This window comes from Mesocricetus auratus, unplaced genomic scaffold (genome assembly GCF_017639785.1).
Source record: "Mesocricetus auratus isolate SY011 unplaced genomic scaffold, BCM_Maur_2.0 Super-Scaffold_100023, whole genome shotgun sequence".
In the NCBI taxonomy this organism is placed as follows: Eukaryota; Metazoa; Chordata; class Mammalia; order Rodentia; family Cricetidae; genus Mesocricetus; species Mesocricetus auratus.
In genome coordinates, this window is record NW_024429204.1 from 3,190,675 (window position 1) to 3,262,159 (window position 71,485).

Genomic DNA, 71,485 nt, shown 5'->3' on the forward strand with positions numbered 1-71,485 from the left:
GTGTGGTCAGTACTGCAGGTTCCTGAGATCTCCCCTACAATTCCCCTTTTAGTGTAAATAAAAGATTTAGACTTGATACAAAATTCAAACATATACAGCATATATACATAGAAGGTGACAAATTATAATCTACCTATATCCTATCCTAAGAATATCTATCTCATCTAAACCCTAAATTTATCTGAAAGGGATGTCCGAGTCTGAACACCTCCTTCCAGTCTCAACCCTAAATAATAGAAAACTAACCCTAGCAGGTGTAAACTTTCCTGCGATATCAACAGTAGGGAGAGGGGGCGTAGTTTTCTCACAATTCCTGCTGAAATGGGATGATGGCAGCAACCTCATGGGATCCTGTAAGAAGAAAAAGTTAGTGTAGCGAAAGTCTCATTTGCATTCAGTCTCTGTGGGTGGGAGATGATGGGGGAAGTCCTTCTGCGTACATGCTGTCCTACTGGTTGATTAATAAAGCACTGTTGGCCAACAGGGAAGCAAGATAGGTGGGACTAGGAGTCGAGGAGGATTCTGGGAAGGAGAGGCACAGTCAGCCACGATGTAGGACACCAGAGGAGTAAGAGGTCAAGACCCTTTCTCAGGTAAGAGAAGACCACGTGGGAATACTCAGATTAGCAGCTGTGGGTTAATACTTAAGTCAGAGCTAGCTGATAAGAAACCAAGCAAACAACCATAATTAACATAGCGTCCTGTGTGTTTATTTGGGACTGACGGCGGCTCTGGGACCAGGCTGGCGGGAAGAGTACACGTTACGGGGCGGGGGCTGAGAAGAGCTGTTAAGAACAATTCTGGATCAGTAGTCTTCCAGGAGGCATACATAGAAACAGGGTTTGATGTTCGAGAGACACAAGGAGGGAAACTGTGGGGAATCAAGGCGTAGGACGAGGTTTCGGATTTCAATGGAAGTCTGTCTAGGAGAAGCTCCTGCAAGTGGGGACCGAGGCAGATGGAAAGAACCACTCTTGGGTTGAGTCCTGCCAGCTGTCTGTTTCTCGTAAGTTGCTGCAACTGTGAAGAGGGGCCTCTCTTCCAGAGAGACCTCCAGGTACAGAGATGGTCACCTCTCTCTTCCCAGAAACCCTGCTTATCATCTCATGCCTAGCTATTGGTCAATCAGCTCTTTAGTAAACCAACCAGATGGCACCTTAGGCAGAGACACATCTTTAGAGTGAAAAAAAAAAAAGATCTATTGATGGCATAAGAAAGGCATATAATTCTGAATTTTGAACTGAATCATAAGGACTTTGAGCCACTTTACTTATTTTTCCTGACTTGTAACCTGCCTTTCCTGGTTTATTTGCATCAGCATAGCATGTTAGGGGCTCTAGAAATTTGGTGTTCCTTGTATTATGTGAAGGAGAATCCAATTAGTTCTTTTTATAAACTGAAGTCTCTTGTTGGATATTTGTTGATATCCCCCCCTGCCAAAAAAAATTACTGCAAGCTCTGCCAAGAGTCAGACTCTGCCCATAATGAGGCAATTTCAACATTAGTAGAAAGTACCTCAATTTTGGCTGGGTCGATTCCTGTTAATTGACAAAGTCTCGATTTTTCTTTCAGAATCAATTCAGAACTTGTCTACATAGGCCCTGAATTTTTTTTACTGTTTTTGTGGTAGAAATATTAATTTTAAAATATTGTCTTCTCTCTGCATCAGAATTCCTGTAGGAGAATGAGTGGAAGGTAGTATGACTCGGATACAGTCAGGATCTGGACCTAGAACCAATTCTCTCTCAGCCTAGCTGATAATTTTCTTGGACTATTTAAATCCTTATCACCATGTAAGATTTGAAATACATTACTTATCTCTTGAGTATTTAACTCAATCGTGGGCTGTAGCCAGTTAATATCTCCCAGCAGTTTTTGAAAAATCATTGACTGTATAATTGATCTCCCCTGGTTTGTACTTTCTATGGTTGAATTTTCTGTTAACCTATCTTGTATCCTAAATAATTAATAGAATCCCACTCTTTGTATTTTTTCAGGAGTAATTTGTAATCCCCAACCAGGCAACATTCTCTTAACTTCATTAAACATTTTTTTCTAAGATATTTGCCTCTGACTCAGCCAGTAATATATCATCCATATATTAATTCTTCAATATGTTGAGCATTTAGCTGCTCCCATAACAGCTGTTCTAGTGCCTGTAATCTTTCTGATGTCAAAGGCTCCATTCACACAGGTTTGTCAGTTAACCATTTGAAGGTAAGACTGTTGGTACCTCTGGAAAACCAGCAGCTGTTGTGCCTACTTATGTACGAGCTGAATGGTCTGTGACTGGTCTTGATGATACCTTTTACTGTCTATCTCAGGTATTCTTTGTTTTATGATTTGTTTCTGAGATTGGAGGAATGTTGATCTGAACATTCCATTGCTACAACAAACCATGTCCCCATAAATTCACTATGTCAGCAGCTTATGTCTTTAGTTTTCCTATCTGTCCTTCTGTCCCATCTTGTATTTTGTTTTACCTGAGATGACGTTCCAATCCCTAGAGATTGAATTTTACCTCTTAACCAGTAGTAAGTCTTTCTAAAGCTTGGATATTATTAACCACATTTTCGTATTTGGCACAGTTATCAAACCACTTTTTAAGGATAAAATATGAATTACCAAACTGATAGCAATTATAATCAGCATTATGACAACCACAGATAAGTTGGTTATATCCCTTCATTTATTTTTTTTCCATTATCAAGCCATTCATTGTAGCAAGAGTCCTAACTCCCTGCATTGTGGTATTTCCCATTCTTAACGTGGGAAAGATTTTCCTTTGTTTTTTGGGGTTTTTTTTGTTTTGTTTTTGTTTTTTGTTTTTTTTTTATTGATTGTGTTTGTTTGTTTTCGAGACAGGGTTTCTCTGTGTAGCCCTGGCTGTCCCATAACTCACTCTGTAGACCAGGCTGGCCTTGAACTCAGAGATGCGCCTGCCTCTGCCTCCCAGCACCTCTGCCTCCCGAGCGCTGGGATTAAAGGTGTGTGCTTTTTCTTTTCTTTATTTTTTAAAATATTGCTCATCTCTTCCCTTAAGGACTTCCAGGTGTCTCATGAACTCTGCTGTGATGTCTGCAACCAAGGGGTATCGAGGCATTTGGGGCTGGAGTCCGGGTAGACGGCAGCAGAGGAAGATGCTCAAACCGGAGGTCAAAGGGCAGGAGACTTGCCTGTTGCAGAAGCCGCAGAGTCAGCCAACGTGATCTTGTGCTGAATGCTGGACGCCAAAGGTTGTTTTTAACTAAGTTGTTCTATTTACCAGTAAAGAATAGGGAGTCAGATGTTGGGGTGAAAACCTGCCAGGTCAGAGAAGCCGGGACACAGCCCTCCCGCTGACCTTCCCTTTTGTCCGAGAGAGCAGCCAGAGCACCTCTCTCCACTCGTGCCAAACCAGAAAGACCTCGAATCTCTAAGTCCCTCCCTACTCCTCCCTGAGCATCTCCTCTCTGAATTCCTGGCTCCTCCGTGCTCTCTATGGCTGACTCCTGTCAGCTGGTCACCGGCTCCACCCCCTGACCCAAGGTTGGTTTTTAGTAACAGTCTTAGAGTTTCACGGTTCTATAGAATGTCTCCCAGCAAGCGTAGGCATGCTAGAATCCGCATTCCGGGTGGGTGCAATGATGAGAAACAATGCAGTTTCTGCAGACATGCAACGCCCCGTTCTCGGGAGGCTCCTGGGGTCCAGCAGCTGTGGGTGCAGCTAATCGGTGAAGGCCACCCTGACTCTGGAATTATTCGGATTGAACCAGGGGTGCTCAGGAACCCTCACACACCGAGGCCAGAGAAGAACAGGTTTCTATTCTGCTTACCACGGGGCCTGGGCCTTGTCGCCTCGAGTTTTAGCCTCAGCGATGGCTGCCATTAAATGAATGTACGAAAACTGACATTTTTCCACCTGTAAGACCAGGCGCTGAGGCTCTCCGGGCTCGCGCTCCTGCCTTGTGGGTAGGAACCCTGGGTAATAACTCGAGGGGCCGTATCCACCATGCTAGAGAGACCACCTGCCGGCACACCAGGGATAAAACGTGATAAGGCACCCCAACAATGCAATGTGGGGGAGAATGGAATCCAGTCGAGGGGCGGAGAACCAGGCAGTGGGCGTGGGCTTGCTCAGCCGGCTTTCCCCTGTTCATTCAGCCCAGGATCCCCAAGCCCGGGAAACGGCCCACATCAATTAGCATAATTGGGATAATCCCTCATAAACACCCTCGGATGCTGGACTCCGAGACACGTGATTGGTGTATTCTCAGCCAACATGTCCTGGGGCGATTTGCTGTATTGCGCCAGGCAGATTCTATACTGCTCTTAGCACAGAAGCGGCGACCCTCTGCATTTTACAGGGGAGGACACGGGGCAAAGGATGGTCGCCGCAAACCCCCTTAGCCGCACCCCTGCTCAAGTAGGGGAGCCAGGCTCCAGCTCCAACGGGTAGCTCCAGGGTGAGAGACTCTGAACCCTGGAGCTTCAGTTTCCTCGACGGTCCTGCCACGCCAAGGCATTCATTGGTTTCCCAACGGGAATAGGGAATTGGAAGGACAAGGGGCGACCCTATGTGGCCAGGCAGGGCAGGTGCAAGGCAGGTCGCTACCCCTGTGTCAGCCTCCCTGGGGCAGCAGGGGCGCTCTCCGCCATGCCCATTAGCCTCCATGCTTTCAGGTCGCATCGAACCCAACACCATGCTTGTGCTGAAGCGCTTTCCCCCACCAAAGCCAGGGGGCCCTTGTTCCGTGTGTGGGTTAACTTTGGCAGCGGTCATCAAATGCCCTGGAGATGAACTGGTTAACCTGCAAGTCAACATCAACATAGACCAGGCTGCCTGTCCACGGGCTTCACTTCGTTCTATTTAATTGCTTAGTCTTCACCGCAGCTCAATTTTGAGGTAAGCAACATCATTCCTAATTTTATAAGCTAGAAGTCTGGACTTCAGGAAAGAAAAACAAGCTGTCAGGGATGCGTTTTGTTTTGGATTCTCACCGAGGCCATCTGACTCCGTACTGGGAGGGCAGCAGGCGCCAAGCAGGGACTCCCCGCCCCCCACAGCCCCCTCCCAGAACGTTTCTGGCTTATGGAGTTCCCTGGAGCAGTCCCAGAGCTACCAAGGCGTTCAGCTGGGACCCAGGGCGCTCAGCTGGGTTCGAATTTCCCCATTTTAACAGCTAAGCAGATTCGTTCCTAATAATAAAACGAGGTTTAAAGAAGTCTTAAAAATCATCTGGCTTGTCATTCTGGTGTCTCCAGGTGGGAAGAGCCGGGCTGTGAGCTGGTTGTGGGCAGTGACGTACATGGGCTGCTGAGTATGAGTCACTAAAACGGAGCAGGGTGGAGACTGAGCAAGGCTGGGATTAGTCTTCCCAGTTCTGCCTTGGCGAGTGGCGGCGACTCCCGACCTGCGACCTCTGCTTCCTTTGGTCTAGACTTGGAGACTGCTTTTGGCTCTCAGTTCCCAGTTCCTCTCTTTGCGGATGAGAAACCATTTTCTGTGCCCTTTGTGATCCTTCCCAGCTGTGGCTAAAAGGAGACCATAAGCCCCAGGTGGTAGGGCTAGGATCGAGTTCCAGCTTGGCCAGCCTTCGGTGGCATGTGTTGGGCGAGCATGCCCACTCTCCAGCCCTTGTCTCTAGCTATGTAGCAGAAGCCTCACCTGGCAACGTTCTCGAGGACTTGCCCCGTCCTCATCCATACTGTGAAGCCCCGACATCCGATGCCATGACCCTTGGACACTGAACTTTTGTCTTTAGGACTAAATGAAGTCATGAGGGTGGGGCCCCGCCCCGGGGTAGGATTAGTGACCGTATAAGGGAAAAAAAATATCGAACTCTCCCTACCCCGTGTGAGATCACAGGGAGGTTAGCCATCTATGAGCCAGGAAAACTCACCATGGTGTAGACCCGGCAGCCCGGCTCCCTGAGAACTGTTTGTTCCTTAAACCACACCATCTATGATATTTTGTTATAGCCACTGAGATGACTAAACACCATCGTAACGAGGACTAAATGGTGAGTTTCTCTGCATCTGGGCTAGTGTGCAGGCAGCATACACTCCGTCTACTCTGGTCCTGGTGCCATCCTGACTTACGGAGAAATGGCCGGCTGGCCCGGGACACCCTGCTAATTGCATTTCATGGAGGTATTTCTTGACGACTCAGGGCTATCCTTGAAAATGTGCTCCCGAAGCACTTTGGCATCCCTAACCTCTGACCCTTAGATACCAGCACTGCCTTCCCACGCTTACACCAGTCACTGGAACAGCCCAGCACAAAGTAGGGATGTCCTAAGGTTTTTGTTTTGTTTTGTTTTGTTTTGTTTTGTTTTTTGTTTTTCAAGACAGGGTCTCTCTGTATTGTTTTGGAGGCTGTCCTCAAACTCACTCTGTTGACCAGGCTGTCCTCGAACTCACAGATTCTCCTATCTCTGCCTCCTGAGTGCTGGGATTAAAAATGTGCATCACCACTGCCTGGCCGTCCTAAGATGTTTTATTGAGGGAGAAATCACTTAGGTGTAAAGCCAAGAAAGCCAAGAACCAAAGCTCCGCACACTGCTCTCCAGGCTGCAACCGGAATCCAAAGAGATAGAGTCTCCTCCCCTAGCTCTTTTATCCCCGTAAGTTCTACATACCTGTAAACACACCCAAATGGGCGTGGTCAGTGCTACAGGTATGTAGGTCTCTCCCTTCAGTCCATGATCTGTTAACTTTATAATGACATAAAGGAGCCACCACCAGAGACCTTACCAGGCTAAGCATAGCCTGTCAAGGTGGCCCGTGGTCCCAGTCTGTGATCCCAGCAGTTATTGGGCTGAGGCAACAGAGTCTTGAGTTAAAAGACAACCTGAACTGCATAGCAAGAGTCTTTCTCAAAAAATCAAAACAACAAATTAAAATTATCGGCCTTATCAAGAAGTCTAACACAGGGCTAACATGTGTCATGGTTAATTCTACTTTTAGATTGAGAAATGAAAACATATATCTATGTAAAAAAAAACTTAGATGTAAATCTGCAACACTATAATTAGTAGTCAAAGAGTAGGAGGAATCCAAATGCAAACCTGTGGTTGAATAGAGGCCCTGTGGTATATCTATACAGTAGGTTGTTATTTGTCAATAAAAGGGAATGAAGTATTGATACATGCTTTGTGGATGGGTCTGAAAAGGACACACAGTGTATGACTGTACTTATAGACCAGGAACAGACAGACTATCTGGTCTACCAACAGGAGGCATCTATAATAGTCAAATTTATAGACATGGAAAATCAAATGACAGTCATCAGGACTATGGAGCTGTTTAGTGGTATAAATCGAGGACATTCTCGAACCCTCTTCACCACTGTGTGAAGACACCACTGACCTATATACACTTCCAACGGCCACGATGGTGATTCTTATGATGTTTGATAACATGTGTTTTTAAATGTTTATTTCTTAATATTTTATGTGTCTAAGGGTCTTGCCTGCGTGTATATGTGAGCACTGCATTCATGCCCGGTGCCCTCAGAGGTTAGAGAAGGGCATGGGATCCCTGAAACTGGAGTTTACAGGTGGTCGTGGGCCCCCACGGGTGTTCTGGGGAACTGGACCCAGGTCTTCTGGGGGAGCAGTGTGTGGTCTTAACAGCTGAGGCATCTCTCCAGCCCCCTTAACACGATACTTTTAAAAAGCAAAAATAAACCTATGCCATTTACCGATAGATGTGTCTATTGAGAATGAAGTTTGGTGGCCGCCCAGGCTGGTGGAGGGCTAATGGGAGCTGTTTAGATTTTCTTTCAGCACGATGGAATGTGCTTTGGAGCTGTAGGAGGCGGCATTTGCATAAATTTCAAACACATTAAGTGCCTTCCCCTTAAAGTGGCTAATTTTATGTTATGCAAATTTATGGGAATTTCATGTCAGTTAAAGGAAAAAAGTCAGTGGATTTTCTGAAGCATAAAAACAAATGTATTGGGCCAGCAAGATGTCTTTGCTGGCAAAGGCATCTGCTGCCAAGCCTCAGAACTGGTCCTGTGATGGGAGATGTCATTCTGAAATCTGTCTCTTATTGGTTGTTGAATAAAGCACTGTTGGCCAATAGGGAAGCAAGATAGGTGGGACTAGGAGTCGAGGAGGATTCTGGGAAGGAGAAACACAGGGAGTCACAATGTAGCCCGCCAGAGAAGAAAGATGTCCCGACCCCTTTCTCCGGTAAGAGAAATACTTAGATTAACAATTATGGAGTAAATACTTAAGTCAGAGCTAGCCAGTAAGAAATAAGCAAGGCCAACAGCTTCATAATTAATACAGCGTCTTGTGTGTTATTTGGGGACTGCAATCGGCAGAGCCCAGGCGACTGGTGAGGAAAAACCAAAGCGGCTGGCAAGGAAAAGGCTTCACCCTGCAGTCCTGGGATGTGTGTGGGGGGGCCCACTGAGTGGAAAGAGGATGAACCCCTGAAAGTTGCTCTCTGACCTCCACACATGCAGCAATGCCCCCTCCCCTCACAAGGTGGGCAAACACAAGTTCTAAAAACTAAAGGATGTATGGATTGTAACTTGGGAGCTGGGGTATAGTTCAACCTGGGATTAGCACGTACGTTTGGGTTCAACGCTTAGTCCCAAATAATACCAGCAGTAGTAAGATAATACAATGAATACTAATACTAATACAATGGGCACTAATACAATGGATACTAATACTATCATGCATCTAAGGGATGCTTTCCCACATGGGAACTTTAAGAAAGATCCTGCATTTGAAAAAACTTTCCCCAGCACTCGGGAGGCAGAGGCAGGCGGATCTCTGTGAGTTCGAGGCCAGCCTGGTCTACCGAGTGAGTTCCAGGACAGCCTCCAAAACAATACAGAGAAACCCTGTCTCGAAAAACCAAAAGAAAAAAGAAAAAAAGAAAAAACTTTCCCTGGAGAAGACACAACACACAGGTCTACTCACCCCAGACTGGGAGCCCACGACAGACCAAATGTGGATACACCCCAAGTCCAACTCGGTGAATCAATGAGTTTTTATTGGGGCTACTTACAGGAGCAGAAACGACTCAAAGACAGCCACATCGCCAAAACCCACGGCTGCAGGGGTGACAGCTCACAAAGCTGGGAACCTGGAGCACACCGCACCCCTGCAGGCACCTCAACCATTTGCAGAGTGTCCTTCCCCGGGCGCCTCAGTTGGCCTCAGCCCCTTTCCAGGCTGCTAAGCTGGTTTCTGTTTCTCCCGGGGAAGCTGGTTTGGTCTTCCAAACTCTCTCTTAGCTTTTCTTGCTGATGCTGGCGGGGAGGGACCTAGTGAATCTGGTCAGTTTCAGGGACTTCCTGAAGCTGTTTGGCGTTGTCAACTTTCCTGCTGAACAGCTTCCTTGCAGGATGGAATGTCCCAGTCTCTGTGGAGACTGTTGCGTGACAGTTGTCATGGAGGACCGAGAGAAGGTCAGGACAAATGGTTTTCTTTACAAACTTGTAGCTTTCTGGGTTTACCAAGATGCCAAAATGGTTTTTACTAATTCCTGGGATGGGACCCAGAATGCCCGTGTCATGCGGCAGAAGCTTCCGGTATTTTTGGATCTTATACAGGGAGGAATTTTACAAACACGAGCTCTTGGAATTTGGGGTTCCACTTAAATTCCTGCCGAGAAGTGCTCTGTGAGTAGAGTTGCACTGCGACCAGAGGGGGGCATCTAGAGAAGACCCCCCTCCCTTTCCCCTTCCCCCCACACAGAGTTAACAGAAATGATGGGTGGGGCCACTGGGAGGCACTGGGGAGCTGGGGAAGACCCTGGGGACAGGGAGCCTGTGCTGCGGGCTCAGAGTTTGGTCCTGTTGAGTGTTACAGACCTCACTGGGCAGTCAGGGAGACGGGCCCCTGGTGCAGGGCTGCCCCGGTTCCTGGAGAGCATCCTTTAAGACCCTGCTGTGGATCTGCCGGCTGTCCCTGGCCACTTGAGGGCCCCCAGCAGGGGGACTCGATAGATGCCTTCAAGGATTCTCTGACAATGCAAGGATGTGAGAGTCCGACTCCACCGCCTGCAAGTGCATCCACTCTAGTGCCTCATGTGTCAGGCAGGCGTGAGCAGCTGAGAAGCCCGTTCGGGTTTACACCATCCTGAGGACCTCGAAGACAGGCAGCTACGTGGATCGTGAGAGAGACTATGGAGCTCCCCCGGAAAAGGCCACGTCAGAGGAGCTGCTCAAAGTGGAGCGGAGGCTCTTAGGAGGCAAAGCTTGCTCCCCACAGCCTCCGTCTCCTCCAGCTGTTGACTGTGGTACCCGGAATCATAGAGAAATCATCACTCGCTCTGACTCGGACCTTTTAACGTCTATACGTTCTTACCCCTACCGCCCTATTATCCTTTCAAGTTCCGCGGACGTTTTCCTTCGGATGCTGCCTATTGCCCTGCGCGATTTGAGAGCTCTTTGACTATCTGAACCTGGAGCACGAATTCTAATTGCTCCTAATAATAAAAACCCAGAGACAGACATTGGGGTTAAAGCTGAAGATCAGAGAAGCAAAGCTGCCAGCCACGAGAGCGTTCTCACCCCTACCCATGCTCAGACCAAAGGGGCCGCCCTGTCCTCAGACTGCATCTGTCTCCACCAAACCTCAGACTGCACTGAGCTCCTGTCTCCTCCTGCCTTATATTCCTCTCTAGTGCTGGGATTAAAGGTTTGGGATCCCAAGCGCTGAGATCACCTTTATGTGAGCTCTGTTTCTCTTTTAGACTGGATCAGTTTCGTGTAGCTCACGATGGTCTTGAACTAACAGCCTCTGAATGCTAGAATTAAAGGCCACCACTGCCTGGCCTATATGGCTAACTTGTGGCTAGCTTAGCACCCTGATCTTCAGGCAAGCTTTATTTGTTAGATCATAAACAAAACATCACCACATGAACTCCCACGGGTCCCACCCTCCTGAGAACACTGAGGTACCCAAACTTCTGACTCCAAATACTCTCCTAAATAAAGTTCTCTTTGATCAATATCATATAACCTATACATTTAAATCACAGAGAGGGTCAGCAAGAGACACTTTGTCACTCAACCTGATGGCCTGTACCCCATCTTTAGAACCCATACTGTGAAAGGGGAAAACCAACACACCCACACACAAACACACACACAAACACACTCGAGTAATGTTTGAAAATATAATAAAATAAAAGGGACTAGCTGGGCAGTGGTGGTGCACGCCTTTAATCCCATCACTCGGGAGACAGAGGCAGGCGGATCTCTGAGTTTGAGGCCAGCCTGGTTTACACAATAAGTTCCAGGCCAGCCAGGGCTACACAGAGTTTTATGTCTTGAAAAACAAAACAAAACAAAAAAGAGGAGGAGGAGGAGAAGAAAAAGGGAAGGGAGGGAGGGAGGGAAGAAGGAAGAAAAGAGGGACTGGAGAGATGGCTCAGTGCATAAGAACACTTCCTGCTTGCAAAGACTGAAATTCAAGTCCCAGAATCCCTGTCAGGCAGCTCACAGTCACCTGTATCTATTCCAGGGAAACCAATGCCCTCATCTGGCCTTAGGAGCCTCCTGCTCTCTCTCTCTCTCTCTCTCTCTCTCTCTCTCTCTCTCTCTCTCTCACACACACACACACACACACACAATTTAACAACTAAAATAAATCTTTAAAATCCATAGGCTAACAGTAAGAGACACAAAGCCATGCTTTGGCAAGGGCACTGTTCTGTTGGAGACAGGAAACCCTGCTCGTTTCGCCCCCAACCAACAACACTCATCTACAGAACAGCAAAGCCTTGGCTGTTGTGGAATATTCGAACACACAGTGACAATGCGTCACCGTCTTATTCTGTTGGGCTTGTTTTTTGTTTTTGTTTTGTTTTGTTTTGTTTTTTTTGGTTTTTCGAGACAGGGTTTCCCTGTGGCTTTGGAGCCTGTCCTGGAACTCGCTCGGTAGACCAGGCTGGTCTCGAACTCACAGTGATCCGCCTGCCTCTGCCTCCCGAGTGCTGGGATTAAAGGCTTGCGCCACCAACGCCCGGCCTGTTGGGCTTGTTAAAGAGCTGAATGGCCAACAGCCAGGCAGGAGAGGCTAGGCAGGACTTCCGGGCAGAGGAAGGAACTCAGGGTTAGAGGCGACAGCGGGATACAGAGGCAGTCAAACGGACAGAATGGAGGAGAGGTAGAGACAGCCACCTGGCAGGACGTAGATGAATGGAAACAGGTTAATTTAAGTCATAAGAGCAAGCTGGGAACAAGCGTAAGCTAAAGGCCGCGCATTCATAATTAATAATAAGTCTCTGTGTCATTATTTGGGGGCCAGTGGCCCAAAAGGAAGTCTAATGAGAAAGACCCACGGTACTCGGTGATGCTTGGCTGGGAGATGGGATTGCAAGACAGAACACAGAGAGGGGGCATTATATAGAGAGGGGACATCAAAGTAAAGGAACAACTGAGTGTCACAGGAAGACATGACGGAGTCATAGCCACAAAACTGAAGGGACTCAAGATGAAGCTGGCATCCCCTGGAGCACTAGGGGACATCCAGTCTCGGTTTCTTTCCAAGGACAGTGTGCTGGCCAAGGCTTATTGGTTTTTTGTTTGTTTGTTTTTTGTTGTTGTTGCTGTTGTTGTTGTTTTCAAGACAGGGTTTCTCTATGTAACTTTGGAGGCTGTCCTGGCACTCACTCTGTAGACCAGACTGGCCTTGAACTCACAGAGATCCGGCTGCCTCTGCCTCCCGAGTACAGGGATTAAAAGTGTGCACCACCACCGCCTGGCTGCTTATTGGTTTTAAGAAATAAAAATGTGTAACTCAGCAAAAGTGACAAAGAAACTCTCTTTTTCTTAAAACTTTATTCATTTATTTTTTTTTTATTCCAATACCAGCTCCCCCTCCCTCCACTCCTCCAGCTCCCGCCACTCCCCCCCTCCCATCTGCTCCATGGAGGGTGAGGCCTCCCCTAGGAAGTTTGCTAAATCTGTCCCATCATCTTGTTGAGGCAGGACCAAGGTACCTCTCCACCCCACACTCCCTCTAGGCTGGGCAAGATGTCTCTTCATACAGAATGGGCTCCACTAAGTCAGTTTGTGCATTGGTGTTAGATCTTGGACCCACTGCCAGTGGCCTCATATATTGACCCAGTCACACCATTGTTACCTATATTAAGGGAGTCTAGTTCAGTCTCATGCAGGTTCCCCATTTGTCAGACCTGAGTCAGTGATCTAGCTCGGGTCAGCTGATGCTGTGGGTTTCCCCATCATGGTCCTGACTCCTTGGCAAAGAAACTCTCTTCCTGTGAGGAGCAAGGGATTGCAGCAGGTCACTGGGAACCAGACACTGGGAAGTCTGGAGATGAACGGGAGGTCCCCTTCCCTCCACACTGTCCTTTCCTTCCCCTCCTCCACCCTTCCGTTCCAAAACTGTTTCTCCGTTGTTCCCTTTCCTACACACCAGCCTCCTTGGCTAAGTCTCACTAGCTTATGAATGACCCCAAAACTGCTGCCACGGCCTCAAGCCTAAACTGATAAACTCACACTGTTTGTTCTTCTTTTAGATTTTAGTTTGGTCACCATGTAACCATTGTTTATGGAGTCAACACACATCCGAGACACGGTAGATTGACCTACACAGTCCTTTGGTCCAAGTCGCCCAAGTCATCAGCCGTCCGGTGGCCACTGCTGGCTTGAGCTCAGCTGAGCATCTCTGGCTAACCAGCAGCGTGCTTTGGCCAAAGAGACAGGCTGTCTAATCCACCACGCCGTCCCTCCAGCCCCTCCTTTCTTTATTGGCTGTCTGGTAGAATATTACTTTAAGCTGTGGGACTTTTGTTTTTGCTGCATTTGTTTAACTCTGTGAAGCTGTGTTACTTTGCCTACCTAAAACACCTGGTGGGCTAATATAAAGAGGTGAACGGCCAATAGCGAGGAGTCTGGAGCGAGGATGGGCGGGGCTGGCAGACGGAGAGAGAACAAATAGAAGGAGAAACAGAGGCAGAGCAATGAGAGAACAAGGAGAGGAAGATGTCAGGGACCACCCGGCCACCCGGCCACACACTCACCCAAGCAGCCACAGAGGAAGAAGGAAAGTAGGACATACAGAAGCAAGAAAAGGTAAAAGCCCAGAGGGAAAAGGTAGGCGGGTTAATTTAAGAAAAGCTGGCTAGAAACAAGCCAAGCTAAGTCCACACAGAGTAAGACCTCTGAATGTCGGCCAGGCTCACTAGAAAAACTCTGAGGTCTCATTCTGAGTGTGATTTTTCACTGAAGGGTCTCTCGGAGACACGGGAGGAGAGGTTGGGCCAGATTGGGGGGGGTCACCTGTGAGGGGCGGGGTCAGCCTGTTTTTTTCTGTAGCTGCTGCTTGGATCTTAGGGGACTCAGTGTCTGAGGGGGTCTGGAAACCGATGCTGTCCTTCTTGGCCCTTCTGGGATCCGGGGAAGGAGGGAGCAGCCTGAGCTGTTGTTTCAGGCTTGCAGAGACTTCTAGATGAGGAAGCACTGAGCCCTGTGCGGAGTTTCTGACCGGGATTTCTCACTGGCAATGGCTCTATCCTTGGAGAGAGTGAGGGCTGTGCCTTGGCGTACAGATGGTTCACCGAGCACCTCTCTCCCTCCAGGCCTGTCTGCAGCAGTGCGGGGTGTGGGCTGGTGTGCAGAGGGGGGCGGGAAGGATCGTCAAGAAGTAACTTCCTGTGTTTTGACACTGCTCGGCACGGTCTTATCTAATTCTATCGAGGGCTTTGCAAAAGTTGGGCACCTTGGTCCACATTTGGATCCAACACCCAGCAGGAAATTATTAATTTATAAATGTCTTGTCCAGTAAAGATGCAGATGACTTTCTGTTATGTGAACAGAGACCCTCCCTCCTAGAGCCCAGCACGGGATCATAACACTGTGTTAATGTGCCCAAGGGTCCTGACTCTTTTTGTTGCCCATAACACCTTACAGCTTTTCTTATAAACTAGTGAGTTAAGTCATTATCTCTGACACATGCTCAACTATGGTTTTTTTTTTTCTGAGATTTGATTTTATCTTTTAAATCAGCTGTAATAGTAATGAAATCTGAGCTATGTGTATATCAAATTTTCCAATAGTCACACTTAAAAAGTAGTTAATTTAAAAAAAAGTTACTTAGCTCTACATGGCCAACCTGTTAACATTTTCATATGTAGCCTATCTAAGAGCATAACGGATGAGATTTTTGTTTTTGTTTTTCGAGACAGAGTTTCTCTTTATTGCTTTGGAGGCTGTCCTGGAACTCACTCTGTAGACCAGGCTGGCCTCGAACTCACAGAGATCCACCTGCCTCTGCCTCCCGAATGCTGGGATATTAAAGGCGTGCGCCATCAACACCCAGCAACAGATGAGATATTTTACAATTGTTTCTCATACAGTCTTCAAGTCCAGTATGTCTGTCTGGAGTATCCCCAAAGCAAATTAGCAGTCACATGGCAGCAGCTTTTTTTGAGAGTGCCGGGTTCAAACCTACCCTTAGAGGTGGACACCGTCACCAACAAATTCATACAGCTTGGTCCATCTAAGGTGTGGTCCAGAAGAGACTGCCTCTTACAAGGGGATGTATTCATACTGAAGGCAACCAGTGCCCTAAAGTATATCCCAACACCCTGGGCTTCCACAGTCTTGCCAGACTTTTCCTCCTCCCCTTTACTGGCTACATGACCTAGAGTGACTTACCTCTGCTCCTCATTCTCCACTGTCTCATTTGCATTTCGGGGGCCATGGCTTTGAAATCCCTTTCTATCGGTGATCTACGATCCTTCCCTGGACCACCAGGAGAGGGTTCTCTGGGAAAGCAATTGTCAGCTGCCCCGGAGTCGTCTGTAGAGAGGCTGGGGAAGGGAAAGGGTCTGTCTTCTCAGCAGAGGACTACTCCTTCCGGGTGGGCCGGGAGTTTGGACACGCAGAATTCACCTAAGCCATCACTTACCGTCCTCTTAAAGAATGCCCTACCTGTAAGTACTGTAGCTCATCCTAAGCAATAGAAAATAAAGGAAATACAGTAATAGAATTCCATATGGGGACCCCAGTGAAACTGGAGGGAAAATTAGTCGTCAGCGTGTAACCATGAAGGGGACCCGATGGCCGACTTAAGGTGCTGTCACCGAGTCTTCGGGCGACAGTCCCCGGATGCTGGGCTGTAGAGGGCTCAGGCTGTGAGCATTTCTTATGGACACGTCCGTGAGGGAACCCACATTGGGTGGATCTTCTCCCAGCCCACCAGGGGAAGCAACAGCAAGGAGAGGCCTGGTCCGCTCTGTGCTGCAGAAGAAACCACAGGGAGGTCAAGTGCTTGGTGTAAGCCGAGGGACCCTCTAACTAGGCAGGCCCAGAAGGCAGCAGTCACAGGTCCCCGGAGGCCGCAGGACTGTTGGGAAGGAATGGCACATGGACAGGATTAAGTTGCCTTCTCTTTGCTTCCCGGCTTATGCTGTCCTATTATGCTGTTTAACAATAGTTATTACATGCACTAAATTATCACTAACTCTGCTAAAAAATAAAAATAGTCATCTGTTGACGTTCGTGGTGCAGCCTTTAGTTCCAGCACCAGAGGCAAGTGGATCTCTGCGAGTTCAAGGCCAGCCTGGTCTATACAGAAACCTCCAGGCCAACCAGGGCTACAGAGTGGGACCTGTCTCAAAAAAAAAAAAAAAAAAGTTGTCCCTGGTGATACACTCCTATAACCCCAGCTATGTGGAAGACGGAGGCAGGAGGTTTACTTACGCCCACGGATTTGAGAGAGCTTAGGCAAATATTGTGAGGCCATTTCTCAATCAACCAATTAATCAATCTATCAATACAGATGGGTTACAGAAATAGGAGAAAAGAAGCGAATGAATTAAATTATAATACACTCTCCCTGAAGACTAATGCCAAAACAAACTAATTAAGGGGAGCCATCAATGTAACAGCTATACCCGAACTTTCCTCAGTCAGTGAGGTCCTGTGCATTTTAGCTCAGCTGCTTCTCCTTACTGGGCCTCCCTTCCAGGGGTGGGGGTGGGCTTGGTTACTCGTCGGTGTTGAAACAGGGCTGGATAGTGTGATAGGTCAAACACTCCCTTAGATGTTAGGTGAGTTAATGATGCACCGAAGAGATGCATTAATGGGCAGTTCATGAATGGGTAAATAAGCGGATGAAGAAACGCACGAGCCTCGTGTCGGATAAGTAGCTGCACTCGGTCATTTCTTCTGGGAGCCAGAACGGTTTACTGACGAGCCCTTGAGCCCATCCACAAGTGCCGACATCTCCCAAGTGACGGCTGCTTTTCCTGCCATTTCTTCTGAGCACACTGACCAGGGGGACCCCTCTCCTTGCGGGTGGTGACTTCCTGGAGCCTTCTGTTGGCCGAGGATGGGGCAGAAGATACCATCTGCCGCACAGGAGCCTTTCCATCCGGTCAATTCCAGCTCGTCACGCCGAACACCAAGACTGACGTATACTCAAGAGCCATGCAGAGCCGGGCGTTGGTGGCACACGCCTTTAATCCCAGCACTCGGGAGGCAGAGGCAGGCGGATCTCTGTGAGTTCGAGGCCAGCCTGGTCTACAAGAGCTACTTCCAGGACAGACTCCAAAGCCACAGAGAAACCCTGTCTCGAAAAACAAACAAACAAACAAAAAAAAAGAGCCATGCAGAACCCCCGGGGAGCAGAGCTCGGCTCCCTCTGCCCCCTGAGGTCCCCGCCTCTGGACTGCATGGATGGTTTCTCTGCGCCTTCACTGATGGGAGCCTGGGCCTTCTCCATACACACCGATCTGGGAGAGGGGGCGTGGTCACCATCTTGGTAAGCATCAGCAAAGACTTTGCTGGGTGGGAAGGGGCCGCTGCAGTATGCGCTAGAGATGTGCTCTGTCATCTTCCTCTCTGGACACCCAGGGCACTGAGGGGTCAGCCACATTCCTTTTGGAACACCCCGAGCCCCCGGATCTGCCCAGATCTAAGCCTGCCTGTCTTGATTCCGCACACAGCTCTGCTTTGTCCAGACCTGCCTATTCCATTCCGCTCCCCTGGCCCGCTGTGATCCTAATCTGAAGGTATCAGAGGCTGCAGGTGTTCTGTGAGCCCGGATTCTTAAAAAGCCTGTCACGGTCAGGTGTTGGGCGTTTGACGCCTGGGTCGTGGGTGGCAGCTGTGTCAGATGTGGGGGGTGGGGTGGGCATTTTTCTTTTTTTGCTCTTTCCCATCTCATTTTTATTAAAATGATCCAGCTCTCTGGACGCTAGTGGGTATATCCACAGGGAACTGTTTTCTTTTATTTCTTTCTTTTTTTTTTTTTTTTTTTTTTTTTTGGTTTTTACGAGACAGGGTTTCTCTGTATTGTTTCAGAGGCTGTCGGTCCAGCCCGGCCTCGAACTCACAGAGATCCGCCTGCCTCTGCCTCCCGAGTGCTGGGATTAAAGGCGTGCGCCACCACCACCCGGCTTTTTTTGGGGGGGGGCTGTTTTCTTCCAGGCTGTCACTGACGTGAAAGGCATTGGATTCTGAGGTTTCAGATTGGGGTGGAGATTTTATTTATTTATTGGTAAGTCAATCTCTTTATTTAATCCGGACGCCTTGGGACAGAGGTCTTGAGGACAACAGCAAACGGCTCACCTGCTCGGCCTCCCCACCCTTCCAGGTCTGCCGATAGCCTCAGCTCCTATAGATCAGGGCAGGAGGATGTCTGCTTCCCAAGCTGTCGTCAGGACCCCCCCGCAACAGCTGAAGCAGAGCTTAGAAGCGACAGGTGTCACCTGTGCGAGACCTCCGGGTGTCAGGCAGTAGGAGGAGGGACTAAGGCTTTTTCTCTCTAATGGCCACGGTACACAGGTACTGTCACGCTCTTCCGAGAGATCGTTCACAGAGACACAGCTCAGGTGGCAAAGTGTCGGGCAGAGCACATTCGAGGCGCGGGTGGGCTCAATCCCCACAGAGACAGGACATGTGGGAACCCGTGCTGATAACCCCAGAACTCCAGCCCACGGGGATGTCTGAGGACCACCTGCCAGTAACAGTGCTCTCCCACACCATGTGGGTCTTAGGACAGAACCCGGGTCTCGGGCTCTTCAGAAAATGCCTGCTGAAGCCATCTTGCCAGACCTAATATTATATTTTTAGACAGGTTCTCACTGTGTAGCCAAGGTTGGCCTTGATTTTGTGGCAGTTTCCCTGCCTCTTTGGTTTATGCCAACTCACTGGGCTAAGATCAGTTTTGTTTTTTGTTTCTTGGATTGTGTTTTGGTTTTTCGAGACAGGGTTTCTCTATATTGTTTTGGAGGCTGTCCTGGAACTCGCTCTGTAGAACAGGCTGGCCTTGAACTCACAGAGATCCGCCTGCCTCTGCCTCCCGAGTGCTGGAATTAAATGTGTATGCTACCAACGCCCGGCTAGTTTTGTTTGTTTTTTATGTACTCTGAAATTTTCATACAAGTGTGCAATCCAATGCACTTATTTGATCCTATGTTCCCTCCGCTATCTCCCCAAACCCTCTCTAGTGCCCCCTCCCCTCTCAACTTCACATCAATTTTTTTTTACTGTTATCAGCAATTCCAAATCCAACCAGCACGTTAGACACCATGACGTCATTTAGAATGAAGTGTTTCTGTAATTCCCCTCGCCTTTGTGGGATGCCCACCCATCTCGTCCTCCAGGCTCTCACCACCCCAGTTAAGATCCCTCTTTCCTGTTCCACATGTCTTTTTGCCCCCCCCTCCATCATGCTTCCTCACCTAAGATTACCCTCCCCGGCCTGCCTTCTAAGAGCATAGGCAGCTGCGGGGATCACTTCTGGGTAAGATGGCGTGTCACAAGCCCGACAACTTGAGTTCAGTCCCGGAGTGCGTGATAGAACCAACTCCCAAAAGTTGTCCTCTGACTTCTACATGCCTGTTGTAACGCGCGCGTGCGCACGCACACACACACACACACACACACACACAGGCACACACACACAGGCACACACACAGGCACACAGACACAGAGACACAGTTGGAAGACAGAAGGAGAGGAGTGGGGAATTCAAATTTGGGCTTGCTCTTGGTCAAATTGGTGCAAAAGAAAGTTAAACATTTTGTTTTTATTCCTTACTGCACCACTGCTGCGTGTGTGTGTGCGTGTGTGTCTATCTGTGTGCGTCTGTGTCTGTGTGTTCATGTGTGTGTTCGCGTGTGTGTCTGTGTGTGCACGCACACACATGTGAAGCAGAGGCAGTGTCTTCCACCACCACCATCTAATTTCGTGAGGCAAGGTCTCTCCTCTTCATCCACACCATCCTGGATGTACCAATCTCATTTAAGCCCTGGAGCTAAGCTAGGTTGGGCCTGGTTAGCACTCGAATGGGAAACAAGGTGTCTCATTGAACTAGAAAGCCAGTGGGCCCCGGGGACCCTCCTGTCTCTGTCTCCCCAATTCTAGGACTGTGTGTACAGTGCTGGGGACTCATCTATATGAGGTAAGCCCCTCACACACATCCCCACCCCCATTCGCCGATTTCTGCCAATTCATTTCTTTTCTTTTTTTTTTTGGTTTTTCCAGACAGGGTTTCTCTATATTGTTTTGGAGGCTGTCCTGGAACTCTCTCTGTAGACCAGGCTGGCCTCGAACTCACAGAGATCCGCCTGCCTCTGCCTCCCGAGTGCTGGGATTAAAGGCATGCGCCACCAATGCCCGGCTTCTGCCAATTCTTTTGGAAGCCACCTCAACCGGCTCCTGTAGACTCTACTATGTTATCTCAGACCCTGCTAGGACCCCACCCAAGCAGCCGACTCAAACCAAACCCCTTAAGAGGTGTCATTGTCTCGATTCCAGGGTATTCAGCAGGCAGGCAGGCACACATGCTTTAACAACTCATGCGTGGGCGGTCTACCGCTTAATAACTGTTCCACCAGTGGCCTGACCATCCGGCCGTCTTCGGAGTTTCCTGCCTGCCTGACCCTCAGTGCTGCATCAGACTGTGTTCTATGGTGCTTTGTAAGGGGCCCCAATGACACACCCTCTCCTCCTTTGCCACTGGGCTGACAATGGTGGTGGGGAGACACATTTACCACTGTGAAGCTTCCTCCCATCATGTTCATTTCCAATTTTATGGACCCTTCAACCTTCTAGCCAAGCCTTTTAAGGACAAACATTTCCGAAAGTAATTGCCCATACACCTCTTACAAATCTAGGGAAAAGTAAAACCGACGAAATGCTACCACGCTGTGATCTGTTCTGGACTGTTAAAGATGATGAACTCTCTCAAGTCAAACTTAAAAAAAATAAAAACCCCCAATCCGTTAAGTATAGATGTCTTGAAGAATCCACTGTGGGGGCGGGGGAATGTTAAATTCATGACTTCCCCATGTGGTGTGGTAGGAGACACCTGTGATTTGGAATGGGTGCTTGCACCAAAGGTTCAGAGGGAAGAACCTTAGGATGGGCTCACTTCAGTCAGTGGTCTCCTGATATGTTATCATTCCTCAGGGACCAGGAGTACAAAGCTCACTACCCACTGAGAGAGGTCCTCGTGAAGGCCAGGACATCTGTAAAGTCTGAGGAGCAGGTTGGCGGTTTTTAGTTTCCGTGGAGTTTAGTGTGCTCCTTTTCCTGTCTAAACAGACTTGGTAGCAAAGTCTCTCTTCCAGTGTTACTTTTAAACATTCGAGCAAGCCTTTGCTTCCTCCTTTCTGTAAACTGCAATGCTTGACCTTGCATTAACCATGACCTGTGTATCATCTCTGGTTTTGAAATTAGGAGCCCAGCACAGCCCCAACGGAAAAACATGATTACTGATGGCTCATTATCTACCCCGGACTCTTAGCCCGGCTCCTTGCCTCTTGTCTAAAGCATTCTCTATCAATGCTATGCCTGCATTTCATGTCCTTGGTGGGAAAAGCAGATGTATCACACATACATGGATGAAAAATACATCATTTAAAATTGTCTAAGGTTCATTAAGCATAGTCACCTGAAGTTTTCTTATTTTTAATTTAAATTAAAAAACAATCTTATTTTCACATACCAAATCCCAGTTCCCTCTCCTTCCCGCCCTCCCATTCCCCCCAGTAGCCCCTCCCATTCCAGCCCCATCCACTCCCCAGGGAGGGTGAGGTCTCCCGTGGGGCACCATCAAAGTCTGACACCTTATTTGAGGCAGGACTGAGAGAGTAGCCCTCCATAGGGAATGGGCTCTAACAGCCCATTCGTGTACTAGGGATAAATACTATTTCACTAGTAGAGGCCCCATAGGCTGCCCAAGTGTCCCAACTGACATCCACGTGCAGGGGGCCTAGTTTGGTCTAATGCAAGTTCCCCAGCTGTCAGTCTGGGGTCCGTGAGCTCCCACTTGCTTAGATCAGCTGTCTCTGGGGGTTTCTCCACTCTGGTCTTGACCCCTTTGCTCATCACTCCTCCCTCTCTGCAACTGGATTCAGGAGTTTGGCTCAGTGTTTAGCTGCGAATCTCTGCTTCTGCTTCCATCAGCTACTGGATGAAGGCTCTAGGATGGCATATAAGGTAGTCATCAATCTCATTATAGAGGAAGGGCGTGTAAGGTAGCCTCTCCACTATTGGTTAGATTCTTAGTTGGGGTCATCCTGGTGGATCCCTGAACATTTCCCGAGTGCCAGATTTCTCTTTAAATCTGTAATAGCTCCCTCTATTAAGGCATCTCTGTCCTTGCTGTCTTCTCTGTTCTTCCCCCAACTCAATCTTCCTGCTCCCTCATGTCCTCCTCTCCCCTCCTCCCCTCTCTTTCTCCTAACTCCCTCTCCCCTCCCCCATGCTCCCAATTAGCTCAGGAGATCTTGTCCCTTTCCCCTTCTCCAGGGGACCATGTATGTCTCTCTTAGGGTCCTCCTTGTGTCCTAGCTTCTCTGGGGTTGTGGATTGTAGGCTGGTAATCCTTTGTTCTATGTCTAATATCAATTTATGAGAGAGTACATACCATGTTTTTCTTTCTGTGACTGGGCTACCTCATTCAGAATGGTTTCTAGCGCCATCCATTTGCCTGCGAATTTCAAAATTCCATTGCTTTTTTTCTTCTGCTGAGTAGTACTCCATTGTGTAAATGTACCACATTTTCTTTTATTTATTTTTTGGTTTTTCGAGACAGGGTTTCTCTGTGGCTTTGGAGGCTGTCCTGGAAGTAGCTCTTGTAGACCAGGCTGGCCTCGAACTCACAGAGATCCGCCTGCCCCTGCCTCCCGAGTGCTGGGATTAAAGGCGTGCGCCACCAACGCCCGGCCGTACCACATTTTCTTTATCCATTCTTTGGATGAGGGGCATCTAGATTGCTTCCTAGTTCTGGCTATTACAAATAATGCTGCTAGGAACATAGTTGAACAGATGCCCTTGTGGTATGAATGGTGTATCCTTTGGGTATTGCTGGATCTTGAGGTAGACGGATTCCCATTTTCCTGAGAAACTGCCATACTGATTTTCAAAGTGGCTGTACAAGTTTGCATTCCCATCAGCAATGGAGGGGTGTTCTCCTTTCTCCATGTCCTCTCCAGCACAAACTGTGACTGGTGTTTTTTATTTTAGCCATTCTGACAGATGTATGATGGTATCTCAAAGTTGTTTTGCTGGCATTTCCTTGATGGCTAAGGATGTTGATCAATTTTCTAAGTGCCTTTTGGCCATTTGAAATTCTTCTATTGAGAATTCTCTATTTAGATCTGTACCCCATTTTTTATTGGATTATTTGGTGTTTTGGTAACTCGCTTCTTGAGTTCTTTGTATAAGGAGACCTCATCAAAGGAAAGAGAAGTGTTCTGTTTGTGTCTTTACAGGACAATTAGTTCTGAACAGTGAAAAAATCCTAGGTATATGGATACCTAAAGAAGAAAGGATAGCTACCCAGAGGACCACCAAACTTCCTTTTCTATCTACCTGTGTCAGTTTACACGCCCCCGCCCTCATGGGCGGATAGCTTTGCGGGGTTCACTCCTAAAGGGTTGTTTTGGCTATCCTGGGCTTTTTGTTTTTCCATATGAAATTGAGTATTGTTCTTTCAAGTATATGAAGAATTGTGCTGGGATTTTGATGGGAATTGCATTGAATCTGTAGATTGCTTTTGGTAAGATTGCCATTTTTACTATGTTGATCCTACTTATCCAAGAGCATGGGAGATTTTTTCCATTTTCTGATATTTTCTTTAATTTCTTTATTTAAAGACTTGTCATACAGCTCTTTAATTTGTTTGGTTAGAGCTACTCCAAGATATTTTATGTTGTTTGTGGCTATTGTGAAGGGCGATGTTTCTCTGATTTCATTCTTAGCCCATTTATTGTCTATATATGGGAGGGCTATTGATTTTTTTTTTGAGTTAATCTTGTATCCTGCCACTTTGTTGAAGGTGTTTATCAGCTGTAGGAGTTCCCTGGTTGGATTTTTTTGGGTCACTTATGTAAACTATCGTATCCCCTTGATCTTTTGTTGTCTGTCTTATTGCTCTAGCTAGAACTTCAAGTACAATATTGAAGAGGTATGGAGAGAGTAGACAACCTTGTCTTGTTCCTGATTTTAAAGGAATCACATTGAGTTTCTCTCTATTTAGTTTGATGTTGGCCACTGGCTTGGCATATATTGCCTTTATTATGTTTAGGTATGTTCCTGTTATCACTGATTTCTTCAAGACCTTTATTATGAAGGGGTGTTGGATTTTGTCAAAGGATTTTTCAGCATCTAGTGAGAAGATCATGTGGTTTTTTTCTTCAGTTTGTTTATGTGGTGGATTACCTTATCTCTGGGGTGAAGCCTACTTAATCCTGGTGAATGATTTTTCCGATGTGCTCTTGAATTCGATTTTCCAGTATTTTAGTATTTTTGCATCAATATTCATGAGGGAGATTGGTTTGTGGTTCTCTAACTTAGCTGTGTCTTTGTGTGGTTTAGGTACCAAGGTAATTGTAGCCTCATAAAAGAGTTTGGCAATGGCCCTTCTGCTTTTATTGTGTGGAACAATGTGAGGAGTACTGGTATTAGCTCTTCTTTGGATTTCTGGTAGAATTCTGCACTGAGTCCATCTTACTCTGGGCCAGATGAGAGATTTTTGATAACTGCTTCTATTGAATTAGGGGTTATAGGTCTATTTAAATTGCTTATGTGTTCTTGATTTAATTTTGGTAAGTGATGCCTATCTAGAAAATTGTTCATTTCCTTCAAATTTTCCAATTTTGTGGAGTACAGGTTTTCAAAGTATGAACTCATGAGTCTCTGAATTTCTTCAGAGTCTGTTGTTATGGCCCCCTTTTCATTCCTGATTTTGTTAATTTGCATATTCTCTCTGCCTTTTGGTTAATTTGAATAAAGGTTTGTCTATCTTGTTGATTTTCTCAAAGAACCAACTCTTTGTTTCAACTTTACTGATTTTAGCCCTCAGTTGATTATTTCCTGGTGTCTACTCCTCCTGGGTGAGTTTGCTTCTTTTTGTCTTAGAGCTTTCAAGTGTGCTTTTAAGTCTCTAGTGTGACTATTCTCCAGTTTCTTTATGTGGGCACTTAGTGCTATGATCTTTCCTCTTAGCACTGCTTTCAAGGTGTCCCATAAGTTTGAGCATGTTATGCTTTTGTTTTCACTGAATTCTAAGAAGTCTTTAATTTCTTTATTTCTTCCTTGACCCAGGAGTGATGCAATTGAGCATTGTTCAATTTCCATGACTTTCTAGGCTTTCTGCATTTTGTGTTGTTGTTGAATTCTAACTTTAAGCCATAGTTATCTGATAAAATACAGGGGATTATTCCAAATTTTTTGTATATGTTGAGGCTTGCTTTGTTGCTGAGTATGTGGTTGATTTTAGAGAAGGTTCCTTGTGGTGTTGAGAAGAAGGTATATTCTTTTGTGTTTGGATGGAATGTTCTATAGATGTCTATTAAATCCAGTTGAGTCAGAACTTGTTAGTTCCTTTATTTCTTTAAGTTCCTGTCTGGTAGTTCTTTCCAGTAGGGAGAGTGGGGTGTTGAAGTCTCCCACTATAAGTGCATGGGGTTTTATGTGTGATTTGAGTTTTAGTAATGTTTCTTTTATGAATAAGGTAATGTCTGTGAGTTTACGGTATGTATCTTGTATGCAGCAGAAGGATGGATTCTGTCTTTATCCATTGTTAGCCTGTGTCTTTTTATAGGCAAGTTAGAGACCATTGATATTGATGGATATTAAAGACCATTGGTTGTTGATTTTTGTTAGTTTTAGATTTGGTGGTGGTGGTAATATTATGTGTGGATTTTTCTTTTCTTTTCTTTTCTTTCTTTCTTTCTTTTTTTTTTTTTTTTTTTTTTTTGCTTTTGGCAATGTGGGATTATCCATTGCCTATGTTTTTGTGAATGTATGTAGATAACTTCGTTGGCCTGGAGTTTTCCTTCCAGTACTTTTTGTAAGGCTGGATTTGTGGATATGTATTGTTTAAATCTGATTTTGTTGTGGAATATCTTGTTTTCCCCATCTATACTGATTGAAAGTCTGGGCTGGCATCTGTGGTCTCTTAGTGTTTGTAGAACATCTATCAGGGACCTTCTGGCTTTCAGAGTTTCCATGGAGAAGTCAGGTGTGTGTGATTCTGATAGTCTTGCCTTTATATGTTATTTGACCTTTTTCCTTTGCTGCTCTTAATATTCTTTATTTTGTATGTTTGGGGTCTTGGTTATTATGTGGCAATGTGATTTTTTTTGTGTGTGGTCCACTCTATTTGGTGTTCTGTAAGTTTGTTTGTTTTTAGGTTAGAAACAATCTTGTTTCATATGTCAATCCCAGCTCCCTCTCCCTCCCCTCTTCTCCCACCCTCCCCACCAGGTCATCTGTAAGCTTCTTGTACCTTCATTGGCGTGTCCTTTAGGTTGGGAAAGTTTTCTTCTATGATTTTGTTGAATATGTTTTGTGAACCTTTGAGCTGGGTTTCTTCGCCTTCTTTTATACCTATTATCCTTAAGTTTGGTCTTTTCACAGTGTCTCATATTTCCTGGATATTTTGTGTTAAGAATTTGTTGGGCCGGGCGTTGGTGGCGCATGCCTTTAATCCCAGCACTCGGGAGGCAGAGGCAGGTGAATCTCTGTGAGCTCAAGGCCAGCCTGGTCTACAGAGCGAGTTCCAGGACAGCCTCCAAAACAATACAGAGAAACCCTGCCTCGAAAAAAAAAAAAAATTTGTTGGACTTAAGATTTTCTTTGGTTACTGGATGGTGGTGGCGCACCTGAGAGGCAGAGGCAGGCGGATCTCTGAGTTCGAGACCAGCCTGGTCTACAAGATCGAGTTCCAGGACAGGCTCCAAAACCACAGATAAGCTCTGTCTTGAAAAACAAAAAAAAAAAACTTTTTTCCTTTGGTTGATGAATCTATTTCCTCTAGTGTGTCTTCAACATCTGAAAGTCTCTCTCTTCCATCTCTTATATTCCATTGGTTATGCTTGTATCTATATTTCCTGATCACTTATTCAGTTTTTCTATTTCCAGCATTCCCTCAGACTGTTTTCTTTATTGTCTCTATTTCAGTTTTCAAGTCTTGAACTGTTTGAATTGTTTCCTTCACCTGTTTTCCCCCCCTTGGTTTCCCTTAACAGATTTATTGCTTGCATTTTTTGGTTTGTCTTTTCCTCCATTTCTTCCATTTTATTACTTCCATTTCGTTAGGGGATTTTTCTCATTTCTTCTTTGAAGGGTCTCTATCATCTTCATAAAGTTGTTTTTAAGGTCATTCTCTTCTGTTTCATCTGCATTGGGATGTTCATGTCTTGCTGATGTAGAATCCCCAGACTCTGGTGGTGCCATATTGGTTTCTGTTATTGAATTGTTCTTACACTGTTGTCTTCGTATCCTTTCTTCCAGTGGGTGCAGGTGGGGCCTCTCCCTCTCCCTGTGGGTGCAGGTCCAAGGCTCCAATGGCGGCAGATGCTGGTTTGGTCTGAAGGATTTGGTGAGCAGGCCGGGACTCGTCAGCTGGTTTTTAATTTTAAAAATTTTGAGTGTCTTGCCTGCATGTTTGTCTATGCACCACTTGCATAACTGGTGCCCTCAGACAGCAGACAAGGGTGTCAGAATCTCAAACTCAAACAGTTGTGAGCTGCCGGGTGGGTGCTGGGATTCGAACCTGGGTCCTCTGGAGAACCAGTCAGTGTTTTTAACCACCAAATCATCTCTCCAATCCCTAAAGCTGCATTTTAAAGAGATTTTCTTTTACTATGATATATGTATATATACACACATATGTAAAATTTTGTTTTTGAGACAGGGTTTCTCCGTGTAGCCCAGGCTGGCCTCGAACTCAGAGCTCAAGAGATCCACCTGCTTCTGTCTCTTGAATGCTGGGATTAAAGGTGTGCACTGCCACTGCCTGGCTATTTTTACTATGCTTGTTTGTGTATGTGAGGGTACAGGTGCCGGAGGACGCCAGTGGTCGCTGTCCCGAGGCTGGAGGAACAGGTGACATGAGCCTCCTCTCTATCCTCACGGCTGTCTTTGTACTACATTGTTAATGTTTGATCATGTCTGGCTATCGTTGATTCCTGTCTACCATTGAAGATGATCAGAGTATTTTTATTCTCTCAACAGGCACTTGGATGTCTCTAGGCTTTTCACTACGTGTCACAGTAGTTGAGTGTGTGACGATGGATGGTCCCTTGGCTTCTCCCTGCATACGTTTTTTAGAAGGTAGACCAACCAGGGGATTGCTGGGATTGGCGTGTTCTGAATGTCTGAGGCAATGCCTATTTATTTATTTTGCTGTTTTTAACAAGGGATAAACATTTTTTTATGTTTATAGAAACAGGTAAGAGTTTTATTATGTAGCCCAGGCTGTTCTCAAACTGGCAATCTCTCGTCTCAGCTTCCAGAGTGCTGGGATTATAGGCCTCTTCTTTACTGCATGTATCTTACACACTCTTACGAATCTTCTGTTAGATCTTCACTTTCGCTTCTAGATACCTTCTTATATACTTGATTTTATACTGCTTTTAAGGTTCAAAAAGTAGACTTTTGGCTAACACTTGTTTTCCAAAAAGCTTTTCTTACACACATCAAGCACAGTAAGCTGGTTTCCTAGAACTTAAAATTTGGCAATGTAATGCATGTATACCACCTTTAAAATGATGTCATACATATGGACAGTGTATTTCTATTAAATCCACCCAAACTTATACCCACCCCCCCCCCCACTGGCCTCTCCTTTTAAACTAGTCCTGCCTCCCAGGTTCATGTCTGTATGTGCCACCGAGTCCAGTCAGGGTTGGTTGACAAGCATGGGCAGGAGGACAACTTACCAGTGATCATGCCACTGAGGAAAATGACTCCTGCCCCCCACCATGCCGTTGCGTTGCCAGGAGCGGGCTCATAAGGCCCCCTCCTCGATACAAGGCCCATGGGACTGTTAATGCTGGTAACCACAGCTGCTGAGGCCTTACGATCGGAGCTGCCGTGGTGTCCAGCAGCTCCTGTCTTCCGTCCTCCAGCTGGAATATACTATCCTAGTTTGTCCTTCCCCTCAGCTGGTGTGTGCCTGGCATCATAGAAAAACCTGTACTTGCCAATCGCTGCTAGGTTCCCCAGACTTTTCATAACTCCTGTCCCCCAGGCACAGTAAAAGCAGTGTTCCTGAGGTGACTCGGATAATGAAAAACAACACTTCGGCAACTTTTAAGCATTACTCTCTTGGCGGGGAGAAACAATCCACTAAGTGGGTTTACAATTTCTTTTGCGGACTGTGTTTTCTCTGTTAAATTAGCCTTCCTTTAGCTCAATAAACCCTTATTTCCTCCAAGTATCAGGTGCATTCCCTCTGCCCCTGCAGACTTTATAGCTTATTTTCAAACCCACAAGCTTTGAAAAAACAACAAAGCCCCTACTCCTGAGCTCTTCCCTGAAAAATAAGAAATTGCTAATAAGCACAAGGACAAGGTGTCGGAGGCAGGTTCTGTCTGAGGCATTTGGAACTACATTATGCTGGACATCGGGGAGGCTCTCCTTTCTACACCCAACCACCCCCAAACTGGAGAGCACATTTCTTTTTGTTTTCCAAGACAGGGGTTTCTTTTGCGTTAGCACCGGCTGCCCTCAGATCTACCTGCTTCTGCAACCCCCACCCCATCAGCAGCAGTGTGGAGGCAAGAACACCGGGATTAAATGGCGTGGGTCACCGCCACGCCTGATGACCCCATTTCTGTCCCTGGAATCCACTAGGTAGGAGACGGCTTTGTACTGTGACCTCAAGTTCACATTAAAAAGTGTTTTGAACATTTATGAAATGTGTGCTCCAGGCTGTGTGGTGGTCACGAGGCCTTGACACAAGGCAACGATGTCTTCCCAACAGCCAGCTGGGTAATCCAGGTCTTAACTATTGTAGCAGAGTTGGCACCAAGGTCATGGTCTCCAGATCAGCGCGCACCCTTTAGTTCCCGAGGCCTGCTAGAAACCAAACACTTCCCCAAACCCCAGTGTGCTTCACCCCTGCCCCCCAACAGACCTGCTGAACCCACATAACATCCTAAGAGCACTCATCACGGGGTGCTCCTGACTGAATTCTTGGGTCAAGGTTAAGGGCCTGTCAGGCTTCCCCGTCACTGGACTTGACTGTTGGGAGGGGGGCTTAGGAGGGCGGGGCAAGCTTTAAACAGTTTATGCGGCTGACCGTGGTGGGACTGCCAAGCGTAGCCTGCAAGTAACTGCAAGCTGTCAACTGCAAAGGTCAGAGGTCGACTCCCTTTGCCTCAGCACCCAAGTGCTGCTGCATTTCAATTGCAAAGGCACAATTCCAATTCTCTCCCTCTCTCCTCTTTCTCACAGACACACACACACACCACGGCTGAACCCAACACTTTCCTAGTTTTGCATTCTATTAACAAAACAGACATGAAGCCTTGATTTGGGACAATTAGGGAAATAAGTTAAAAACAAATTTATTATTCAAATTCCAAGGGGGGTGGAAAATTTGAGGTCGCAAATCTTTCTTCATCTATTGGGCACTAGTCATAAAAAAAACCCAATAACTAGTAGCAGGTAAGTAATCACAATTGCAGAATCAAACTAGTTTAGCAATGTCTAATGTATATGGACAGCCAATTAGGCAAACGTGATAGGTCTCAGGTTATCATTTGTATGTTACTTGAATGAGATGACATCCTGCTTGCTGTCCATAGCTTAATTCTCCTTGGGTTGTAAATGAAGATGCATCATGGGACCACAAATGCATGTGTTTTTATTTCTCTTGAAACCCCCCCCACCACACTTTAATTGAATGCAGCTATTTGGGATGGTTTGTCCAAAAGGACTGGTAAAGGTAACCAGATCATAAAGAAGTCATAGAACAGTGCTTGGGGACTTTTCTCGCCCTCATCATTGAGACTCACTGCCTCCCATCATCAATATTTATTGAGCATTTACAGTGTACTAGGCACAATAGAACATACAGAAAACATTGTCCCTGCTCTTGAGGAGCTTACATTCTAAAGAAAAAAAAAACACACCTCTTTTAAGATGGCATTTTTGTTTGGTGTTTTCTGTAAGGTACTGAGGAAATACTCGGTAGGGTGTGAGCTTTGGGTATGACTGAGCCCCATCTTTACTTGAGGAAGAGGAAGGGTTTTTAAAAGGAGACAGACCATTCGGGGCAGGATTTCCAGGGAGATAAACACTGGCTCAGCCGAGGAGAGCTGGGCTGTAGGAGAGGATGAGGGAGGCTGTGGGGTGCAAGCAGAGGAAGCGGGGGTCTCAGACACTGAGTGGAGCCAGAAAGATCATGCGGCCTTTTCCCCAAATACAGGGCCAACAAGTCGGAATAGTTGGTGACAAGACAGTAAAAAGGGAGTGATCCTGTGCACCTGGAAATCAGAGCGTCATGAAACTCTTAAAAACCAACAGCAATTCGGAAGCACAAAACTCAACAGGTAATGCTGCCCAGTGTTGCAACGGGCCACGAACATTGTGGCTTCCTAAGTCAGAAAACGCCATAGACTGAAGTTTTAAAGGGGGCACATTACCCTTTGCCAACCAATCTCCCCAACACCCAGAAAAAGAAAAGGTCCACGTCAAGCTTGGAAGGAGGTAAGAAGGAGATGGATCTGGGAGATGGTTGAGAATGGTAGTTACATTAGCGTTTTTTGTTGTTGATAACTTTGCGTTCAAAATTGGTAAAAGCCCATTAGCTGCCACGAGGGAATGAGGACACAATTTCCTTTAGCGAAGTCTCAAAACCAAACTCATTTACATGAAAAGCTGTAGAGAAAAGTAGTTGAAAAATCCATTCATAAAACTTTTATTCCACTTACATGAACTTTAATACACGTGTTCTTAACAATTATGCTTGGGTTGTTCATGAAGATTTCCTAAGACATTAAAACAAAGCTAGCCGTAATCTCAAGTCATTTCCCTGTTAACTATTTTTACAGCACATGCATGTTAGGCAAGTATCAAAAAGAAAAAAAATCACAAAAGCAAAAAACAAAACAAAAAACTAAAAAAAAAAAAAAAAATTAAATACATGGGGTTTTGTTTACCGCTGTGCTTGACACACATGGAGCAGTGAACACCAAGCAATTCATTTTTACTGCATCTTTAACTTTTACATTTGTTCTTAGATCGCCTAAAACATTTAAATACAAATAAAATGTGTAGCAAAAATAATGAAAGCAAACAGCAGGTAACTTTACAAATAATGGAATGTGAACCGTTTCTGCCCTTGTCAGAGTAAACTGGGTCACAACTTTGTCTAAGGACCACTTCCGGAGCTGTGGTCAGAGTGCACGCAGAGACACCGGGTCCCAAGGTGTATCCAAGGGACATCTGTTTGTACCACAGCATTACAAGTGCTCCAAACCTTAAAGTACCCGCAACAACTACACTCGTGACTGGAACCAATTATCCCTTTATTCCCACCAGCACAAACCAGTATGTAGGCAGTTTTCTTTGCTTAGACATGGAAGCAGTTTTAACCCTGGCCCTTCTGAAGCCACAATGTACAAAAGTACTATGCCAAACATGTGTAACTCGTGTAAAAATTCCACTTCCCCAGATTGGCCACCTCAAGATGAAAACGAGTAACTCCCTAAAGTTAACTGGCTCTACTCCCCTAATATTAAACATAAAAACCACATGGGAAATATAGAAATTCAAATAGAAGTAACATAAACCTGTCATAAATCGTAAACAAAAAACTATTTGTGGGACAGCATGGATGACAAACGGTCTACTGTGTAAATTTTAGAGTGAGGCAGACAAAGGCTGGAAGTTAATTTTCCCCTCCTTCTCCTGCTTCCGCTTCGTCTCCTTGGGTGTCCGATGTCCACAACTGTAAGAGAGGGGAAGTTTTTCAGCGTGCTTCAGATTGAAACAGAAAAAAACAAGAATCCCTTTCTTGTAACATGCCAAGGTGCTGGCATGTGACCTCACACTTCCCTCAGAAAGCTTAGAAAGGATCCCTGAAACCAGCCTGGCCTTGCACTGTCTTTCACAGTCACTAGAGGGAGAGGCAATCCCACTCTGCAGTCCCTATGCCAGTGCTTGCCAAGCCGACCCCAGTGGAAACCCCCTCCGCAAGCTAGGCTCTCAGCCCCAGAACACACAACCCAGTTTTCAACTATTAGAAACCAATACTCTACCACCAACGGTTTCCTGTGCTTTCTAGGAAGGCTGTGACCAGAGAGGGATGGATGGCCCCGATGAAGACACGTCTAAACGCAGCGATCAACTGATCGCAAGCGTATCCTAGACTTGAATGGATTCAACTGAAGAATGGGGAAAGCAGCCCAACCCAACAGTGTTGGTGTTCTCAAGGCAGCCTAATGTGTGGCCCAGAAGGCAGAGTCTGAGTCAACCAGAGGCAGATGATGGGCGCAGCCTGTGTGCCCCAGCTAACTTCTCTACTGTCTTCCTCATGCAAACTACAAGGCTTCAGGACTCTGCATAAACATCACAAACTAGAGATGTGACACAGACAGCTTTCTGGTAAGGCACCCACCTCACCGGCCAGACAGCACCAGGGCCAGCTCAGAGCAGAGGCCCCCCTCCTTACTCCTGTACTCACTCGCCCACAACTCCAGAAGTGACAGCATCAGTCAGGAGGAACACAACCAGACCCAAGATTTACTCTAAACACCACCTCCTCACGTCAGAGAAGAAAGCAAAGTCGACACTAAGTCTTACATGTTGGCCCAGAATTTGTGTTTCTCCTGTCTTGGCCTCACACTGATGTTTGGGAAGGTGTGTGTGTATAGTGTTGTATGTATGTATGCATATATGTATTTTAGCAGTACTGAGGATTAAATTCGGGGCCTCGCATACATGGGTAAGTACTCTCTCAATGAGTCAAATCTCCATCCCCCAAATATTCTTCCCCCCCCCGAGACAGGGTTTCTCTGTGGCTTTGGAGGCTGTCCTGGAAGTAGCTCTTGTAGACCAGGCTGGCCTCGAACTCACAGAGATCCGCCTGCCTCTGCCTCCCAAGTGCTGGGATTAAAGGCATGCGCCACCAATGCCCGGCTCCCCCAAATATTCTTACTATTAAAAAATTAATGAGTCAAATGATTCATTATTTAACATATTTTCTTTCTTTTGGGCTGGAGATACAGCTCCTGTGGTAAAGCGCTTTCCTAGTGTGTAAGAGACCCTGAATTCTATCTGCAGCACACAGAGCAAGTCTTCAATCCTTACTTCTTTCATTTAATCTCTTAACTGTATAGGTGACCGCAAATGCATTTACTAAAATACTTCTGGTTGTTTGGAAACGTAGAAGGGAGTAATAAGTCTGTGAGGCAAATGGCCCTAAACTGAACACACACAGAAACACTAGACTTTCTTCTACCTTTTCCCCGAGACAGCACACACTGAGTAGCTTTTCACCTAAGCCTCAAAACCTCAAATTTAATACTGATCTGAAGGGAAAACCTAAGCAGCATAGGCTTTCCTTGGATCCCAATTTAAATAATAAATAAAAACCACTGAGAGGAACCCTCAGTTTAGTTCCTCTCAGAGGCCAGGGCCACACCCAGCTCCTGCCGTGTAAACCACAGCCATACGAACAGGAGGGCTGAAGGACAAGAAAACTAACTTCAAATACAGACAGTCCCACATTCACTTTTAAATCACTATGTGGTCCAGGCTACCTTCTAACTTAAAACCCTTCTTTCTCCACCCCAAGAAACCAGATGGGGTTTACTTGGAACAAACTCTGGGACAAAAAGGAAAATACTCAAGACCTCAAACGGAGACAAATGACTATTGAGAGCCCAAGTCCAAATAACAATGCATCAGACTTCTAGCAATGTGTTTTGAGTAAGGCAGTTTCAGCAGTAGCTAGGACCTGTGCTTAGTGATGTTAGAGATGGTAAACACTATGAAGTACAGACTCCGTCCCACCACACCCAGCACTGACAGTGCCTGCCGTGGGTACTCACTGTCAAGTTGTCTCTCAGTAACTGCATTATTAGCGTGCTGTCTTTGTACGACTCTTCACTTAATGTATCAAGTTCAGCAATGGCTTCGTCAAAAGCCTGCAATTGCAAAAACAAAGTACACTTCAGTACCAGGTCATGAAGAATGCTAATTCCCTCCTGTGCAACAGGCTAAATACGTACTGTTTTTGCAAGAGAGCAGGCTTTCTCTGGGGAATTCAGAATCTCATAATAGAACACAGAGAAGTTAAGGGCCAGACCCAGTCTGATAGGATGTGTTGGCTGCATTTCCTTTTTGCTGATTTCAAATGCTTCTTGGTACGCTTGCTGTGACTGTTCCACAATTCCTGGGCAAAGGAACACAATAAACACACTTTCAAGCTCTGCGCTCCAGTTTCACAGCAGGCAAACCTTTCATTTGAAACAAACTTAGGCAAATTAGGCTCTTTTATTTAAAACAAACAAAACGGTGCCCCGGATCACACTGGAGACTTGCTACCGGGGTGGGAGAATAAGAGCACTAACTGCTCTTTCAGGATACCCGGGTTCAGTTCCCAGCTCACAACACTAACTCCAGTTCCAGGAGCACTGGATGCCCATGCAGACAAACACCCGCACACACGCGCACACACTTCCAGTGGTTTCGTGACAGAAGGCAGACCAAATAAACAACTCTACACATCCACCTCAGTGCCGCCAGCAGTACAAAGGGAGGTGAGGACTTCCACAGGTGAGCAGTCACAGCCACTGTACACAGCTTACCCTTCTTGTCATCACCAGCAGCAACCTCAGCCAGGTAGCGGTAGTAGTCGCCCTTCATCTTCAAATAGAAGACTTTGCTTTCTGCTTGCGAAGCATTGGGGATCAAGAACTTTTCCAAAAGAGACTTAAGGAAAAACAAACAAACAAAAAAACCGGAAATAGTTAACAAAACAAAGTTAGGAATATTTCTTAAGCAAACACTTATAGACTAAGTTGTCAAAGATTTCAAAACAAAATCTTCATTTTTCTAATAACCTCACAGCCCAGAGGACTGCCATGAATCTTGAGGCATGCCTGGACTAAACAGACTGCCTCAAGGATACCAATGAGTAGACCAGGGCAGGGAAAAGGCTACAGATGTAAAACCTTTAATTCCACCACAGCAATTTTTAAATCTACGATCATTACAATAATAAAATCTCATTCTGTAGTTTTGCTTTAAAACCATTAGCAACTTGAAGCGCACAATACAATTGCCCTGGAGGCAGAAAAGTAGGCCTGAGTAAATAAAAATCACCCTCACCACACCAATTTTCCTTTTGGCAATCATTACTCTGAAAATCAAAATGAAGTCCATTTTCAGCTGGGCTGAACCCCAGGTAAGTCAATTCTTACAGGGAGACAAGGTACCTAAATTCTGGTTTTTATTCTTTGAGAAGACTTGAATACTTAAACATCTATGTTCAAATGATGGGCGGGGACACACACAATCTGCAGCTCTTATGTGTGTTGAAATAAAGGTCATAAACACAGGAACTTAGCTGGGCAGCAGTGGTGCACACCTTTAATCGCAGCATTTAGAAAGCAGAGGCAGGTGGATCTCAGAGTTCGAGGCCAGCCTGGTCTACAGAGGGAGTTCCAGGACAGCCAAGGCTATATAGAGAAACCCTGTCTCGAAAAACCAACAAAAAAATACAACAACTTAGGAGTGACTTTGCTTTTCATGATGTAAGTTAGGCAGCCAGTGAGGGCACCCTATAATCCCAACACGGAAGAATTCTGAGTTCAAGCAGAGTTTTAGGTTACATACATGGAGACCCTGCCTCAAAAAACAGCCCCATCTCCCCAAATAAACACAAACCAAAGGGTTGGAAATATCTCAGTGGTCTTGCATAGCCATGCAATAAATCCCCAGTGTGTGATATGAAAATGTAAAGCAAGGTGTTGATAAATGTTAATGGCAGTTAGCTGGGTGTCAGTGGCGCACGCCTTTAATCCCAGCACCCAGGAGGCAGAGGCAGGCGGATCTGAGTTCGAGACCAGCCTCCAGGATAGCCTCCTAATCAATACAGAGAAATCCTGTCTCGAAAAACCAGTTAATGGCAGTTTGCAGCCTACTTTTTTCTTAGTAACTCTATACCCCTAACAACTTCTTGGGAATTGCACTAACAGATAAGCACCACTTCCCCAATCTGAATACCGGAGAAGGCATCAAACGTAAACATTAACCAGAATAGCAAGGCTTGAGGAGGACCAAGTATGAACACTATTAGCAAATGACAAACTGTCGACATTAACATAGTGGTAAGCATAAACGGCACACTTCTATTTAAACCTTCCAATGGCATACAATTAAACTTACAACAGCTTTGGCTCATAATGTTGCGCATTATTGTGGCCTGTACCACTTCCTGGTCATTCCTAAGTGAAGTAACAGGTCCCTCTCCTTGTTCCTTGAGTGCGGGCTAGACGTGCTGACTGGCTCTGAAGCAGCAGGTGCCAGCTCAAGAGATTGCCGGTCGTGGTCTCTGCTGTCCTGGTGAAGAGACAGGCTGGAGAGCTGTCCAGCCACGCCAGAGCAACCGACCAGTGAGACAGGACTCCAAGGCCAGTCGCCATCGGGGTTTGTATTCAACAGTACAGTGCAGGGCAACCATCTTCAGTACATGTTTCCTGTCTGAGGCACACACTACAACTGTTCAGAAACCTGAGCGCTACCATGGTGTAGTTCCTCTGCTTCAGTGAACAGTGCCATGTTCACTGAAAACGGTAACCAGCACAACCAGAAGCCAAAGTTAGAGCTGACAAAGTCTGGAGCCACACTGTGTCTGTGTGACCCCGTCTGGGCTGTAGCTATGCATCAGGACGGGCACTGAGGAACTGGAGAAAGGGAAGACCAGCTAAATGCAAAGCTCATCTGGAGGCCTATAAAGGCAGCCTGATGGAGGTAGCCTGGGCTACACGATGACTACCCCCCCCCTTACCATACCCAAGACGACCAGTTAAATCCCTATGAGGAAAATCCCACACATAAGCAGACTAGTGGACAGGTGCTGGGTGGAGTTTTCCTCCTCTGTAATTCAAAAGGATAACTTGGTTTTTGAAGAGATTAAAAACCAACACATCGTCAAATCTCAATGTACTGCATGGGGTTAACACAAGGGGCGAGCAACCACCAAAGTGACCAGAACCCATGCCCCTCCTCAGTGAGCCACGGCGACCACATTGCAGCAGACAGACTCGAGAGCAGACAGCAGGCAAGGGTGGCTTTGTGAACGCGCACACTGAGGTCCCGGGGGAACATGCAACACAGTCCCTCAACTTTGTTCTCTTAGAAAGCACGCAAGGGATGAAAACCTGGTTTAGGAGGAGGATAAGGTCTGAGGAAGCACGCCACATGAAGACTCACATCCGCAAAGTGTGCTGCCAAGCTCGACACCCTTTGCCCTCGCTAAAACTTGTTGGAACACAAGATTACAGCCCCGAACGTTTTCCGGAGCTCTCATTCGTCAGTGTAACACACTTCCTCCCTGAAGTGACTGCCTTACTTCATTTCCAATGTCTTACCAATCGCGGCTTGTCTGCCTAAAGCTCTCTGACATCAGGAGCCAGCCTGTGAACAAAAGCAACTAGCTTGAGCCACAACAGCCACACACCTGCCTTTCTGGACACAACCGTAGGGTTTCCAGTCAAAGCAGCAATAGCCAAAATCATCTGAAAAAGTCACAATCTACAAAAGGCACCACCATGTATTGGGGCATTTCTCACTACTCTAGTTCCAAGGATGACACACTTTTATTACTCTTTCCCGTGAGTGCAGAGCAGTAAAGGACACGATGACCATGGCATGCACAGTCCCTCCTTGCCTTGCTTCCCGATGAGGGAGCTTAGCTACTGTTTTCTTACACAAGAAACGCTCACGTCAAAGGAGCAGCGAGGCTGGAGACAGCTGGGCTCTGCACTTACAATCACAGGCTGCTTCCAAAGGGCCCAGGCTCAATTCCCAGCACCTACATGGTAGCGTCTTAATTATTTGTAACGTGGGTTTGAAGGGATTTGTCTGCCCTCCAAGGACACTGGGCGTGTGCATGGTGCACAAGCATGCTTACAGACACCCCCCCCCCCTCGTCATGCCGGCACTGGACCACACTGCAGGTGATTAACAAGTCTCTGCGAGACATCTCTTAAGAGCTGCTCATCGCAAACTCCAGCCACCGCTTTTCACCATCCACCCTACCTCAAAAGAAGAGGAAATCAAACATTTCTCTCTCTCTTTTTTTTTTGGTTTTTACGAGACAGGGTTTCTCTGTATTGTTTCGGAGGCTATCGGTCCAGCCCGGCCTCGAACTCACAGAGATCCGCCTGCCTCTGCCTCCCGAGTGCTGGGATTAAAGGCGTGCGCCACCACCGCCCGGCACAGCCCAACATTTCTAACCACGGGCATGGACCTAGGACAAGAAGAGCAGCGAAGACCAGAGCTGGACCACACGAGGCGGGAACGTGGTGGGGAACCAGGTTTGGCTCTAACCATCACCAATACACAAAGCGACAAGTCTGCACCCCTTCACTACGTTAATTTCCAGACTTCCATTTTATCCCAGGAATGTCTCTCTAATACACTGTCTCCCATTTATTACTAACCCTCAGATTCCCTTGAAATTCAAGCGCACCCCCCTCCTTCTTAAAGCAAGGACATTTAGAGCATACATCTTCTGACAAAGTAATAATCAAAGTTTACCTTAAAAATCAACACCAGATACTTTTAAAAACAGTCAAGCATTGGTGCAGTAACAGGACATCAGCACAAGCTTTCCAAGGGTGACTAAGACTCCTAAACACAGCCTGATTGCAAACAAGGAATTACACGTGCAATCAATCAGGAAAAGTGCCAAACCAGGAGGAGCAGACGGCTGGCCCAACTTTAAGGACGAGTGAGATATGTAAACATGACAGTTCAGTAAGAGTTCTAGACTATCAAACAGTTTGTGAGCAACTTTGTTAGACTCCTGGTTAAGATCTTTATTAAAGTTAGCTGGACTAACTTTAACGTGGCCTCAACAAATGCGAGTGACAAAGCATCCAAAACCCATTCCTCTGCTTTAGAGTGAGCCGTCTGTCACGGGAAAGCTATAGTTTCCAAGCACAATGCAGCTCACACGCTCGTCCTCGCAATTCTTTCTGAGTTTCCCAACACTTTTACTCTATTCTGCAGGCCTACGGAACGTCACTATTTCCAGTTCTCCTAAAATCTGACATAAAAAGCTAACTAATGAAGGCACTGTGAATTTAGTCTCTTACTCCCCCTTGTGGCCGAAAAGTGGCTTCAATTCCCTTCTGAATTGTAACCACAGTAACTACAAACCAATTTAGTAAAGTGCTCACAAAACTGTTAATGGCACGGTTGGTGACTAGAGCTTGTTTTAATGGAAACTTACAGGCATTCTAACGACACGCTTACCACCTATGCTGTTTGGCTTCCTACAGTAACCTCCAAGTGTTGTATGACGGCGGTCTCAGAAGCAGCTGCTACCTTTAAAAGCCGGATGTGACGGAATGAAGGGTGACGAGAAGGCGGTTTCTGACCACCAACTGCAATGCACCTCCAACAACAAGCACACAGCAAACCTTTATTCACGGCAACAGAGATCTGATAAAGTAACCCATTGAGTTGGGAAATGCTAAGGTCACCCTAAAATAAGAGCATTTATGCCAAAAATTTAATAAGCAAGATGTCTACAGTTTTAAGGCTTGACAGATACATTTTATAGGGTTTTTAACAGAGAAAGAACTGAGTGAAGGGGTCACTGTTTTCACAATCCTGTGACAGCGTTAACGCTCAGGCAGGAGTATCTACAGAACTACAGAATGAGACCCTGCCTCAAACTAACTAACCCCCACGCACATGTAATTGCTAATCAATGTAGGTATCACTGGACCAAGCAGGACTTGCAGAAATTACTCTGACTTCTTGATCGTGCTCTTCCTCCCTTCTCCAGTCCTTCAACAGTGGCATCAACCTTGGCCCCATTACCAAATAATCCACAATAAAGCTGGGCATGCTAACAGCCCAGAGGTCAGCCTGGACGAGACTGGGTCTGTCAATAGACCTGGACCCCAATTCAGCTGGGTGGCTGGCCAGTGAGCTTCAGGCACCTGCTGGTCTCTGCTCCCCAGAGGGAGGACTGTAGGCCTGTGCCCGGATGGTCTGTCCGGCTTTTCATGTAGACGCGTGTGAACTGAATTCAGTCTTCATGCTTAAACAGCATGCTGCCAACTGAGTCATTTTCCCAGCACCATCACATTTTTAGGAGTGTTTGTCAAGTGGCTTTTTTACAGTTTAATTGTCAAAGTCAAGGTTTTATCACATATAGTCCAAACTTGTAGAAAGAAGTTTCTGTCCCCATCCCCCATTGTACGTGCTGCCTGCTGTCACTGGTAACTCCGCCTCCTTCCCAGAATTCTCGGACACCTATCCCTCCTGCCTAGCTACTGGCCATTCAGCTCCCTACTACAGCAATCACGGCAATGCATTCCCACAGTGTGCAAATACCCCAAGCACTACTCTGCCCTTTAAGCTGTGCTGAGGAAGCCCAGCACTTAGGCTTACTTCGAAAGCCTCTCCTCCTCTTCCTCCCAAACAGCTGGGCAACACCGACAGGGCTCTAACCTGTGCCCACAGGAGACACATTCTGTAAGCTGCACTCCTTTTTAAAACACTAGACCTCTAGAAACACTGATGCAGTTCCCCTGCCTTACCCATTTGGGTACCCAGTCATTTCCTCTCGTTTGTCAAGACTTACAAACTGACGCTTTCTGTGACACAGCGTTTATAAAACACGCGCCAGTGAATATTAACTGTAGGGCGGTTAAGTATGCATAACCTGCCCCAACTTTGTCACTCCTTACCATGAAATGTATACAGAATCACAGAAACGCACTCCCACTTGGGGGCAGATCACTCACTGTCCTCTGGGCAGACTGAAGAAACAGAACCTGATGATAATCCCTTCAGACGAGAACGCAGGACAACTGAAGGAAAAGTCGTTGCTCAAAAGAGCAGGGTTCTGGTAAATACTCCAAACTTACACATCCAAGAGTGCTAAAGCCAGTTTACACGGTGTCCTCAACTGTCAATTCCACACAAACAATACCAGAGGGAAGGCCTTAGCAGAGCCTCTGGGTTGAATGTGGTCCAAGTATGTCACTGTAAACTGAGCACTAATGGTCATTAATAGTTTTAATTTACTTATTTTGTATACAGATGCTCTGCCTGTGTGCAAGTCTGTGCACCACACGTATGCCTGGTGCCAAGAGGCCAGAAAAGGGCTACAGATCGCCCTGGGACTGGAATTACAGACAGCAGTCTGAGCTCCAAACTCTGGTCCTTCAGGAGAGCAGCCGGTGGCTCTGAAATGCTGAGCCATCTCCCAGCTTAAGGTCTTTCTCACAAAGCACTGTCAGTAAAAACAGCCTTTAAGAGTCCCTCCCTGACCACCCATTTCTGATCACCTTCCCAAAGTCTATCTCTGGGTGTCTGTGGGCCTCAGCAGTAGAAACACAGGAGTAAGGAATCAGATGGCCTATAATCCAGGGACATCACCAAATGACACTAAAGGCTCCACAGGGTTTGACAAAGATGAGCAAATGTACAGAATGACAAGTTCTATAAAGATTACTGTAAGCAGTGACCAGCCACCGCGCTGTCTTTTAGAGGCTCAGCGTTAAGAGCACTGGTGTTCTTACAGGGGACCTGGCTTCCAGTCCCAGCACCCACACACAGGGCAGCTCACACCTGGAGCTGCAACTCCAGCCTCAGGGGATCCAACACTTCCGGCCTCTCTGGTGGTACCCACAGGCAGAAACACCGACACACAGAAAACAACAAAATCTTTAAAACAGGATATTCTATTTTGTTTTTGTCCACTAAGATTAGATCAGGACTGGATGGTGTGCGTCACGTGCCTGTAAGCAGGCGTTTGCAAATTCTGAGGCCAGCCAGGGAGACAGCCAGACCTTGGCTCAGAAACAAACAAACAAATCTATGGTATGAGGGTTGGGGAGGAGGCTGGGGGAGGGGGTAAAGGACTGAGGCCAAGCCTGACCACGTGACTTTAAAAGGAGAGAACAAACTATCCCAGCTGTCCTGACTCCAAGTGCTACCGCAGCATACACATACACACAAAAAAAGACTGAGTTTTAAAATGCAACAAAATTTTGACAACTCAGAGCAAATTTACACCTGGCAACGTCTCCGTTCTACGTGCCCAGGGAATGTCCATAGGAATCAGTGTGAATGGAGGCAATTGTGGAAACAGTGACCTCAGAAGGGTGGCTTTGGGTAGAGACTGTCCTGAGACCTTGCAAACATGAGCCCTGTTTACCCTTAATGTGAAACTGTGTAGTCCAGAAAGACTACAGAACTAAGGAGGGAGACACCGTAGGATCCCAAGCATCCTGAACACTAGACGTTAGTTGACATTAGAACACCCTTAATTTTGACTCTAAAAACCCCAAACTTCAGCATAAATATGCCAAAAATAATCTTTTCTATAACCAAAATTGTGTTATAAAGTGCGGTCAAGAATATAAAGGCCTAGTTATTTTCTAGAAGCCGCCGTCTTCATGAGCTAATCACTCAAAACATTAATGTATTATATTCACTAGGAAAAAAAATCCAAGTCTTTCATAGGTTAAAGATGCCCCAGAAGTCAAATTCAATTCTGCAAAACTAACATTAGTTATATAAACTATTAGAGCTGAAGGAGAAAATAAAAATCTTATGTCAACTTGACATGAGCTAGTCACCTGAGAGGAGGGAACCTTAACTAAGAAAATGCCTTCAATAAGCAGTAAGAGCAGGCCGTAGGCAATCTTGTAGGGCATTTCCTTAATGAGTGGCTGATGGGGGAGGGGCCAGCCCATTGTGGGCGGAGCCATCCCTGGGCGGGTGGTCCTGGGTTCTGTAAGAAAGCAGTCTGAACAAATCCGGGGGGAGCAAGCTCTGGAGTGCAAGCCCAACAGCTTTCCTTCCTGTTTTCTGGCCATGGTTTCATCATAGCAATGGCAACCTTAGCTAGGACAGACACCGATGCCAGGACAATGGGGTGTCACTGTGACGGACCTGACCATGTTGTTTTGGGGAGGGTTGTGGAAGGACTTTAGAAAAGCCTTTGAAAGTTCAAAGCCTGTGAGGTGGGAGGTTGGAAGGAAGTGGAGGGAGGCCTGGCGTGTGAGCGAGCGCTCCTAAAGACTGGGGGGGGGGGGGGGGGGCGCACTGCACGTTGCTGTTCTCAACAAGAACCTGTGGTTCTGACCAGCTGGGGACGAAGTCAGCTGTGATTGACAAGAGACATCAAGTGAGGCCTTTGTTTTTCTGGGGCGATTGATGCTGGTCAGCTGGGGCTGTGATTGGGAGGAGGCCGGCGTCACTGACGCTGTTTGTTCACAGTCAAGGTTGTCTGAGCTGGCAGTCACTGCTTCAGAAGAAGCCTGGAGAGCAGCTGAGGCACTCTGAGAGGCCATGGGTGAAGGTGCAGCCGCAGGAGCGCTTGAAGGCCTGAAGGGATCACGCAGGCAGAGACGCTGCGCACTGACAGAGCCCAGAGGCTGCGGGTACAATAAGTCGTGGGATAGACAGGAGTGGTGTTGGCGTGAACTACAAGTCGCGCTCAGAGTGCTGCAGAGGGTGGAGCTGGAGAAACGACCCAAGTCCCTCGGGGAACCCAGAAGATCGTGAGTGAATTCTGGATAGGAGGCACCGAGTTATATGCTTCCATTTGGCTTTGATTTGCTTTGGGACTGTGCCCTTACCCTTCCTTTTTGAAGAAAGTACTTAAGTTATTTTTGCTTTTACAGGAACCCACAGTTGAGAGATTTAAGTCTCAGGAATCTGGGAATTTTACAAAGACTTTAGATTTGAAGAGACTGTGGACTTTAAACATTTGACGATGTTTGTAATGGAATGCTGCTATTCTTCTGTGCGATCATAAAGGAAGCCATGGGTCAGCAGTGATGACTGCAGCGCTGACAAGGACCAACCATGCCAACCTACCACAAGCTGAATGCTTCCCTAAGAGCCAGCTGTAGTGCGGTTTTCTCGGCGATCGACAAGGGAGGGGAGGGCCCAGCCCATTGTGGGTGGTGGTGTCCCAGGGCTGGTGGTTTTCAACCTGTGGGGGTCAAGACCCCTTGGGGCAAAGGACACCTTCACAGCAATCACCTAAGACCACTGGAAAACAGATATTTACATTATGATTAATAGCAAATTAGTTATGAGTAAAGTAAAACAATTTTACGGATGGGGGGTCACCACAACAGGAAACTGAAGTAAAGGTCACAGCATTAGAAGGTTGAGAAGCACTGTTCTACAACAAAGCATGCTGACAAGTCAGTAACCAGCACCTCTATGGTCTCCCCATCAGCTCCTGCATCCAGTCTAAGTAAGGTGCTCTGGTCATGTGTTTCATCACAGCAAGGACACAGCTCTAAGCGTTTCTGTGCAACTGTTTTCAGAGGTTTTAACTCAAGCAGGAAGACCTACCCTGAATGTGAGCAGGATCCCCATCCTACAAGTGGGGGTGACCCTGAGTCTGACTACAGACACAAAGGGACCACTTCTTTGTTCTAGGCCACCACAATGGACTATGAGCCCACATCACCTCCCGTCCCAAACTTGCAACATGAACAGTAACTAAACAGCATAGCTTTAGCCTGCCTCTGCCTCCCCAGTGCTAACTAAAGATGGGGGCCACTGCACCAGGTCCCACATTTCTTCATATGGCAACTATTGTCACTTTTTTACCTGCTTCCCACAGTTTTCACCATTTTCTTCGTACAGGTTTTCCATAGCCTTTGAAACCCCTAATCGTATTACAACATTGTGATGGATCTTTCAAGATCTGGCCAGTGCCCATTTTTCTTCCTAGTCCCATCTCTTGGAGAAATTACTGAAAAGAGGTTTGTTTTTATAAAACATACAAAAGGGCTCGGCTCTGACTAATGGTCTAACAATGAGAAGAGCTCTTGCAGGAGCTTCACTGAATTAGTCAAATTAACAAAATTACTTCATTGAAAACGTTTACACTGATTTCACTACAAAGTATCTTGCATTAAACTGTCTGAAGCAAGCTAAGTTTTCCAACCACTCCAATGTCCCTTACTTTCTAAAAGCAATCACAAGCTTACCAAGAGCCCAGTGCTTACTGCCAAATTATGTCAGGCATGCCATGACTACTGAAACACTAAGTTAAACACAGATGCTCACGAACAACTAAAGGGTTACAAAGAAAGGACATTCTAAACTGATGGCCGTCAAACATGTAAATTCTCATTTTAAAGCCATCTATATAGAAGACACACTTAGGAAAGTAGATATGTAAAAATTATTTCTGAACTCATCTGTAGAGTGAAAGTAAAGATCTGGATCCCATTTGAAAAACAGGCAATTTGGACACTATCTGTTGTAATTTAAAATGAATGTTTAAAGCCAAACTATGCTCACAAACTTGGCCTATCAGTTAACCCACTGGGAAGCTTCTGCGTATCACACAACTACAGACCGACCATGCTTGCAGAAAAGAGCCTCTGTAAGCTAGCACCACCCTAATAGTTGTCTCCCACTCCGTGGTTCAAATGTGCACAGTAGGAAGAAAATGCCTTTTCTGGGGCAGGTTTAAGGGTTGGTTCTGTTTCTGAAGTCAACCATAGACTGCCAAAACTTCTAGGATTATATTTCTCATGCCAATTCGCATCTGAATTCAACTTCCCCACTCACTGTTAATTAAGTCTCCTCTACACATGTCCATGCTATCTCTATTTTACAGGTAACCCCAACCTGTTAGGTATTGCTTACCAAGAGAGAACGGTAACATGCTGCTCTTGGTCAAGACATTGGTTGTTCAAACAAGTACATATGTCCGTCCGTCCATCCTTCCTTCCTTGCTGTTTTCCTTTACTCCTATCACTTTCCTGAAAGGTACTACACCATCTTAGTTCTTTGAATACTAAATGTCAAAAGCCATAAATGAAGGCCATCCTAGAAAGTAGTAAAGACAGCTTCCAACCACTGCAAAATCCTTGTCTTTAGTCCAATGGCAGCCATCTACTGGTTTACTGCTAAAAATTAAGACTACAGGGCATTTTTTTTTTTTTTTTGGTTTTTTCAAGATAGGGTTTCTCTGTATTGTTTTAGAGGCTGTCTTGGAATTTGAGCTGTAGACCAGGCTGGCCTTGAACTCACAGAGATCCACCCGCCTCTGCCTCCCGAGTGCTGGGATCAAAGGCATGTGCCACCACTGCCCGGCCCATGGCAATTTTTAAAGTCCAAGACATATACTGACATCAAATAAAAGCTTCCTGATTTTCGTATCTTGTCCCTCCTCTAGTTAATAAACAGTAATTCTGAGGCCAAGAGATAAAAGTCTGCCCAGCAACTGCACCTGCTGAGGAGCTGCATCTGGCTCCCCTCCAGGACAGCCCCATGCTTGGCACAACTGTAATTCCTGCTAAACTGAACTCAGTTTTCCTGGAAGGACTGACTGCCCCACACTGTAAAGCTGTATTGTTTGTTTGTTTGTGAGACAGGGTTTCTCTGTGGCTTTGGAGGCTGTCCTGGAACTCTCTCTGTAAGACCAGGCTGGCCTCGAACTCAGAGATCTGCCTGCCTCTGTCTCCCGAGTGCTGGGATTAAAGGTGTGCATCACGGACACCCAGTGTAAAACTCTATTTTTAAAACTTGAGCCCTTTCCATTTAAAGTCTGAATTAGGCTTCCTAGTATATACGAATTCATTTTATTATGCCATACATAAACTGCCCTATCTGGGGCTCTATCTTTTCCGTGTATGAAGTATTAATATTAAGTACCTCTAGTGTCAGAGTCCTCTCATCAAGAGAGTTTGCTCTAAGTGTCTAGAAAGAAGGGAAGACATCAGATTCAATACTGCATGCAGTTTCCAATTAGCAGCACAAGAAAGAAAAGGTTAGGTATATGCCATGTAAGGGGGGAAATCCATGTTTGACACATGCACCAAGGACCAATTCCACGTGGTAACACCCACACCCCTTGATCTACCATCTAAATGGTGAGTACTAAGTACTTGACAACATGCATAGCCAGGATGGGTTGCTGAGCTAGGAATATTTCTTTCTCAGCTAATAGGATGCAGGTGATTAATACAACAATTAAGTTGTACTCATAATTGATGTTACCAGCCAATAACAGGAATTCTGCAACAAGATTAGCTGCTCACTTTTCTCAAAAGAAAGAAACCACACCCATGACTCATAAAGCACAATGGTATTTTGTCTCCCCAAGTACCAGTGTATTCTACTCTTGTACTTTACCAAGAGGAGGAAGGAGTTACATGAAAATTATTTCTAAGTCAGCATCACCTCTCTGAAAAACCCATTCTAAACAGAGGTATTCTCTGAGCCTTCTCAAGTTTAAACAAACAGCCTGGAATAGCAGCGGTACTGCCGGCCTAATTCCACCATCCTCCCCAAGACATCGTACAGCAATGTTTGAGCATTAATGCTACAAATCAGGACTGTACTATGAAAAGACCAAGACTAGAGGCAAAGCTTGTTCACAATTCCCTAAGTCACTTATACCGTGAAGAAATTAAGCTTTCAAAGGAAACACTTCATTTAGGCCTTGTGAAAGCTGGTGCTATCCCAGAGGAGGCATGTAAGCAAAGGGAGCACAGCCCAGGCTATTTAATGATAACTGCCCTGGGCGTTGGCAGCACACGCCTTTAATCCCAGCACTCGGGAGGCAAAGGCAGGTGGGTCTCTGTGAGTTCGAGGCCAGCCTGGTCTACAGAGCGAGTTCCAGGACAGCCTCCAAAGCGACAGAGAAACCCTGTCTCGATGAACCAAAACACCTCCACCACTACCAACAACAACCCCCCCCCCTGCATCTCATCTATCTCCCTGGCAGTTTTCTTCATGAGGAAACCAAGAGGAGACAGTTGAAGCTACTAGTCTCCTTAGGAAAATCCTCAAGATTTCCAGAACTTCTCTATTTCCTACCTGTAGAAAATATCCTAACCCCTACCTGGAGTTGCAAACGAGCTCATAGGAGGCAAATGTTAGCATGTTCCCTTTATCCCTAAAGCATGTTTCTGTCTTAGGAGAAATCACATCTGTTAAGAATACCCTTGGAAACCGAAATAAAAACCAGTGGGGGGGGGAGGGATCCAAAGCCCACTAGGGCTCAATAAAACCCAGTGAAAGCAAGGGAAGGAGAAACAAACCTAACACATTTCTATTAGCAGGTGGACATTTGTCCAGTTTTCAATGTTCTTAATTACCTTATTTTGAATAAATTATCTTCAATATAGCACTTTTCAACCTTGGGAAAATGGCAGTTATAAAAGCCTTTATTACAGAAACAGAAATGTACCTAGAGCAAAAACCACTTGGTTTCTTTTTTAAAAATCAGATCTTAAAAATGGGTTCAATCTTTAAAGTCTGAAATCATTTTGAAGGATTAAATAAGGACAATTTAGGAATCAAAACTTTCTATCAATAAAGACAGTCTTAAAAGAATTCTAATTTCCCAGTTGTAGTGGCTCCCAGCTTCTGAGCATTTGAGAGACTGAGAGAGCAGGACCAACACGAGTTTCAAGGGTAGCCTGGGTTGTAAGATGGATCCTGCCAAGGAAATTTAATTGGTTCATCTTCTATTATTTCAAGTTTCTGAATTAAAAACACATTATTTTGAAAACAGGAAATTCACACCAATGTAACATTTACTTCTCTTCGCTCAAAAGCACAGTGTTTCTTCAACACAGTAGGAGCCAAATACTTAGAAACTCCTAGAACCACATTTCATTGTCAATGTCCAAGTTGACTTGTAACATAAATCCACACAACTGCAAACCAGTTTTCTTTCTGCACAGCAGGCTACTCTGTTATAATGGCCGAGCCAGGGAAGGGAATCCACCTGCAAAGAGCGTCTACACACTTGCACAGAACACGGGTGTGAAACTGCAGACACCCATTTATGACTACCAGCTCTAGCACCGCAGGAACACCAACCGTCGGTGGACGGCTCGTCTGGTTTCTACTTACCCTCGACTGCTTGACAGACACACTGCATTTACCCCACAGTAATGACCTACACCGGTGCAGCGTCTCTCTCACACTCCTCATTTGGCTACAATGGAGCGGAAGAACGACTCTTACCAGGACGTCATTGCAGATGTCTCTCAACTCCGCCTCAATTTTCTCCCTGTACTCCCGAGCCATCTGCTGCTTCTTCTCGGCGCCTTCCGTCTTCTGCTCAATACTTGAGACAACCCTCCAAGATGACCTGCGGGCCCCCACAACATTCTTGTACGCGACGGAGAGGAGATTCCGCTCCTCGTTGGACAGCTCGGCTCCTTGCTCGGTCACAGACTTCATGCAGGCTGCCATGTCGTCGTACCGCTCGGCCTGCTCGGCCAGCTTGGCCTTCTGCACCAGCTCATTCTTATCCATAACTGGGAAGTCTGCAGAGGGACGGGAAGGGAAGGGACGCTCAGAAAACCCCTGTGGGAAAGCTCCTTGTACCTGCCACAAGACACACTAGTGCCTTCAACCCAGCTGCGTCGAAAAGATACGCACGGGGACTTAAAATACGGGCAGCCCCTCCCACCTAGCAGAAAAGGAGCATACTGTGCTTATTAACAGTGCCTTAGCGAAACTGACCGCGGACCCCCGATTTCAGGTAAGATCAAAGCATGTACGAGGGACCTCAAGAGCCACCTGCAAGCTGTCACAGTGCTGTCACAGCTCAGCCTGCTGCCCCTTGCCATGTATTAAACTTGTTTTCTTAAATAGCAAGAAAAAATTTTAAGAAAAAAAGCTCAACTCCATCCCAATACACTAAATGACCTGCACTTGAGCGCCTCTCCCTACAGACTGTGTGTGTGCATGTGTGTGTGCGTGTGTGCGTGCGCGCGCGCGCGCGTGTGTGTGTGTGTGTGTGGACACTCCAGACCAGGACCTGTAAGGTCTATTAAGAGCATTCAAGTCCCCACACTTCCAGAACCGCGGCTCAGGCCAGCCAACCTTCGTTATGTTTCCTCTGATGGCACTTTCCCCAGCCAACACACTCCACTTCCAGCATTTCCCAGGTGACCACGGAATGGAAAGTATCTTTAGAAAAGGGCTAACTGGGGCCTCAGACACCCTGACCATGAAACCACGAGGGCTCACTAACCCCCAGACCAAATGGATCCACATGGAGTTCCGAGCACACTCGAGTAGCAAGCTCCCACGGCTCAGTTCCTCCTGGGAACACGAGACATGGGAGGATCCGAGCGCCTCCTGCCAACGTCACATTGCGGTTCCGATGCAGGCTCCCTGCACGGTAGCTCGCAGCCACAATTTACCAGCCTTCTCGGCTCCAGCTCCCAGCATCCCCATTTACTTCTGCTCATTTCTTCTTTCCTGAACGACGTCAGCAGCAAGACTCTCGGTCACAGTGATGCCACAAAATGAACTTTAATGATGGTCACACCCTAGAGCACTGTTAAACTCAGTCTGCAGGGCTCCCCTGCCACCCTCCGTGGCCATCGCCACACCCTTTCCTGTAACCTCTCCAGAAACCACCCTTTTTCTTCTGGAGGGGGTGGGGTGGTCAATCAGAAGCATCCAGAACTGAAACAAGGGCCGGGCTGCGTTAGATCCCCCATCGGGAACGGCCCGGAGGAACGGTGTCAGCGCCGCACGCCCGTCCCGTCCCCCGATCCCCCCACCAACCTCCGCCGGACGAGGGGGAAGGGGATCGGGCTCCTCGCAGGAAGACCAGCGCCCCGGGGCCTCGCGTCTACACTGCGGGAGCCCTCGCCGCACCCACTTAACCCTCGGCTGCCCGGGGCGGGCGGGGGCGAGCCGAAACCGCGGCGGCGGTGACGGCGCCTTGAAAGCGAGCGCCGGCCCTCGCTCGCCCGCTCGCCCGCGCCCCCCGCAGCCGCCTCCCCTGCTTGGCTCCGCCCAGGCTGGCGCCTCCGCCGGTCCCCGACTCCCTCTCTCCCCCTCGCTCGCTCCCTTTGTCATGGCGGAACTGTGTCAAGCAGCCCAACCCCACCCGAGCAGAGCCGAGCCGAGAGGGAGGAGCGGCCGGCGGGGGCGGGGTGGGGAGGCGAGCGGCTCGCCCTCCCCCGGGGCGCCCCCCGCCCGCCCGCACGAGCGGAACCCGCCCGCGCCGGACACACCCCGCTCCCTCCCGGGGTCCCCGCCGCCCCGAGCCGCCCCCACCCCAGGACAGCTGCGGGAGGGGAGGGGAGGGGGAGGGGCAGGGCCCCACCCAGACCGGCGCAGCCCCCGCCACGGCTCGCCCGGAGGATGCTCGCCTCCCGCCCGCCCGGGGACCTCCCCCGCGCCCCCCTCCCCGGGACGCCCGTGCCGATAGCTCCGGCCGCTCCCCTCCCCCATCCACCCACCCAGCGAGCGCGCGGGCGAGCCAGGGACCCAGGAAGCTCGGCCCCGGGTCCCCGGCGGGCGGGCGAGCCGGCCCCACCCCGGAGCCTCGCGCGCGCTACCTGGCGGGCCCCGCGCGGCGGGGAAGGGGGGAGGGGGAGGGCGGCCTCGGCCCGGGGTCCCAGGCGATGGGCGGAAGCGGGGAGCCGGCGGGGGCGGATGGCGCTCGCCCGCTCGCCCGCTCGCCCTGGAGAGCCGGAGCTTCCACCCGGCACACACCCGGGACGGTCTCGCGCGTGGGCGCCGCCTCCGCCGCCCCCATCCCCGGGGACCGGGACCGGGACGGGGCGACCAGCAGCCCGGCGAGCCAGCAGCAAGCGGCCCGGGGGCGGCCGTGGGCGCTCGCCCCGGGGCTCGGCGGGGACGAGGCTCCGCCCGGGGGTCCCGGAGGGCGAGCGGGCGGGCGAGCGGGGGCTGCTCACCTGTGTCCGGAGTGGGTGGCGGCGCTCGGGGCCCGGCTCGGCAGTGTCCCTGGGCGGCGGCGGCGGCGGCGAGGCTGAGACTCTGTCCCTGATCCCGCTGCTCACAGGCTACAGCGGCTCCGCAGACACGGGGTTTCCTCCAATCACCAGCCCCGGCAGCAGGGGCGCCACACGCACGATGACGTCAAACGCTGCTATGGCAACCGTTGATTGGTGCCCGGCGCAAACCGCCGCTCCTCCCCCCCTCCCACCCCACACACACTCCAGGCGCGCGCCCCGCCCACCCGCTCGCCCGCTCGCCCGCTCGCCCGCGCCGAGGGAGAGCGCGTCCCCGACCCGGCCGCCTTCCTCCTCCTCCGCCGCCGCCGCCGCCGCCCGCGTGCTCGGCTCGCCCCCTCCCCCGCCAGCCGCCCGCCCTCCTTCCCGCCCTCCCTCCCCGCCCCTGCGGCCCGCGGAAGGAAGCCTCTCCCCGCCCCCACCGCTCCCGCTGGCGGGCACATCCGGGGCCTTCGCGTCGCCCCACCCCGCCCCTCCCCCGCCCGCCCGCTCGCCCGCTCGCCCCTCTCTCCGCGCCGGTCATGACGGCGGGCTCTGCGGGCCCGGGGCATTGTGAGCTGAGCCCGGGGCTCGCCCGCTCGCCCCCGCTTTACCTGCTCGCTCGCGGCCGCTGCAGGAAGCGGCCCCAGACCGTTTCAGGCTCGGGCGAGCCGCCCTCCCTCCCTGCCTGCCTTTCGGAATCGCCGAGCCCGTGACGGCCCCGGGAGACAATGGGGGGGTCCCCGGGTGGGGAGGGGGAGCGGGGGCAAGGGCGTGTGCGAGCGGGGGTGGGGAGGGCAAGACGGGGTCGTGGGGGTCGGGGGCGAGCCTCGGGCTTTCACGGGGAGACACGGTGTCCTTGTCCCCTCCACACGCACACTTAACGCTCTGAGAGAGCCTGGAAGCCACCTCAGAGCAGGGGGGGGGGCGCCTAGGCCCGGAAGAGGGGGGAGGAAAAGGGCGGAAATTGCAGGTGCCTGCACCCGCAAGGTCTCCACCCAGTAGACGGAAGCTGTAGGGAGAGGCGTTCGCAGTGTGAAGCCTGCGCCCTTGCCGCCCCTGAGCTGAAACAAACACCTTTGCCCAGCACCTGCTGGCGGGGAAAAAGATTAAAAAAAATATATATATATATATATCCTCAGAAATTCAGCCCAGGGAAAAAGATAAAAAATACATATTTTAAAAAAACCCTCAGAAATTCAGCCCAGAGCTCTCTGGAAGATTCCGCGGCTAGCTACTCTTCCCCTCACTCGGTGTGTCGGATGCTTGGTCCGATCCGCAAGCTTATTCTACGAATTATAGTTTCCCTGAAATGGCAGCTACCTCGAGCTAGAGCTGCCTGTGTGACCAGTTCAGCATCGCTTCCCCCGCCCCGCCCCGAGTGCGCACATCTACAGATGCCTAGCGTTGCTGAAACAGAAGAGCAGATCAATGCAGGTTTTTACCTCCACGCTACTGGAGTCAACTCACTTTGGCTCTAATGGAGATTCTTGCAGGGAGTGACTCGCTTGAAGCGACTAACACGTCAAAAGCTTCCAGGTTCCCAGTTTTGTAGTCGGCGCTCCAAATTTGACAGAAGGCACTAGGTTAGGTCTTTTGTAAAATGGAAAATGGCTGTTAATGTCCGAAATAACGTGTGTACCCGGGGATGTGCACCTCAGGGGGAGCTAAGAGATTTCTCTGCATAAATTGCAGACTTGCTTTGGAGAACTAGCTAGTTCAGGCTTTTGCCTCGTGCGTTAACTATTGGTGCTTTTAGGTTTTACGAATCCAACATGTCCACCTACTAAAGGCGTAAGACTGTAAGTGGGCAAGATTTGCCATGCACAGCCCAAATAAAAAGTAGTTGGAAAGTAAGGGATAAGATGGCATGTAGCAAAGATAATAAACACCAGGCACACGCCTTTAATCCCAGCACTGGGGAGGCACAAACAGGTGGATCTCTGTGAGTTCGGGGCCAGCCTGGTCTACAGAGCGAGTTCCAGGACAGCCAGGAGGACTGTTGTTACACAGAAACCTGTCTCATATAATCTATGAAGTTGAACTCTGGGGAAACGCCTGGAGACCGAGATGTTCCATTTTCTTTTCTTCTCAGGTCTTAACCTCATTTGACTGTTTCCTCTGTGCATTGGTAGCCGCGGCAATAAAATACCAGCAATAAAGACAGCATCCGGGGCCGAGGATTACTATGGTGCCCGTACGCATGTGTGTGTTTCTTAGCCTTATTCCACGCAGCGTGACTGTGTTGCATGCTGGGAACGATAAGGCACAGATTAGATGTCTTTAAGTGTTCAAAGACTAGCGTTAAATGAAGTTCTCTTGAGAGCAGGAGGTCTAAAGTTCACAGATGAACGTGTGCTAGCCCAACACTAACCAGAGACACGACAGCACTAAGTGTTTCTCCATTCCTGTCCCAAGACTATAATGATCTTTTCAGGGTTGCGATACACAGTAAAGCGGGAAACAGCTCAAGTAAATTCACAAAAACCCACTCCAATCAGAAAGACGTCCCAGATGGGATCCTTCCGGGTCGTAACCATCCCGGCCGGCCACAGCTGCAGTCAGAACGGGGCCAGTCCCCGTTTGTCTTCCCGAGGTGTGTTCATAGGGTTACTAAGACAGACACACTAATTCCTGGTCCCTGTTACAGTTTTTGTCCGGCCAGGTCCCACCGTCCTTCAGCCCCAAATGAACACACAGAGACACTATATTGTTAAACTGTTGACCGGTGACTGGGGCTTCTTATTGGCTAGCTCTGTCTTAATTATTAACCCATCTGTATAAACCTATGTATTCCCACATGGTCTTGGCTTACCGGAGAATGCCCCAACCTGTATTTTCTTTGCTGGCTACGTGGAGTACGTGGAGTCCTCTCTAATGCCTCTCTGCCTATCTTTCCCAGAATTCTCTGTCCCCTAGGCAGTGTTTTATTCGTGAACCAATAAGAGAAACACACACAGAAGGCTGTCCCCCATCAGGTTACTGCAGTAAAGAGTGGGTTATCAACAGTGGAAGGGAAAGCAGGATGGACACATGCTCGCTCAACCCCCTTCTCCAGGGGCCACCGTTGGGACCCCTGTCCAGTCTCTTCTAGCTAGGTGTGGCCCACTGACCACCTGCTAGCTAGTGAGACACAGTGGTGCCCTCCGCTTGTGGGCCTGGACCATAAATCTCACTGGGATCCTGCCTGGCAGACCAAGGCGCTTGAGGAGGGCAGGTTCATACAATAAAAGATGCTGTACCTTGGGATGGGCTCAGTTGCCTGGAGCCCTGGATCTGATCCCAGTGCCACACAGCAATGGCTGTGGTGACACACTCGTGTTTGTCACTCAGGAGGGGGAGAAAAGAGGACTGTAGCTGGACCTTTTCCGTCGGTACCATCAGCTCTCCGGCAATGACATGGAGACTTACTAAATATGAAAGCTCAACCCATAGCTTAGGCTTGTTTCCAACTGGCTCTAACAAATTAACCCTTATGTTTCAATCTACGTCCTTTTACGTGGCCAGGTGCCTTGCTTTGCACGGCCCATGCTGTTTCCTGAGTCTCCTGGCCTCTCAGCATGACTCCTACCCAGCATCCTCTGTGCCTGGCTCCCGCTGAGCTACTGGCCTTACTAAACCAGAGTGACACATCTTCACAGTGAGCACAAAGATTATTCCAGAAACAGAGGGTCACAAATTCAAGGTCATTTCCAGCTACATGAGATCCTATATTTAAAAAGAGAAAAGAAAAGAGGGGAAAAGTGAAAGAAGAAAATAATGACAGAGCTGGATACAGTGGCGCACACCTTTAATCCTGGAACTCAGGAGGCAGAGGCAGGCAGGTCTCTGTGAGTTTGAGGCCAGCCTGGGTTACAGAGCAAGTTCTAGGTCAACCAGAGGCAGGCGGGCCTCTGAGTTTGAGGCCAGCCTGGGTTACAGAGCAAGTTCTAGGTCAACCAGGACTACATAGTGAGACTTTGTCTCAAAAAAGGAGTGGGAACTAATCTTATTTTGGTAAGATCAGCTATCCATTGACCTCTAGAATGACCTCAGAAGTGGGAAACTAATCTTATTTTGGTAAGATCAGCTATCCATTGACCTCTAGAATGACCTCAGAAGTGGGAAACTAATCTTATTTTGGTAAGATCAGCTACCCATTGACCTCTAGAATGACCTCAGAAGTGGGAAACTAATCTTATTTTGGTAAGATCAGCTATCCATTGACCTCTAGAATAACCTCAGAACAGGGGTATGTCCTGGATGCACACTGTTCTAATGTTCACACAGCATTTTTGCTTTGCTACTTACTTGATACTATATTTATTCCTTTGCTGTTTGGCCTTGCTTTTCTCTGAATGTTTCATTCATTTTCTACCTATTTTTTGTTTCAAGACAGGGTTTCTCTATGTAACAGCCCTGGCTATAGTGGAATTTGCTCTGCAGATCAGGCTGGCCTCAAAATCTGCCTGCCTCTGCCTCCCAAGTGTACCTATAAATCCTATCATACATGCCCTATCCTCTTTTCAAACTTTGAGTTTGAAAACTGGGTTTTTCTGTACATTGATTTTTTTAAGACTGAAAAGATGGCTCAGTGAGTAAAAGCACTTGTTTAATGGACATAAGCATCCACCATGATTAAATCCCCGAATCCATGGTTACTCTTGTGGAGAGAGGGGTCTGGTAGATCTGGTCAGTTTCAGGGACTTCCTGGAGCAATTTCGAATTGTTTACCTTTTGTCTTAAGCAGGTTCTCCACTGGAGTGAATTTTTCACTCCAGCAAATGCTCCTGTTGATCTCTGGCTATGGCCTCTACCCATTCACATACGTGAAGATGGAAATAACAGTATCTGAAAAAGGGGGTCTAACATATTAATTAAATATACTGACAAGATAAACAGAGGGATAGGAGCTCTGGGAATGTGGCAGGCTTCCAAGAGAGCAGGCTTTTGCTGTTCTTTTCCTTTTATCCTCCCCTGTCCCCGTACTCCTGTTCATGATTACACATACACATCCACTTGTATACACAAGGACCTTGCCCTTGCTAGGCGGACCCTCTGCTGCTGAACTAAACCCCTAGCCTCTAGTCTCTTGTTAGCCCATAGCGGAGAATACATGCTCTTCCTGGAGTCTTCAGGCAAACACTCAGTCCCTTGTACTCTAGAACTGATAGTGATTATTTACTCGTTATAAATCAATGGGGGGGGGTCCTCCCAAGGGGTGACATTCCCTCTGCCTGCCTTGACTACCATCTGCGAAACTGACTGACCGCAGTTCGAGGAAGGGGCTAAGCACAGACTCCCTTACCCAGTGCTGGGACCCTGCAGCTGCTTCCTTTTGTCACATACCGAGTGACAACCCCCTTATTACAAGATCTCCCCCCACTCCAATGGCCCACTGTCCTCAGTGAGGGCATTTACACTGCCAAGAATCAGAGGCTCTCTGTGGTTCTCTAACCATCTCTGGTAAATGGGGAAAGTGCAAACCTTGACTGTTTTAGCTGCTGTGGTCCACTGGACCCTATCTGCAGCTCTGTGTTCTGGGCTCTATTCTTCCAGGCTTGTGACCAGCTGTCTTCCAACACTGGGTATTTCTGCGGTCACTTTTCCTGGGTTTTGTAAATGCTGATTCAGTAAACAGTTTGAAATTTAAACTGTGTGTGCCTGCATGTGTGCGTGCGTGCGTGCGTGTGTGTGTGCGCGCACGCGCGCGCGTGCGTGTTCCGTCCGTCCTCCTCCATATTTGCCCACAGGCTCTCACTATTCACCCTGGGTCTCCAACATCTTGGGCTCAAGCCAATCATCCTTCCCTCCCAGTATTTTAAACTACCTGGGACCTAACGCTTACATTTTTCTCCACACCAACTCTTGCTTTTCTTTTTCAGAACAAAGGTTCCATGACGATGCTTCGTTTTGTTTGTTTACTGGTTTGTTTTTTGAGACATGGTCTCAATACATGGTAATGAAGACGTGGGCCTCACACTGGCTACTCTTCTGCCTGACTGTTGAAATGTGGGAGTGTGCTGTTATATACCCCTGAAACCCACTTTGTTTGGTGTTTTACGGTGCTCGGCCTTGAACCTAAGTCTTTGTGTACTAGACAGGTAAGTGCTCAATGGCTGAGCTAACCCCTTCCAATAAATTCCTGGACTGGGCTCCTCTTCAGTGCAGTTCCTGGAGACTGCTCCTCGACTCCTGCAAATGGTTGACTCGTTTTTCCCAAAATCTCCTATCTCATCAAGAGGTGGGAGGTTAAAGCAAGACTCTTAGTGTGGCAGTGTTTTTACATCTCACCTCTATGAATCTGCAGTCAGCGATACAGGGTGTGTGTGTGTGTGTGTGTGTGCGCGCGCGCGCACATGCACGTGCGTGTGCGTTTTGAGGCAGGGCTTCCAACAGGTGTGATAGGAAACAGCTTTAATACCAGCACCCCAGAGGCAGAGGCAGGCAGAGCTCTGTGAGTTCTAAGCCAGCTTGATCTACATAGCAAGTTCCAGGCCAGCTACAGTTACATAGTGAGGATTCTCCCCTGCTCCCCCATTAAAAAAAAAAAAAAAAGAAAGAAAGAATGAATGAATGAATTGAGGTCTCCTGTATCCCAAGCTGGCTGGAAAGTCACTACGTAGCATAGGATAGCCCAGAACTGAATCCTTATGCCTCCATCTCTGCAATGGGTTACGGTCATAGGTCACCATCCTAGTTCATTGAACCCTTGACTGTGTATATAATAGGCAAACGCTCTCGCAATTAATCCATGGCCCAGAGAACCGGTTTTGCCTGTTCCCTTTAGGTCCAAAAGGAAGGTATCAGTTTGTACTATCAGAGATTTGTCTGAATCCAGCAATCATTTCTATAGGGAGGTGCTTAGCTGCACAAAAATACCAAGAGAGAAAAGGGAAGGATGGAAGGATGGGGGAGGCAATGGGGGTTCACCCACAGGCAGAGGGAGGCAGGAGCCCTGGCTTCAGAAGCAGTGATTTAGAATTCAGACGCCATCACTTCAACATTCAAAAGACAGTCCTAGAGAGCACAAGTCAGCAGGGGAGTACCCCAGAATCCTCGAAGGGAGTGTTGGGAATTGATTAAAAGTTAAATGTATAATGCATGCATATGAACACACATGTACACACATACACATACATACATACACACATACATACACACACATACATACATACACATACACACAGACATACATGCATGCATACATACACACATACATACACATATACATACATACACATACATACGCACATACATACACACATACATACACATATACACTCATATGTGTATAGCAGAAGAAATACAGTTTTATTTCTCCACTTTCTAGCAAAATAGACATCCGGAAAGGAGTCGGGCATCAGTGAATCTCTGGCAGTTTTCCTGGAACCTTGACAGGAAATATTCCCAAGGCCTGAGAGCAGACTCCATGTCCCTGTTTTCCCTCCGTCGTCATCTTCAGAGCAAGCTCTCCCAACAGAAGGGTGTTTTTGAGGAGGAGGAGTTCCCATTCTTTCTCGGCCACGAAATCCTCAAAATTCCCGCACTACTTCAATATCTCGGCACCCAGCTAGGAAGTGTAAACAAAACCTATTATCTAGGACATCGGATGGTTATTCTCGGCAACTCGGACATGTTTTTCCTTCTCTGTGATTCACTTCCACACAACTCAAGCCTCACCTACTCGCTGAACATTGATTCTTTGTTTTGTCTTCCGTTCAACTAATACTGATGGTCAGCTTCACACTTGAACCGTCAAAAAGACTGTAGGACAGGGCTCACTGGCGAGTGGCCAGAGGAGGACAAGACACAGTAAACAGTCCCACCGCGGCTGAAAGAGCAGTGCAAGCCGTTTGCAAGAGGAAGTCACCTTCCTTTTGTGGCTGTCCCATCACGGCTGGCCTCACACATGCTCGAGACATTAATAGATGAAGGCAGACAGCCTCCGTAGAGCTGAGACTGTAGGACAGGAGTGGGGGGCGGAGGGGGCACGACTGTACGAAGGTCAAACTTTGCAACGGAAACTCTTCACTGCTGACACGGAAGGCTTCATCATCTTATTAAGGCAAGCTGAGAGTCAGGGCAGTGGGGAGAAACGGCTGAGGCTAAAGAGGAACAAACCCAGAGACAGTCCCAGTGGCTGCTGAGGAAGAGCTCTGCGTGAGACCTGGGCTACACTTCCTCCTGCTCTCTGTAGACCCCGCTCACAGAGGGTAAATAGCACTGGGACGGGGGACTTGGGGATGTCAGCACAATTTCCAGTGCTACCATGGATTAGTGTAGCCGCATTTGAAGTAGTGTGCTTGAAACAAAGGGTTCCTTCTTTCATCTATTCTTAAATGTTTGCCGAGTAGTTGTTTCTATGTTTCATACATCAGGTGCTAAGGGAGGAAAGAATGGAGGGAGAGACACTTCGAGGGATGGGGGTGAAGCGCTTGCCTAGAATGTGCAAGGTCCTGGATTCCATCCCCAGTAGACCCCCCACACACACCCAAACACACGTCCAAATGCCCGCAGAGGAGGAAAAACAAGCATAATATTCAAAGTCTTGGTACAAGTTAGTTGAATGAAATAATAATAAAGCAAACAATTTTTTTTTTTGGTTTTTCAAGACAGGGTTTCTCTGTATTGTTTTGGAGGCTGTCCTGGAACTCGCTTTGTAGACCAGGATGGCCTCAAACTCACAGAGATCCACCTGCCTCTGCCTCCCGAGTGCTGGGATTAAAGGCGTGCGCCACCAACGCCCGGCAAAGCAAACAAATTTTAAAAGAAAACAGTAGCATTTTGTCAACAACTAGTACTCTTATATATAGACAATAGCAAATAAATTTACACGTTACAAATATTTACACCCAGAAGTGAGAAGCACTTTGCATTAAGAAAAATCTGTGAAAGTGGACACGTCAGCACATACTGGGATTTGAAGGGGGATCAGAAGTTCAAGGTTATGCCCTCTGCTATAGAGGGAGTCCAAGGTCAGACTAGGATAAAGGCCTTGCCTCAAAAAATTTTTTTGAACATATTTTTAAATAGGTGCCCTCTTTTTTGTTTTGTTTGCTTTTTTATTATTTATACAGTGTTCTTGCCAGAAGAGGGCACCCGATCTCATTATAGATGCTTGTGAGCCACCACGTGGGTGCTGGGAATCAAACTCAGGACCTCTTGAAGAGCAGCCTAGTGCTCTTAACCTCTGAGCCATCTCTCCAGCCCCTCAAAAAAAATTTTAAGGACAAATTTAACTTTTGTTTTTTTTTGGATTTGTTATCCTGGATTTGATTAGGCATGAAATAAAATTGGAAGTTAAAAAAGAAAGAAATAATCCCAACTGTGTGTGACTACTGTGCAAATAGAGCATTGCTTCCCCCTCAAGTATTTACCTGATTCAAGGGGTAGATTGAAATGATAAATACAAGAGCTATTAAAAATCAAATGTCAGCTGGGCGTTGGTGGCACATGCCTTTAATCCCAGCACTCTGGAGGCAGAGGCAGGCGGATCTCTGTGAGTTCAAGGCCAGCCTGGTCTACAGAGCGAGTTCCAGGACAGCCTCCAAAACAATACAGAGAAACCCTATCTCGAAAAACCAAAAAAAAAAAAAAAAAAATCAAATGTCACCTTCCCAGATAGTTCCAGAAAATATCAGACAAAGGGCTGGCCTACATTTGTATTTTTGAGAAACTCACGATGTGATACAGGCCGAAAGACCGCCTTTGGTTTGCCGCAGCCCTCCAAAACACTAGAAAGCTGGTATTTTTAATTGAAAGTTAATCCCATTGCACAGAACATTGGCTCAGAAAATTTCTGAAAGATGTATTTTCAAAATTGCAGATTAATAATAAGGTTTAAAGTATTCACAAGGCATTTTGGTTCATCCAAATGTCTTTGTCTCTAATGATTTAGCACCTACCTCAGTTTCTTGCAAAAAATATTTTATAATTACTGACTAAATATTAGTCAATGAATACAGGATCTTTTTTTTAAAGAGAAAAGTCATATTTCTGGTTCAAATTTACAAAGAAATAGAAATGTGGTACCCGATTAAGAAACAGATGTTAGGAATGGCCTATGGATGAGTCGGCAAATTCTCCCTAGATATTTCTCCCTTCCTTCCTCTTGCATTAATAGACTCTCTGATAGTCTCTGGGCACTTGGCTCTCTGGAATGAAGGCCGCATGTCTCAGCCGCCTGTCGCATAGGGTGCTCCATGTAAGGGATAGTTTCCAGGATGCTTCTGGGAGGTGGTCCCCAGCAGAATGAGGACATGGTACAGAGCCTGGTAGGCTACACCGGTCCAAGTCAGTGCGTGAGGAAGGGGAGGCTTATGGTAACGGAGGAAGTCATCACACAACTCCAAAGCTGTTAGCTTCTGACTTGCTGGGTTGACAACGAGTAGATGTTTTATAAAATGAACTCGCTCTGTAGACCAGGCTGGCCTCAAACTCACAGGGATCCACCTGCCTCTGCCTCCCAAGTGCTGGGATTAAAGGTGTGCGCCACCTGTTGTCATTTAAAAAGCAGCCTGGAGAGAGAAAGATGCCACGTGTCAGAGCTTGGGTGGAGGGGTTTTTTATTGAAGGAAAGTGAGTGTGAAAAGGTAGGAGGGATGGGGAGACCCTGCCTCTGGGGTCAGGAACTGCAGGAGAAGGAGAGACAGAGAGAGGGGGAGGGAGAGAGGGAGGGAGGGAGAGAGAGAAGGGGGGAATACAGAGACAGCCAGAGAAGAAGGCAGAGAGAGAGAGAGACAGAGAGGAGAATGGGAGGTGGGCGGGGCCCTTTTAAAATGGAACACAGCGAATGCGCACAGGTGTTGCTCTTAGTGGCTGCAGCTGATGGCATGTCCCGTCAGGACCCCAAGGACAAGCTAATGCAGATGCCTGAATGCTAACACCACCACTACATCACTCTCTTTCTCTTCCTTCCTTTCTGTTCTTTCTCTCTTCTCTCTCTATCTTTGGTGGGTTTGTTTGTTTTTGCTTTCTTGAGACAGGGTCTCACTGTGTAGTGAGCCAGCTTCAAGTCCACAGTCCTTGTGTCTCTGCTCTCCAATGTCAGGGACACGGGGACGGACTCGGGCATGCGCTGACTCACAGGGCTCCCATCTGACTTTTTTTTCTGTATATCTTACTTTCCTTCTGTGGATGGCTGTGTGACTGGCCCCTGAAGTCCTCCTCTCCTTGTTCCCTCATTGCTCCTCCTTTTCTTTCTGGTTTCTCCTTCTAGTTATCCTCTCTGTCTGCCAGCCCCGCCTATCCCCCTCCTGCCTCTCTATTGGCCGTTCAGCATTTTAGCAGACCATCAGGTGTTTTAGGCAGGCAAAGTAACAACAGCTTCACAGAGTTAGACAAATGCAACATAAAAGAATGCAACACACATCTTCGCAGCATTAAGCAAATGGTCCACAGCATGAACAAATGTAACACATCTTGAAACAGTATTCCACAACACACAGGTAGTCTGGATCCTGGATAGCAGCCAATGGCAATGGCTCTGTGGCAGTTTATGTAACCATTCACAAATTGAACGTCACAGGTTGTTTGCAACTTGGGGTGGTTGCAAACAGAGCCACTATGCCTATTTGTGTGTTGCTTTTCTACAGGATGTGTTGCTTTAAGCTAAATTCCTGCTAGGGATTTGGATGTGGACATGAATGTTCTCCACAGGCTCCTGTGTCAGAGTGCTTTGTCCTCCTCTAGTGACACCTTCGGGACTGTGGCCTGATTAGCAAAAGTGGATTAGCGGGAGTGGGCCTTGAAGGTGATTTCCTCTTTTGGTTTCTGCCCAAGCTCTACTTTCCATGAGGGGCTGCCACTGCAGGCTCCTGCAGCTAAGCCTGGCGCTTCCCCAACCACCATGATGGACTGTCTCCCTAAAACTGTGAGCCAAAACCAACGCAGCGCCCAGCAGTGCGATCGGTGGGTCCTGCGGTAAAAGTGCGCACAGCACGATTCTAACCAGCAGTGGGCAGGATCCAGTTGGTGCCATCACTAATCATTTTGGCCAACTGACAAGTAGTGACAGCTCCCTGTGGCTTTGATTTACATTTCTGTTGGTTAATGATGTCAACCATCTTCCCACGTGCTGTTTGTCTTCCTCTCCTGTATCTGGAGGGATATCTGTTTTTAAGTGGATTCTTTCAAACTGTTGATACTTGAAAATTCTTTGCATATTCTTGTTTGGTTTGGATAGATAGTGTCTCTAAGGGATCTTGTGTTGAAGGTTTGGTCCTGTTGTAGAAAGGTATCTGGAGAAACATTAACCCACCGCCGTGTTCACGGCTGAAGGGCTATGAGGAGGTGGGCAAGCATGGAGAAAGTAGGTCCCTTGGTCACTCTTGGCTCCTGCTCTGCCTCCTGTCCACAGTGAGGTGAGACTCTTTACTCCACCGCATGCTCCCTGACTAGGTGTCTGCCCAGAAGCAGAGGATCCAAGTGACCTTGAACAGAGACCCTGAAAACAGCCAGTCACAATGTGCCTTTCCTCCCTCGTTGGTCATAGCAATGAAAAGCCTACTGACGCTATTCTAGACATCAGATCTTTGCCATATGTGTGGTTGACAAATGTCTTCTCTCATTCTGTGTCTTATCTCTTCAATGTCTGAACAGTGTCTTCCACGGAGCAGACATTTTTAATTTCGATCTAGTTTTTGGTGTTTTCTTTTCTTTTCTTTTTTTACATTTCCTTTCAGAGGGACTGGAGAAACGGTTCAGCAGCTAAGAGCACCTTGCTCATGTGGAAGACAGGGTACTTGCCCAGCATACACAAAGCCCTGGGTTCAAGTTTAGCACTTCACAGAACCAGGTATGGTGGCACACACCTGCAAGCCTACCACTGAGATGGTGGAGGCAGGGGCATTAGCAGTTCAAAGCCAACTGAGCTACATGGAGAGTTGGAAGCCAGTCTGGGATACATGAGACCATGTCTTAAAAGTTGTGTGATTACTCCATTCCTTTTCATTGATGAACAGTAGTCCCTCATAGGGATATACCACCATGTATTATCTACATGGACATGGGGTTGTTTTTAGCTTTATGCTCCTATGATGGTCCCATGAACATATGTATAGATATATTTTTTATTTTACATATGGGAGTGGACTTAGGGGCCATGTGGTAACTCAATGCTAAACACTTTAAGAAATTGTAGTGTGGTGGTATCATTTTGCATTGCTGATGGGGGAAGTCCTGTGTATGTCAATAAAGCACTGTTGGCCAATAGGGAACCAAGATAGTTGGGACTAGGAGTCCAGGAGAACTCTGGGTAGGAGAAACACAGGGAGTCAAGATGTAACTTCCATAGGGATAAGAAGCCCGGAACCTTTGCTCCGGTAAGAGAAATACTTAGATTAACAATTATGGGGCAAATACTTAAGTCAGAGCTAGCCAGTAAGAAACAAGCAAGGCCAACAACTTCATAATTAATACAGCATCTTGTGTGTTATTTGGTGACTACAACGTAGCAGAGCCCAGGAGACTGGCGGGGGATAAACCAAAGTGGCAGACAAGGAAAAGGCTTCTCTCTACACATTGCCACCAACAAGATGGAGAATCCGACATCCTTACCAACTCTTACGTTGTGTGATTTAATTAACGATGTGCAAGTGTAGTCATATAACTGTGATTTTAAACTCTATCTCTCCAATCAGTGATGGTGTTGGGCACTCTTAGGAATGCTTACTTGCCATTTCCTTTTCCTATATCTTATAGTAACTAATTACATTTTTTTTGAGACAGGGTTTCTCTGTCCTAAAATTAGCTCTGTAAACAAGGGTAGCCTTGAACTCACAAATGGCCAGGTGGTCTAAACTATGACAATAACAAAAAGAAAGAAGAATGGGTGTGGAGTCACAAACCTATAATCGACTCCAGGACTGTGGTACTAGGGAGGTTGAGGCATAAGGGTCTAGAACAGTGGTTCTCAACCTCTGGGGTCCATATCAGATATTTACATTACTATTCATAACAGTAGCAAAATAACAGTTACTAAGTAATTTTATGGTCGGGGATCGCCACGGAAAGAGGTATAAATGGAGCCCTTATAATTGGCCTAGATAATAAAAAGCCAGAGTCAGATACAGAGGGAAACGCCCAGAGATCAGAGAGAAGGAGGAGCAAGCCACAGCACACCTTACCTCCTATGCGGTTCCGCAGAGAAGAGAGCGACTTCCTGTTTCTCCCTGATCATATCCTGTCTCTGCCCAGCTACGTCACTTCCTGCCTGTCTGTACAGACCTCCAGACCTCTATGGTTAGCTATTGGCAAGCTCTATTCTCTGACCCCCAAGACAGACTTTATTTGTACAAGCAAGAGGTCACCACAATGAGGAACTTGCAGCATTAGGAAGGTTGGGAATCACTGGGCTAAAATTTAAGGCCAGGTTGGGCTTTGACCCTGTCTTTAAAACACTGCATGTGTCCCCTCCAGCGTGGCCTCTCCAGGAGGAAATCATCAGTGGACACCACAGACTGCAGCTGCTCCATCAGCCTCCATGGCATGGTGCAGGGTCTGGGGAGATGTTTGTTTCCTTCTTTCCTTCCTCCCTGCCTCCCTCCCTGCCTCCCTCCCTGCCTCCCTCCCTCCCTTCCTTCCTTCCTCCCTACCTCCCCTTCTTCCTTTCTTCCTGTAGGCATCTGAGGCAGAACTTGCTGTGTAGCCCAGGCTGGCCCGGAACTTGCTGTGTAGCCCAGGCTGGCCCGGAACTTGCAGGGATGACCTTGCGTCTGCCACCCAGGTGCCGATATTACAGGTGAGAGCTGCTGGGCCGCTCTCCGGAGACTTTTCCGAAGGACAGCAGTCTTGACAGGGTCTTTGACAGATCCTCTTTGGAAGGTTAGGCTCTCCCAAGGGCAGGAACTGAGAAGAGGGTGGGCGTGGAAATGTTTGCTGGGAATGACAACCGGAAAGCAAAGGAGAAGGACACAGATTGGCAGGTGCAGCCCCTGAAAGCCCACCAGGCATGCACACTGCCACACCCCCAACCCCCTCCTCTGGCTACTTTACACCAGGCATGCGCACTGCCACCCCGGTGCTCCGCCTGCCCAAAGCCCACCAGGCATGCGCACTGCCACACCCCCAACCTCCTCCTCTGGCTACTTTACACCAGGCATGCACACTGCCACCCCTGGTGCTCTGCTCTGCCCACATGAGCCGTAGCAGTTGGCAAATCTCCACACGAGGTGCTATGATCACACAAGCGACATTACGGGTGACTTTCCATAAGTGAGGGGGGGAGGGTGGCTGAGCTTTTGCACACTGTCCTGTTGGGTCACCGTGGATCTCACCGAGAAGAATGTGACTGTTACAGTTTGGATATCCCCAGGTCCAGGTCCATGTTCCAAGACTTAAGAGGTGGGGTTGAGTGGGGTCTTTAAGAGCCCAGAGGTGGCGGTGGCGCATGCCTTTAATCCCAGCACTAGTGAGGCAGAGGCAGACGGATCGCTGTGAGTTCGAGGCCAGCCTGGTCTACAGAGTGAGTGCCAAGACAGCTGAGGCTACACAGTGAAACCCTGTCTCAAAAAACCAAACAAAACAGGAAAGAGGTAATCATATCACCAGGGTCTGGATTCTAGGTTAACCATCAGAGCGAGTCTGCTACAAAAGCCTGGTTAGCAATACTTGCTATGTGTACCCTGTGGCCTTGTCCCACCTTATCAGAACGGAGGCTGTCAGAACAGAGGCTGTCATAGGATGTTGCCCCTTTACCTTGGAACCTCCCAGCCCCAAGAACCCAGAACCGTGGCTTGAGCAAACCTTTATTCTTCACACATTACCCAGCCTGCAGAGTTGGGCCACAGGAACGGGAAGACTGACCAAGACAGTGACCTTGTCTTGAAAAGCTGAGGATCTTAAAAAAGCCAACATCTAGAGGCTGTTGCCAACCACGTTCCTACAGCTAGACAGCAAGTCAGGTCTTGAAGAGGGCTCTGAGCGAGGCAGGCCCACATCTGCCCCACGAGGGAGAAAGGGAAGAATCGCAGAGCTAGTTTAGAGACGTCTTGACAAGTCTTGGTGATTGGACAGATGCATAGCCTTGATCCAGGAGAACCACCCTCAGCCAGGGCAGCCTGGCTGAGACATCGCGTTCCCGCCACGCCCACGGCTGCCTTCGCTGAAAGCAGCGCAATTAGCTCCTGCAAATTGGTGGGCTATGGACCAACTGCTCCTCCCACCCCACTGAGGGTGCTCACCAAGACACAGGCCCCCAACGGTGGCCTGGAGGTGGATTGATGTAAAGCTGTCTTCTGATGGGATTGGCTAGGCTTGACATTTCTGGAAGACCCAGACACAAATAAGAGGCTGAGTGTGTGCTCCGGCTGTATTTTGGGGGATACCAGGCTGCCCGCATCCCCTCCTGCTTTACTGAGTTGTCTAGACAGCGGTGGGGTCTGGAGGAGAGCCCTGGCAGAAGAGCTGTGTTGTTCCATCCCGGTTCAATTCTTGCAGTAGACCTCATCATCCACGGAGGAACTGGGACGTCACTCTTAAGACAAGTGTCCTGTGAATTTGAAAACAGTAATGCTGTCATTTCTTTCTTATAAAAGTGAGCAAAAACAAACAAACAAACAAACAAACCACCTCCCCCCCCCCAAAAACCAAAACAAAACAAAACAAAACCACTCTGGTCTCTAAAATCTGTCCTTACAGCTTGTTTAGTTTTATTTTTCAAGTCTGGGTTTTCTTTATGTAGCCTAAACAGATCAGGAACCCGTGATCCCCCTGCCTCAGCCTCCCAACTGCTGAGGTTTCCAGGCGTCTTCCACCATTCCCGGCTGCGGGGCGACCTTCCTAAGCCCATGAGTTCCCAGCTTTCTTGGCTGCTTTCGCCACAGCGATTGAGATATCTCCAACTTTGATGGAAGGCTGCACCCTACAAATCTGTCAGGGTACTCAAAGTAGTCTACAGAATTTTTTTTCTCCTTAAAATAATGTTTTTCTTTTCTTTTCTTTTTTCCTGCATCATTTAGCTCCTTTCTATGCAGTTCCAAACACATGGATGGCAGGAAGTGGATTTCTGCTTTTGCTTAGTCACGGAACAGCCCAGCTATCAGCGGTCTCTATGTTTTGGTTTCTTCACCCAGCCTCGCCTCCCCCTGGCCCCCAGAGTGGGCCTTTTGCTCTTAGTCATGGCTTCATACAATTAATCCAGCCGTTCAAAAGGCCAAGTTCGGTGCTCGTAAGTACCGTGAATAAGCAAGAGAACGATAAGACAGGCTAGAATAAGGGAGGATGACTTGCTTTGCAGAGAATTCTTTTTAAATTCAAGTACAAATTGTCACTTTAGCACTTCTCCATGATGCGTATAAACACTTGGCGTTGTGTTATTAGAACTGACAACATTACTTTCCTCAAAAAGTAGCCAAATAGACAAAACACTCCCTAAAATACTTGTTCTGCATTCAAGGCCATCCTTAATCACACAGCCATTTCCAGGGCAGCTTGGGCTGCTCAGACTTGGTTTCCAAAACACATTGCTCAGCACAACTGTTGTTGGATCACACTTCACGCATGTATCTTTGCCTTCTTGGTTTTTTCCTCACACAGTAGGTCTCCCCTTATCCAAGGAGGGCATAGTCCCAGAACCCCCATGCACGCCTATGTACTACCAAACTCTTCACATACCGTGTTTTACTATACACAAATACCTAGGAGGAAGCTTTATTAGTGAAGTAGGTGTGGCGGGAGCGGGAGACTAGCAATCCTAACGAATAAAATAAAACGATTTAACAATGACCCAAAGCAGGGGTTACATGAACACGGTCTCTCTTCAGTTACTGACGTGTGGTTCTATCTTTTTACTTCTTGTGAGGATGTGAGACTGCAGACTGTCCACAGAAGATATGAAGAGAGTCGGACAAGGGCCGTGGGCGCACCCTGAATGCCAAGACAGGTCACCCGATACCTGAGTTGGTTCCTAAGGGACAAGTACCACGCAAATACTAGGCAAAGAAATAAGTCACACTCCAGGGCTGATACCTGTACCATTACAGCACGGAAACACTGGACAAAGAGATAGTCACATCCCAGGACCCATATCCTCACTACTCAGAATGGCGCACAACTTAAAACTGACAAATTGTTTTTTCCTCTGTAGTTTTTTCATTTGACATTTTCAGGTCTCTGTTGACTACAGATAGCTGAAGCCGCAAAAAGTGAAACACATTTGGGCATGAATAGAGCTAGTGCATACGTCTTGAAACACTTTAAAAGGACTGCAAAAAAACAAAACAAAACAAAACAAAAAACATTGAGGTATGACTTAACTGACTCTGAAATTAAGGAATGAGTGTCATAAGAACCTATCATTTTATGTTTC

General features: G+C 47.5%; 1 protein-coding gene across 2 annotated transcripts; it reads right to left on the reverse strand.

The window, feature by feature from the left end:
* Nucleotides 1–33,036: 33,036 nt before the first annotated feature.
* Nucleotides 33,037–53,318, reverse strand: Ywhaz (tyrosine 3-monooxygenase/tryptophan 5-monooxygenase activation protein zeta). Of its 2 annotated transcripts, none has more exons than XM_040730411.1 (6): nt 53,161–53,318; nt 50,459–50,763; nt 36,052–36,175; nt 35,473–35,636; nt 35,293–35,388; nt 33,037–33,188 (listed from the first exon to the last, which is right to left on the reverse strand). In XM_040730411.1, exons 2-6 carry the CDS (start codon nt 50,750–50,752, stop codon nt 33,129–33,131), a joined length of 738 nt encoding a protein of 245 aa, XP_040586345.1. In that variant the 5' UTR covers nt 50,753–50,763; nt 53,161–53,318; the 3' UTR covers nt 33,037–33,128. The 2 variants fall into 2 exon arrangements, with proteins under 2 accessions (XP_040586345.1, XP_040586346.1); XM_040730412.1 differs by lacking the exon at nt 53,161–53,318 and adding an exon at nt 51,477–51,607.
* Nucleotides 53,319–71,485: the final 18,167 nt, after the last annotated feature.

Coding starts and splice junctions, on each gene's coding strand:
- Ywhaz (XM_040730411.1), bottom strand. CDS start 50,752: ATGGATAAGAATGAGCTGGTGCAGAAGGCCAAGCTGGCCGAGCAGGCC. Junction 35,637..36,051: donor TGCTGGTGATGACAAGAAGG/GTAAGCTGTGTA, acceptor TCCTTTGCCCAG/GAATTGTGGAACAGTCACAG. Junction 35,389..35,472: donor CCTGCTCTCTTGCAAAAACA/GTACGTATTTAG, acceptor TTGCAATTGCAG/GCTTTTGACGAAGCCATTGC.